Source organism: Brachycentrus maculatus, unplaced genomic scaffold, assembly GCF_059751285.1.
Source record: "Brachycentrus maculatus isolate JH-2025_06_01 unplaced genomic scaffold, ASM5975128v1 h1tg000131l, whole genome shotgun sequence".
Lineage (NCBI taxonomy): Eukaryota > Metazoa > Arthropoda > Insecta > Trichoptera > Brachycentridae > Brachycentrus > Brachycentrus maculatus.
This window is the reverse complement of record NW_028280884.1, coordinates 720,694-774,339: the sequence shown is the minus strand read 5'-3', so window position 1 is coordinate 774,339 and position 53,646 is coordinate 720,694. Positions and strand designations below refer to the sequence as shown.

At 36.0% G+C, this 53,646-nt stretch overlaps 1 protein-coding gene across 2 annotated transcripts; it reads right to left on the bottom strand.

Moving 5' to 3' along the window:
• Positions 1-298: 298 nt before the first annotated feature.
• Positions 299-51,639, bottom strand: Cals (calsyntenin 1). 2 transcript variants are annotated; one of them, XM_088260272.1, is made up of 20 exons: positions 51,407-51,639; positions 29,147-29,307; positions 28,762-28,883; positions 27,934-28,142; positions 27,582-27,728; positions 25,665-25,871; positions 22,310-22,390; positions 22,011-22,193; positions 20,491-20,618; positions 17,732-17,909; positions 16,016-16,153; positions 15,710-15,842; positions 14,120-14,313; positions 12,621-12,802; positions 11,704-11,820; positions 11,020-11,151; positions 9,149-9,308; positions 4,262-4,452; positions 3,295-3,403; positions 299-2,464 (listed from the first exon to the last, which is right to left on the bottom strand). In XM_088260272.1, the coding sequence occupies exons 1-20, from the start codon at positions 51,492-51,494 to the stop codon at positions 2,397-2,399; spliced, it is 2,928 nt and encodes a 975-aa protein (XP_088116398.1). In that variant the 5' UTR covers positions 51,495-51,639; the 3' UTR covers positions 299-2,396. The 2 variants fall into 2 exon arrangements, with proteins under 2 accessions (XP_088116398.1, XP_088116399.1); XM_088260273.1 differs by having other exon boundaries at positions 3,295-3,400.
• Positions 51,640-53,646: the final 2,007 nt, after the last annotated feature.

Genomic DNA, 53,646 nt, shown 5'->3' with positions numbered 1-53,646 from the left:
GCTGATATTTCTTCCAAATTTTTACTACTTGTTGACTGACAAACTTTATGTCGTCATTTTTACAGTGAGTGTGCAATTAAAAGTGACTTAGCTTAAATTTTGGGGCTTACAAGTCTAGAACGTAGGTTATCCATGCAATTATTGAAACACCAATGTGGAAATAGTAGATACATAGATTACAGTTACTTCACATAAGGAGGTGAGAGGATACATCGAGTAGTTCATTACCGCTAGGTAAAAAAGCTTTCTAACAGAGTGATAAGTTTCTTTTCCGACTATTTTAAATACAATATATATATTTTATTTTCTTTATCGTTACTTGTATCGCTATACTTATTATTATTTTAATGTGCAAGGGTGACGTGTGATAATCTGTGTCCACTCTAACACCAAAATATAACACGCAGGCGTCGCCAAATCACGTGGAAATACAAATCCGAAGACACGCACTTATTGCACGATCGATCTTTTAACTATAACATTTAATAAATATATATTTTTACAAGTAAATCAATGAGTTTTATTGGAATGCGTAAAGTTTAAAAACAAACAACATTTAGAGAAGAAAAAAATGCCTTTGGATATTATTACAATGCCATGTGTAGGATAGATTTGGCAACACTGCACAACTATCTGCACTAAGTCCGCTAGGTTTGATTTCCAGGGTGATCAAAATAAATGCAGAACATATTTTCGCTTTTATTGAATACTATCCCGGAATGGCCTTCAATATTAAGTGCCCCTTGCACCATTGAGTGCGGACGATGGCTGGAGAAGTATTGGAAAAAGCGAAAAGATTTAAATGAACCAAAAATTGGCAAAATAGTATGATTGTATTTTGTCAGAAATGTAAGAATGTAATAATTAAAGAGTTTCATTCATAATACTCCGCCTTGTTAAACATGAATGTATGTCTCAATTGAAATAAAATTATCGTGTGCTATAACAAAATTCAATGGCAGCTTAAAAATGGGTTTACTGATGACATCCGACAGGTATTGCCATATCTAGACATGGCAAGTGTTCCGATATAGAAGGCACTATTTAAAAATTAAAAAAAGACATTTGCAACAATATTTTCTTTGAAAAAAATGCAACATGTAAATGCTTTAAATGCCAACAAACTAATTTATCTGGCAACACATAAATGCCGTAATGAGTAAAATAAACTAACAAACAGTATATAGATCAACAGAGGTATAAAAACACATGTAAGAAGAATCAAATACATTATTTTAATATTATTGTATAAATTCGGAGTGCCTTCGTTAATTATTCCCACGTAATTTCACGCGCGATATCGACCAAACGAAAAAAGAGAGAGGTCGCCTACTAAAGAACGCACAATTTGACGCAGCAACGCACCGTCACGTAAACAATTTCGCAGAGAGAGGACTGCAACGGATATCATCCCTATCACGCAAAACTTATCAACAAACAGTATTCGTAGCGCGCTTCATCCAGACTCTAAGACTCAAATGTCATCATTCAAAATAGAAAGTTTTTATTCGTTCCCAATCTGAAAGCGAATAAGCAAACATATCTATGGATGTCTGCATAATTTGAAAATGTAAGGCATCCTTGAGACGATATTTTGTGAAAACACTGCTATATAAATGATCCAAACATCATTATTATTATACGAAATATAAATTACATTGAAATGTAATACTGTTTTGATTGATCGGCCTCTTCTGAGGATACTATCGTAATTCAAATAAATAAAATAAGTAAAAAAAATGTAATTTCTCAGGGAAGGATACAAAGTTACGACTCGAAATAAATAAGAATAGACACTACGGGTAATTTTTTGGACGTCAAAGTCACCAAAGGACACCAAAGCGGTTGTCTGTTGACTTTTGACTGAACAGGCGATATCCTTTCCGATTCCATATTTTCAAGATATGCATGACATATTTTTGCAATAGAACTACACAGATGGCAGTAAATTCAGGAGCGGGATGCTTATGCAACCTAATGTTTGATCTCAGCCGCCATACGGGGCGATGTTCTTGATAATTCCTTTCTGCGGATGTGCTGAGAGGAGAGAAGTACTAGCTATTACACCTAATAGAGGGTCAACGAAGTGCGGGCAGAAGGCAGATCTCCTGGCTCCGGGATAAACGAGATTGGACGGTGATCAGGACTGTTTAGAGCTGCCCGAGACAAGGACAATTACTCTCAAGCGATAGTCAACGTCAGGGGGACCAGACATGTGGTTGGTGATGGCACATATCACGGCCGTCTCTCTGATAGGATGGTCAGCGTAATTGGTTTAGGTGTGTGTGCGTGCGGCGTACGGGCGGTGGTAGTAACATAAATATAATTCTGTCTGTTTAAGTACCAACATTCACAACAAGCGGCGCACTCTCCCCCCCTGAGGAGGTGCCTACTGCCTACATGGTGGAGTTGTCCCACTCCAGCTGGTTCACGTTCTTGTACTTCTTGCGGTTTTTGATTATAACTGAAAATTTTTTTACAAGAATTACATTAATAAAAGGGTGATTGTATTTTTTAAGAATGAAAAGGTTTGCTTTTTTAAAATATGCCGGAATGCAAAAGGGTGTAGAATTCAGTCAAGTTACGTTGCCAGCTAAAAATGAGTGGAGTGACAAATGGCTAGTTTTCACGAGACATAACGCTCACTCCTTTCAACAACGTCATAAATGAACAAGTGTCAATTTTCAATTGTGCATGTATTCGGAATGCCCAAAAAATGTACTAAATCCCAGCAAAAGAGGCATATTTTTAACTTAATATTTACCCACTACAGGGCAGAAAGTGTTGTTTTTGCATTTTGAAGAAAAGGTATTGTTTAATTATTTTTTTAAATTTACAAAATATTTTTCAAATGGAGAAAAAAATTTCAGGTTAAACCTAAAAAGATCTGTTGCACAGTAAAAAGTCCAATAAGTGGCTTGATATTTATTTTTAATATATTTTATTATATTTTTAAACTTTAAAAACGTTCTCCCGAAATTCAAGTTTTTTTGATTTATGACGTTCTTGAAAGGAGTGAACGATAATTGAAATACTGTAACTTTTACATTTTTTTGGGGTGAATCTACAGTCTGCGATTAATATTATGCGAGCGAAATACACCAGCATTACTCATTAACTTAACTCATAAATACACTTCATCAAATCGGCATGAAATGTGTTAATTTAAATTTCCAGTCAAATTCCAAATACAAATGTTGATAGGCATATAAAGTTACTCTAAATGCGAGTGGCCTTTAAATAAGGGGGCTGTAAGTGCGGGTGAGGACAGGGAGGACGGAGAACAAGACTCACCATCATGATCTTCATCATCCGAGGAGTCGTGCTGCCCGTCAGACTCCGAGTCGGAACAGCTGTCACCCTCGGAGCTGTCCATCTCTGCGCCCTCCTCTTCGTTTGGCTGCTAAAATCAGTCCACATCTCATTTAACTCCCGCTTTTGATGCGATCAACAAAGGAAGTAATCTAGTGCCCCAACCCAGTGAGAAACCCAGATTTGTCAGTCAGGTTTTCTAGCATTTCTCAATATTTAAAATAATCCGATCCGTTCAGATCTTGCATACAGATAGATCTCTGCTAAATAAAGCTCTCTAAATCCAATCACAGATGGCTGTTATGGACTCACACCACTCTATTCTTCGCCTCTTCCACATTCATGCATCTCCTCAAACATACTCGGCAAATTATTTCGACTCCTAACCTGAATGCTTTCAAGCATTTGGTATACCTGATCGTGCGAAGTTTTTCTCGGTCTTCCTCTGCTCCTTTTTCCAATTACATTCGCCTCATAAATTTGTTTTACCTTTCTTCCCTCACTCGTTCGTTCTATATCCAAACCATCTCAAAATATCTTTCTTCATTTTATCCATAACGCTTATCTCAGCTTTGTATTCCTTATTTCACTATTCGAATTGTTGTTATTCTGTAGGCTTAATTTATATATTTATTTACAACCTTCCTTGCAGGTTCTTTTTCTTCTCTCTGTAGAACAGTTTGAGCACTTGAAGATGGAGTGTTAAAATCTATGTCTAGCTAGTAATATGCCTCTTCTCCACCTAATCATACAAGGAAAGATTGAGGGGCGAAGAACTCAAAGAGGCCGAAGGACATCATGGCTGAAAAACCTACGACAATGGTTTGGCAGAAGCACCAAATCTCTGTTCCGAGCTGCAGCATCAAAATTGATAGCCATGATGATCGCCGATCTTCGTTACAAGTGGCACAGAAACGAGAAGAAGAAGTGCAAGGGGGGGGTAGGTTACCGTCTCCATGGGGTTGACGGTGATGGTGAGCGAGGAGTCGTCCCAGGTCATCTCGTGGTCGGCGGAGCCCTGCGGCAGGGGGGCCGAGTGCGCGGCGGGGGAGCGCGCTCGCCGGGCGCGCAGTACGCCCACCCCCGCGCCCAGCAGCAGGAAGCCGGAGCACACCACGCCAATCAGCAGGGCCACGTGGTCTGCGGGGGTCATAGCATGCCGTGAGAATAGCGCTTGACAAAAATATAGAAGAACAACTGGATACCTATATCGCTCACTCCTTTCAAGAACGTCATAAATAAAAAATCGTCAATTTTCAGTTGTGCATGTTTTCGGAAAGCCCAGAAAATGTACTATATCCCATCAAAAGCGTCATATTTTTAACTTAATATTTACCCGCTACATGGCAGAAAGGGTTGTTTTTGCATTTTGAAGAAAAGGTTTTGTTTAATTATTTTTTTAAATAAACTTAATATTTTTCAAATGCAAGATCTGTTGCACAGTAAAAAGTTCAATAAGTAGCTTTATATTTATTTTTAATACATTTTACTGTAATCTTAAACTTAAAAAACGATCTCCTGAAAAATCAAGTTTTTTTTATATATGCCGTTGTTGAAAGGAGTGAGCAATATGAAAGAGACTGATATATCATGGGTGTACTGGCAAAAAACATTAACTCTGAAATTCCTGTTTTAATAATCCCTGTTCAGGAGTGAGTTTTTTTATACATCTTTTTATAATTTTATATCATAGTCAACATATAAGCAACATATCGTAGTCGTACAGGAGAAAGTGACCAACAAACAAATCGTAAAATATTCAGGAAGGCCATTTAAGTCACTTACTTTTGCTTGGCAAGAAAACAAACATCAATGCAGATAGTCATTTTTACTTAAGTCAATTTTTTATACTTCCAAGATTAAAATCCTTTGGGATTTTTTCAGGGCAATATTAAGCTAGTAAGATATCAAATAGTCAATGATCACGTTTTTGTAAACAAATGCACTTGGTCACTTTCTCCTGTATGACTACGATATTTTCTTGAATAAAAAAAAAATATTTACACCAGTAAACATGATTTATCGCAACATCGGCAATTTTGACATAAATCATGTTTTGATATAAATCACATCATAAATAAAGTGACCATCCATCCCATTTTGAACGGGACCGTCTCGTTTTTATATAGCCTGAACAACATAGTTTTCATATTTATATTATTTATTCCTCTTATTTTGTTTATCAACATTCCTTTTCTTTTTATTATTACATAAAAACTATAAAAAAAATATGTGTTTTCTTGAATATACATACTATTACGTAAAAAATGTTCCGTTTTGAGGACAAAAATAAATGGTCACGTTAATCATAAATCATGTTTTGCATTGGTTGTACATATACGACCATACTCCTGGAAAGGTTAAAGCTTTTCTTTTTCTTGAAACCCTCATCTGCACCTGATGGTGCATAGGGCACTGCATCATATAAACGCAGTGTTATCTTGATTATTAACACATGAAGGAAATGTGACCAGCCCTCCGCCTTAGATACCAGTCCAGGGTAGTGTTGAATAAATATCAGAGTGAAAAAATCACTTATATTTATTTCCATTACACTACGGAGGCGAACAAAAAGCTTTAGCCTGAATAAAATCTTCTTCAAACCCTTATCCGCACCTCAATGGTGCATAAGGTACTGCATCAGATAAACGCAGTGTTATCTTGATTAATTGTTATCGCGTTAATACATGAAGGAAAGGTGATCAGCCCTCCGCTTCAGATACCAGTCCAAAGTAATATTGAATAAATATTAGAGTGAAAAAATCAGATATATTTATTTGACCCCCCCCCCCTGGGAATTAAACCCGGGAGCTCCAGAACGGTAGCCTAGCGTGCTGACCATTACACTACGGAGGCGGAATAAAATACCCGCTATTAAACTCAAACTTTTGAAACCACATTAACACGTTGTCGTCGGGACACGGCATTTGCCGTTTTTCGCGGACTGTCGGTCAACTGCGGGACACGGCAAATGCCGTTTTTGTCGACTGTCGGTTATCGGCGGGAAACGGCAATATACGGGTTTGTTATCAGTGTGAAATAAAACGCGTTGAAGGGTAATCTGCTACCTAGGTGCTAGGCGATAGTCTGTTGACGTTATTTGAGATGTCTTGTCCAGATTGGCTAGTGTGTCGCTTGTAAAGGCATCCCCAGAAATCTAGAGTTTTTATGCAATCTCAATCTCAAGTTTAGTTTGAGCCATTTCACGTATTGGACTATTTTTCATACCGCTCGCACTGTTTTGTTTACTGTTTGGTGTGTTATTATTTGAATATATTAGCATTGTATAGGGAATGATACCTCGGAGGGGAAGACTATTTTTTATAGTTTACAATGCTTCTAAAATTGTGAAATACTGAATACTTAATTAAAAATTATGATTTTAATTTATTTTTGATGATCAAATGTCATATATGATTTCTTTGAAAATTTCAATCGAAAATATTATTTGGTTTAGAAATTGTGTCAATTTTAAGAAAGCAATATATTTTTGCGCCAATCGCGAAAAACACTCGCTATAGGCTAGAGTCTATTGTTTGAAGCGCCCGACTACAATGTGTTAATATGACATTTGAAACCACATTAATATTAATATGACAACTACTTGGTGTATTTTGCCAGTTCATAGAATGTTGAAAACTTTATAATATGCATCATTTAAGTCAAAAGTGCAAATTGCATATTGCGGTGAGTGGTTAAATGCTAATATTATTGCAAATTGCATGTTGCGGTGAGTTATATACTAATATTATTAACATTTTTGTAAAAAAATAAATGTATGTATGAGGAGATGCATGAACGTGGAAGAGGCGAAGAATGTTTGCAACGACAGAGTGGTGTGGCGTTCTATTCTCTCTGCCTACCGCTGCGGCGAAGCGGCGTGATGGTTAGTTAGTTTTTTTTTATAGTTAGTAAAAAAATAAATAAGTAAAAATGACTAACCACAAAGTAAATGCTTTAACCCTTTGAACTCGTAAAAAATACGTAAATGGGTTTCACGCAACTCGAGATTTTTTAAGCAAAAATATGAGAAAAAACTAGAAGGTATTTGTAGAAAATTAAAAAAATATATATTTCGGAATGGTAGGAGATAAAATTTGGCATTATTGTTTACAAATCGCTCACTCATTTCAAGAACGTCATAAATCAAAAAACTTGATTTCTCAGGAGAATGTTTTTAAAGTTTAAAAATATAATACAATGTATTAAAAATAAATATCAAACCACTTATTGAAATTTTAACTGTGCAACAGATCTTTTTAGGTAAAACCTGAAGGTTTTTTCTCCATTTGAAATATATTTTTAAAAAAAAAATTAAACAATACCTTTTTTTCAAAATGCAAAAACACCACTTTCTGCCCAGTAGCGGGTAAATATTAAGTTAAAAATATGCCACTTTTGCTGGGATAAAGTACATTTTCTGGGCATTCCGAAAACGTGCATAACTGAAAATTTATGATTTTTTATTTATGACGTTCTTGAAAGGAGTGAGCGAAATGTGTATTTCTAACAGAAAATTATAAATTATGTAAGAAAAAAGGCAAATTTTAGTTTTTGTAATTTCTCAAAGTATGATAATTTTCGAAGCAATCGCCCAAATGCATCCTCGGGTTTCCAGGACATGTGTCGCAATAGTTGCTGGTCTCCCGTCTCCCACCTTTCACTGCCCTTTTTGAGCAGACCACACAGTCCCGCTTAGGACCGTTTCTTAAAATATGTAGTTTTCCGTTTAACCTGGTCTCTGAAGCAGCTGAAGTAGATGGCCTACTTCGAGGCTCTTTATATTTACCCACTAGTTGATCGACCAAAACTTTCACATATTTTAAATGGCTTAGTGGTTTTTCATTTTTCTTCGTTTTTATCGACTCGTATAAGACGAATGAATTTATGGAACATATTTCCATCCCCCAAAAAAAAAATTGCGCCACCATTTTAGAGATTTTCAAAGAAAACAATATGAAGAAGCATATTGATCAGCCCTATCAACTCCACCCATTGATTTTGTATATTCTAATAAAATATTTGGTTTGCCTTTTGTTATGACACTTCCACCTTTTCCGATGGAACGTGAGGATAATTCCATGGCATCTATTTTGGTCCTTGCATATGCATTCGTTTCCTTAATAATTTCATTGGCTAGTTCATCAGTAAAAAATAATTTAAAAAATTGGACAGGTTCAGTTATAGATTCAGGAATCTGCGGACCTGTGTTGTGTGAGCCAATATCAAACTCTATTGTCTCCAACAAGTCGTCTTCTTCGGCCATATCCACCCAATCCTCGTCTAGTACATCGTTCTCTTGTGTATCTACATCGGATGCACCACAACTGCTGCTTGGGTCCAAAACACGCAATTTTTTTCTACTATGTCTGATAAATTCACATTGTATTGAAATATCGCCAGTACTGGCACTATCACAATCAAAACTAAAATCATCTTCACTACTTTCTTCTTGATGCATTTTTATGACGCATAAAAAATACTCGTATTTATTAGTGTAAAACTAAAAACCTGCAAAATATACAACCACTCAGTAGCAGGTACCGTACACAACTGGATGTTAACAATAAAGTACCTGTTAGTGTCCCCCAGGATGTTGTAAATATTAAAATAGGTACCTATTGTTTATGGCCCCGCTGCGGCGCCTAACGAGTGCAATTGATATTTATTGTGTCGCCGTGGCGGCGCCTAACGAGTTGAAAGGGTTAAATATGAATAATATTGAGAATAAAATTGCATATTTTCATGTCAACATTTTTCGCCAGTACACCCACAATATTACTAGCCAGAATGGTACATGAGGTAAAGTCACATTGCAATGTGGAGAAGGACTTACTGTTCTGCTTTCCGGAGGTGGTCTCCAGCACTCGGGGCGATAGCATCTCCACAGTGTGGGAGTTGAGCTGAGCGTGGGCGGCGTACTGGCGCTGCGGAAGGTTGTGCTTGTCCGCGGCCTTGTGCTCTACGCGCGCCTCCGAGGAGTGCCCGTGCGCTTCCTGTACAAGAGATGCCATGCGCTTACTATTGGCAGATATACGACAAATGAAATTAAGAAACGATGCATAAAAAAAGGGTGTTAGTAAGAGAAGGGAATGGAAGGATACAAAAGAGGTGAAGAAACCATCTATCTATCGTTCCTCGAATAATCGTTTTCCCGGATGTGTCGTTTATTTCTTCTATCCCGACTTAATTTCATACTAAACTAAACCGCATCAATCTTTCTCTATCACCATTTACCGCATTTATCGTTCGAATTAAGCTGCATATTTGATACATTTTATCTGTTTTTTTTTTACATTATTTATGATTTTCTTACATTCAATGGCAACGTATGGGATAGAAACTATCGAAAGCTTGTGTAACCGATAGCAGGAGAGGTAGATATTGATGAAAAGGAGCCGCTGCGTGTACCTGCATTTCCAGAAGCGTGCACACTCTTTGAAAGAAAACTTTCTACAACGCACATTCAATAACCGATGATGAAACAAATACTATTTGCAAAGCCGAAAATATACTATTGACTTACAAAAATAAAACAGTTAAAAAACGAAAGTATTTTTTAAATTCTATTCAGGTTTGTATTTTTTTTTAAATAAATACATTTGCATCTGAAACATGCATTCTTCTTAGAATTTTAGCCTACGAATGGTTATGCAGATTGGGAGGACGGTATCTTTACTCGGTCGTATCTATTTGCGTATTGACCTCTTAATCCCGCATTCATAGTTTATTTTAATAGGTCCCTTTAAAAACGATAGATAGAGGTTTCACTGTATTCACAATACATATTATTTACCATTTTTAATGAACTATTACTTTAACCCTTTCCGGTCCCCCAAAATTAAAAAAAAATCTAGGTACACAGTTACATTCCAATTGGAAAAAATCTTTTGTCCTCTGCTCCACATACTGTTGTAATAGATACGAGTGACAAAAATGTAAGCTTGGAATTTAAATACATAATACTAATAATGAAAAAATGTCGATTAACATCCGATATGGGACCTAAGAGAGAAAAAAATCGATGTCGAATGAGATTCGACATTGGACCAGTAAGGGTTAAACCTTTGAATAATTTTTCTCATGAATTTTGAATTTTGACAGAAGTACAGGGTCATCATTAAATTTATTTCATTAAATAAAAAATTGCACTGAAACCCTTTATTCTAAACGGGTAATTCGTTTACTGAACGCTAGCTGGTGAATGCATGTTTAGTTTTGGAGGTAGCGTGATCTTGATATAGATATTGATAAAAAAGTACGCAGTGGATTGAACGCACTTTCCCAAATGGCTGGATTGGTAGAGGAGCCCCCATTGCCTGACCTCCAAGAAGTCCTGCCCTTTGGATTTCTTTTTCTGGGGGTACATTAAAAATATTGTGTACGCAGAAAAGATTCGGGATTTGGATCACCTTGGAATTTCTGCCGCTATCTTGACAGTTGACTCCTGAAATGATTGCACGTTCGTGGCAAGACATCGACTACAGACTAGACATCTGCAGAGCGACAAACAGTACGCACATAAAAAAAATTGTATCTTTTTCCGCACATTTTAAGTTCAAAACCATTGAATTAACTCTTATAGTTTTTTTTTATAAGTTATTTAGATGTTGGCATTATCTTTCGATGACCTATATTTTGCTTACCGGCTATTACAAAGGCCATGAAATTAATGAAAAAGTGGATAATAATAGAGAAAGCACTCACGGAGCTGGCGATCCTGTCCAGGGAGTCCATCTTATCGGCCATCCTGGTGTGCAGCTCGGCAGTGCGGTGGGCGTGGCTCTCCTTGGGCTTCTGCTGCTCTGCGTTCTTCAGGTGCGGGTGGATAACCGTTAGCTAGATAACACACAAACATTATTATTATACCATTATGGGAAAGATTGCTAGGAATTCATCAGGTGGCAATGATAACTAATGCTGAAGTTCTCAGAGTTTCACTGATCACAGTAAAATGCCTTAATATAATAGAGAATTATACATAGATCTCCGGGTGGCATTGGCAGAAGAATTATCAAATTATACAGGACTTGAAGAATTATCAAATTTTACCTGGCAGCCTTGACTGTTGTGCCTATATTTTGTATATTTTCATATATACGCCTATTTCCTGCCTATATGTCCTTCCTTTTTTGCAAATATTTTTTTAAGGAATAACTCTCAAAGCCTCTTTTTTTAGAGTCTTGTCTGCAGGTAGGATAGTAAGGATAGGGAAGGTAAATGTGAAAAACACATCACAAACACCCAGACCAATTGAAAATAAATCTTTCTTGAATTTTAAAATTGGCGGGAATCGAACCCACAATGCCAGTATCGCAGTCGAGCGTCTACCCAACAACGCATATCAACAGTATTCCAGTATAAGTCCGCTGTTGTGATGAGTAGACTTACAGTTTGGACATATTCGTTGCTGGTGAATCTGCCGTTGAGTTCGGAGCAGGTGAGCTTGAAGACTCGGTTGAGGTAGTAAGCCGGTTTCTTGTTGGTATACTCAATCTGGTGCAGGACCTGATGTAAAAACACAATTTGTTTAGATATCATCGAGTTGAATGATTAAAGTACACATGGACTCGCATACAGTCAACTTGCAGCGATTGCATACTACTAAGTAAATTAGAGTGAAAAGATAGTCAGCGCCACGTCAATACAACTCTTCCTTTGAATGGCCCACTTAGAGGCCCTTCTATTGACACATTCAGAATTTTTTAAATGACCTATTCAAAGAACCCTTTGAATATCCCATTAAATGGCCCAATCAGACCTTTTGAAACGACCCATTCAGACCCCTTGAAATAATCCATTTGGACATCTTGAAATGACCCATTCAGACCCCTTGAAATAACCCATTTGGACATCTTGAAATGACCCATTCAGACCCCTTGAAATAACCCATTTGGACATCTTGAAATGACCCATTCAGACCCCTTGAAATAACCCATTTGGACATCTTGAAATGACCCATTCAGACCCCTTGAAATAACCCATTTGGACATCTTGAAATGACCCATTCAGACCCCTTGAAATAACCCATTTGGACATCTTGAAATGACCCATTCGGACGTCTTGAAATAACCCATTTGGACATCTTGAAATGACCCATTCGGACGTCTTGAAATGATCCATTCAGACCCCTTAAAATGACCCATTCGGATGTCTTGAAATGACCCATTCAGATGTCTTGAAATGAACCACTCTGACACCTTGAAATGAGCCATTCAGATCCCTTGCAATGATCCTTTCAGACCCCTTGCAATGACCCATTCAGACCCCTTGAAATGGCCTAGATAGTTAGTTTCCCCAATACGCACCTCCTGGTAGCTCTGCACAGAGTCCGCCCCGCCGAGGATGACGCCGTCGCGGGACACGGTGGCGCGGATGTCGTGCGCCAGCGGTAACTCGGCCGCGCCGCGGATGGCCAGCGCCTCGTGGTCTGGATTCAGCGCCGGGTACACGGACACCACGCACGAGTCCAGCTTCTGGGCAGCTGCGTCTGCAACCAAATAATGACGGTCAGATGACAACTCCAACCCATCCACGTTTATAATTCAAGTCCTTCTTTGACACACGCATAGGGCACTGCACCAGATATTCTTCTTCTTTTGTCTCAATCATTTAAATAGTATCCCCTTGTTACTTTACTTTACCCTTATCGGCACCCGATGGTGCATAGGGCACTGCATCAAATTGTGCAATGTTCACTTGATCGTTTTTATTACATAAGGGAAGGTGATCAGTCCTGCGCTTCATGTACCAGTCCAGAGTGATATGAAATAAATATTGTGCTGAAAAATCACTAATATTTATTTTGACCCTCTTGGGAATCGAACCCGCGACCTCCAGCGTAGTAGCCAAATATGCTAACCACTATGGAGGCGGAGAAACATTATTCAATTACAGTAGTTTGATAATGCCCAACACGGCGAAACGAATTTTTCGAATGTCACAAATTTTATATTTATAAATATATTTTTAAATATACAACTTAGTAGACCCTAAAAATCAGTGTTTGATTCTAATAAAGTCGACCCTCTTATAATGAGTAATTCTAACGAGAAAAAAAGGGAAAAATTCCTCCCTTAACGAGTGACAATTGGCATAACGAGTTACAGAAAAAGGACAAGTCTATGTATTAATTTTAAATCAAACACAGATTTTTTTGAGTCTACTAAGTTGTATTTTATTAACAAAAACACACAAAAAAAAAATATTGCGACAATTGTATAGCCTTGTTAGGGCATTATCGATAATGCCCTAACAAGGCGAAACAATTGTGACAATAAAATACAGCTTAGTAGACTAAAAAAAGTGTTTGATTTAAAATCAATACAATAATTAAAATGGAGTTCTAAAAAATAAAACGCCAAATCAATAAAAAAAGGACAAGTCCCCTTTTCGCGACATTCACTTGTGGGGCGGGACTACCGCGCCAGTCAAAATAAAAATGTTGCGCTTAACGCGTAAGATTTTGGAAAAAATTATGCTCGTTACGAGAGGTTCAACTGTATTTAAAATATCGTATGATTTAATTTTGTCCGCCTCCGTAGTGTAATGGTCATCACGCTCGGCTACCGTTCTGGAGGTCCCGGGTTCGATTCCCAGGTGGGTCAAATAAATATAAGTGATTTTTTCACTCTAATATTTATTTAATATTGCCCTGGACTGGTATCTGAAGCGGAGGGCTGATCACCTTTCCTTCGTGTGTTAACGATCAAGATAACACTGCGTTTATATAATGCAGTGCCCTATGCACCATTGGGGTGCGGATAAGGGTTTGACTGAATGATTTGATTTGGCCTTGCCGACTGACCTCTGGGCCGCGAGTGGTCGGAGCTCAGCACTTGGACGGTCACGTTGGAGAAGACGCCGACGCTGGCGCGGAACTGGGCATAGTCGCAGGGCGTGTTGGGCACGCCGCCAATCTGGATGGTCGGCGTCTGCGGCTGCAGCACCATCACGTACGACTCCGACGGCCGCACCTTCACCATGGACCCGTTCTCACAGCTGCAACAGAACCAGAGGATTGTCTCTCAGATCGCCCGTCAACACTTTGATTGAATTTTAATTGAAAAAGAGAAATATTTGTGGTTTAGTTTTTAAATTTACAAAAATTCTTCAATTTGATATTTTTTTTAGCCTAAGCGGCTCATTATTAGAAATATGTAATAAATTGTGGTAACAAAACGTAGAGAAACTTGGCGACACTAACCACGGGACCACAACCCGACAATGAAATAAATGAAAATTTTCCTTTTTTTTTTTTTGATCTCAATTTGCATTTATAAAAAAATAATAATAATAAGTACCGTAGAACGAGGCTACTTGAACTTTGATGTGTTACTTGAGCCCAGTACAAAAAATTATTTAGATCGTGGTATCGATTGAGGTATCGTGACAATAAGTGTCACCTGTCAGGGAAACAATGAATCATGTCGATACGTTCATTATTGTAGACCAAATACAGATTTAAATAAAAAAAATTGTACTGGGCTCAAGTAACACATCAAAGTTCAAGTAGCCCCGTTCTACGGTATGCTTGCGACAAAATGCTGTTTTATTTGAGAAGTTGGATATGTTCTCCAACACCAGAAAGAAATACTAAAAACAAACAACAAAAAAAATGCAAGGTCTTTATCAATTGTAGCATACATTTTATATCTCATACAATTTTAGAAAAATCTCGGCACTTGGAACGCTTAATAACTAATTTCATTAATTGATCTGGTAGTCATTTTGTTGTAATATCTATCTATTTTAAATTAAAGTTTTAAAGGCATTCGATTAAAAGAAATAGTGGTATTTACCATGTAAAACTCAAAAATGGTGGAAAAGCAGCTAAATATTGAAAATTGTAAAATGTTTTAGTTGCCAAACAATATCGGTCACATTGACACCCATATTGAAAAAAAAACAAACAAAACAGAGATGGCGCACATGACAGTTGGAGTATTTACTTCAACATTCGGTCATATTGACACCCATGTTGAAACAATCAGAGATGGCGCACATGACAGTTGGAGTATTTACTTCAACATTCGGTCATATTGACACCCATATTGAAACAATCAGAGATGGCGCACATGACAGTTGGAGTATTTACTTCAACATTCGGTCATATTGACACCCATATTGAAACAATCAGAGATGGCGCACATGACAGTTGGAGTATTTACTTCAACATTCGGTCATATTGACACCCATGTTGAAACAATCAGAGATGGCGCACATGACAGTTGGAGTATTTACTTCAACATTCGGTCATATTGACACCCATATTGAAACAATCAGAGATGGCGCACATGACAGTTGGAGTATTTACTTCAACATTCGGTCATATTGACACCCATGTTGAAACAATCAGAGATGGCGCGGACGACAGTTGTATTTGCGGAGTATTTACCTGACCGTGGTGGCGATGTGGACGTTCCTCCGGCCCGGAGTGGGGAACATGCGCGAGTTGGTGTAGGTCACCTTCCTCAGCAGCGTCTCCAGATCCTTCACGCTGTCACCTTCCACGACCACGGAATTCAGATCTGAATAATGATAATAATTTCATTACTCGATTCGGCATTCACTTTGTGGTAAAATCCATTTTAATTTAATACTACTCAGTAAGTCACATTGGCCTTGCACAAAGAGGAAATTAGAAGTAACGAATATCAGTTGGTTGATTGAATAAGAGCGAGCGGTGTCGGGGGGTACTCACATAGGTCAGGAGCGAGACTGAGTCCCTCCCGGCACTGCGCCAAGCACTTGAGCTGCTGGTGGCCTTCCACCGCGTTGAGGAGTACATTCAGACCAGCCAACGAGCCCTTCATGTAGTGCTTCATCTTGCCTTCGGATCCTGTGGACGACAACATTTACATAATATAAAAATTTGATTAACCCTTTGACTATCAAAATCCGATATATCGCTCACTCCTTTCAACGTCATAAATCAAAAATCGTAAATTTTCAGGAGTGCATGTTTTCGGAATGCCATTTTTTGCCAAGAATGGCACATTTTTAACTTAATATTTACCCGCTACAGGGCAGAAAGTGTTGTTTTTGCATTTTGAAGAAAAGGTATTGTTTAATTATTTTTTTAAATGCACTAAATATTTTTCAAATGGAGAAAAAACATTCAGGTTTTACCCTAAAAGATCTGGTGCACAGTAAAAAGATCAATAAGTGGCTTGATATTAATTTTCAATACATTTCATTATATTTGTAAACTTGTAACTTTTCTCCTGAAAAATCAAGTTTTTTGATATATGATGTTGTTGAAAGGAGTGAGCGATATCAGCTTTTGGTACTCTAGCGAGAAATACCGGATCCGTCAGATTTGATGTCATGATTTATAAAAGTATCAAATGTTGGGGATTTCTTCAACGTTGTGCAAAAATATTCAATTCATATTATGTCTATTTTCTGAATGAGTTATATCGCTCACTCCTTTCAAGAACGTCATAAATCAAAATGCTTGATTTTTCAGGAGAACGTTTTTAAAGTTTAAAAATATAATACAATGCATCAAAAATAAATATCAAGCCACTTGTTGAACTTTTTACTGTGCAATAGATCTTTTTAGGTAAAACCTGAAGGTTTTTTTCTGAAAAATATTTTGTATATTTAAAAAAATTATTAAACAATACCTTTTCTTCAAAATGCAAAAACAACACTTTCTGCCTTGTAGTATGTAAATATTAAGCAGAAAATATGCCTCTTTTGCTGGGATACAGTACATTTTCTGGGCATTCCGAAAACATGCACAACTGAAAATAGACGATTTTTGATTTATGACGTTGTTGAAAGGAGTGAGCGATATATCGATATTTGTGTCGGGATTTATGAGTCAGGCTGTGGTTAGGGTAAGTATTGTGGACATTGCATCAGAGTTTCTCGGTTCGAACCCACTCTACCACAATTTGATACCTATTTCTAATAATGAACCACTTAGGCTCACAAAAATAGCATGAAATTGAAGTATTTTGGTAAATAATAAAAAAACTAATATTTCTCTTTTAAAAAAAAAAATTTTGAATTGAATGATCATTCATATCTAACAATTAGTATAACAAAAATTTAAGTTACAAAACTACTTAAAGATAAAACAAAGTAAAATAAACCAACACCTCCGTAGTGTAATGGTCAGGACGTGGGCTACTGTACTGGAGGTCCCGGGTTCGATTCCCAGGGGGGGTCAAAAAAATATAAGTGATTTTTTCACTACAATATTTATTCAATATTACTCATGACTGGTACCTGAAGCGGAGGGCTGGTCACCATTCCTTCATATCAACCATCAAGATTACACTGCGTTTATATGATGCAGTGCCCTATGCACCATTGGCGTGCATAGGGCACCTACTCTAAACTGTTTGAAGATAGCAACCCTGTACGGAAGCCAGAGGGTTACATTTGCGCAGAAGTTATGGCTCACCCTGCCAGCAGGCGCCCACGGCCAGGGTGGTGGTGATGCCCTTGGTGAGGTGTAGTGGCCAGTCGTCGATGACCTCCGGGTTCTTGGGCTCCGAGCGGTGCTGCTTCCCGTCCACAAACAGCTCCACGTTCGGGAAGCGCACGTTCACAGAGTAGTGGTGCCACTCGTTGTCGCATACCTGCGCAGAGAAACCTCGATGTCAATAACTATTTTATTTATCAAATGGGCAGGTCATGTGGCGCGCATGTCTGAAGATAGACTGGAGGCCTAGAACAGGATGCAGAAGCATGGGTAGGTCCCAGACAAGTGGCCTATTATGTAAACCATGGGTAGAATTGGTGAATTTTACATGTGCGTAAAGTGATCACTTAACCAAGCGTGAGACAGTTGTAAGCCCTAATAATGCCCAGACTTTCATATTTTTTTTCATCTATTATGTTGATGTCAACTTTTTTTAACCAACCTACTATTTATTTTTCGTTTGGGTTACTATCCAAAAAGTAGGTGAAATATCGTCGGGTTTTTTTTCATAAGATTTATCAATAATAATACTTATTTACAACACACCAGACAATTTTTTAAACAATATATTTATTTTATGTATTAATTTTTAAATCAAACACAGATTTTTTGAGTCTACTAAGTTGTATTTTACTAACAAAAACACATAAAAAATTTATATTGTGACAATTGTTTCGCCTAGTTATGGCATTTTCAAATGAATGTCATAACTAAGCGAAACAATTGTCACAATATAAATTTTGTTATGTGTTTTTGTTAATAAAATACAACTTAGTAGACTCAAAAAATCTGTGTTTGATGTAAAAATTAATACATAAATTAAAATGGAGTTCTACAAATAAAACGCCAAATCAGTAAATATATTTATTTATGACCCTCTACAAATCATAGGTTCTCAACATAAGATGTGAGCGTTTTTTTTTGTAATGATATTCTATTGAATATTTTATATGGAATGTAATAAATCAATCAACGTAATTTCGACATATTTTGCAAAAAAATTGGAAAAACGGGTAGCCAGTGATATTAACCGGATCCACGCGGCTCGCATAAGCGTATGTGTTTTAACAAGACATGCCCCATACGCGGCTGACATAAGCGTTTGTGTTTTCACATTGCTCCAAGTTTCGAACCTCAGTTCAACTTGGAGGGATTTTTTCATGGTGTGGAACTTTGGATAAAATAATACGTCAATCCTCGGCCTTATGACATCTGTTGAAATATCTGACTAATAATTTGTAACATCACAAGGATAAATAAAACAACAGATCCCTGATTTTTCTTGCGGTCGGTAATTAGTCCGCGCCATAATCATGCCCTATATCTGTCTCACTCTCGACGCTACGCATCGCCAGTGGGTAAGAGTGACACACGATGCGTGCTTTGATTTATTTATGTTACGATTTAATTTGTTTATATTACGATATATTTCAAGAATAATGTGACACACGTGTATTATAGAGTACCAAAAAGGCACAATGAATCCCATTGAACGTTTTTGTTTAGGAAAATAAATCGTTTCATAACTAAATACATGATAAAAGTAATCATTTAAAAAACGGCGAAATACAGCCGCGCACGAGCGTCTCTTAGGAACAAAGTTAACGCGTTTAAAAGGTTAAACTGAAATGCAAAACGCGCCATATGACGTATTGGTATGCGTAGGGCGAGTGGGAACAATTTGATGTATCACCTTTGGTTGCGGGTATACTTTTTTGTACCTGAACGTACGGGCTTGTTGCATTCGGGCAATAATATAGTGGACGTATTACGTACGTTATATGGGTAGGAAGGTTGAAATAACTCCTAATTCAAATAAAGCTTAGCGTGCGTCGAAGAGGTACGAGGCAAAAATCTGTATTCCCAGTATTTGTATATAATGCAAACTATGCCATGTTTTCTCCCATTCCGCGGCTTAACATGTTAGCCAATGCTTTTAATAGTACATATAGATTTATTTAATGTATAGTTATGCACCTTGAAGTCTGTACTTTCTCAGCATTTCTTCTCCATATTATAATGGATAAATTTAAACCTTGTGTTTCACTCTCTCTCGCTGCTCGCTGATAGTGTGTGAAGGAGACGTGTATTTACCAGTGCTTACTATTTGTTATTTTGTTATTACTTTATGTTTAAGACTTTTTGTTTTTGTTTCTCTATTAGTGTTTTCATTAGTATATTTTTTGTATTAGATATTGTATATATCGCTCACTCCTTTCAAGAATGTCATAAATCAAAAATCGTCAATTTTCAGTTGTGCATGTTTTCGGAAAGCCCAGAAAATATACTATATCCCAGCAAAAGAGGCATATTTTTAACTTAATATTTACCCGCTACAGGGCAGAAAGTGTTGTTTTTGCATTTTGAAGAAAATGTATTGTTTAATTAGTTTTTTTAAATATACTCAATATTTTTCAAATGGAGAAAAAACATTCAGGTTTTACCTAAAAGGATCTGTGACACAGTAAAAAGTTCAATAAGTGACTTGATATTTATTTTTAATAAATTGCATTATATTTCTAAACTTTAAAAATGTTCTCCTGCAAAATCAAGTTTTTTGATTTATGACGTTCTTGAAAGGAGTGAGCGATATGTATTATGTTAAAGGCTTTAGCCGTTCAATAAATAAATAATTGTAGATAATCAAGATTTGTGAACAAATATTTGGACACACTCAAAATGTTATCAACATATATTTATTTCTTGATTCTGTCGGTAATGACGGAGAGCATCTCTACCTGGGGAATCTTCCATCTCCACTCGGCGGGCCGGAAGATATTGACGTCTCCTTCGGTGAAGTCCCGACGCAGCAGCAGAATGAGGCGGCAGTTCCTCACAAACAGGGCGTAGTGGTGGCGGTTCATCTCTGCAAGACAAACGGCTTTAGAGCAATCTTCTACAATAATGCAGTGAAATTTTATCTAATTTTACTTACTTACTTACTTACTTATAACCCTTATCCGCACCCAATGGTGCATAGGGCACTGCATCAAGTTGACGCAGTGTTTTCTTGATCATTACTTACATGAAGGCAAGGTGATCACTCTTGCGCTTCAGGAACCAGTCCAGGGTAATATTAAATAAATATTACAGTGTAAAATCACTAATATTTATTTTCAAACCCCCCTGGGAATCGAACCCGGAACCTCCAGCATGGTAGCTAAACACGCTGACCATTACAACACGGAGGCGGGCGCTTTCTAATTTTACTAAGATAAAATTTATGATAATATATTTAAAAACAATACAGTGTAAGAAATAACTGCCAAAAATTTTTTGTCTTCCAGAGAATACAGGACTTCCCCATACTAATGTGCAGTAGAAGGAGTTGTCAACTAACGGTACCAGACTCAACCCTGTATTATTCAAATTTACAAACAAAAATCCATTTCTAAATCCTGTCTTGAGCAGCTCTAAACAGCGCCTCGATGGTCCTGATCCCCATCCAATTTCGTATATTCCGGAGCCAAGAATCTGTCTTCTGTCCACACCTCGTCGACCCTCTATTTTGCCTTTTATAATTACGTGCAATAGCCCTTTTTTTATTTTTTATTTATTCAATAAAGTTACATTTTTAATGACAATATAATTCATTTTCTAAACATTTATACATATGGCAAACTTAGTTTTCGATTCGCTGTGCCTCTCCAAAAAAGAGACTGAGCTCTTATAGCTCATACTTCTCTTCTCTTAGCATGTGCCCCAGAAACGACACCTTTCGTTATTATAATACACAACATAAATTCATAAAATTTTTAAAAATTGTCGAAAAACATAAATATATCATGGTTGCTCATAAAAAATTATAATGGTTTCCAACCCCTGCCTTGTTGTGTATATAGCATTTCTGTCATGAAACCCAGCCACTGGTCAAATAAAATATATGTGGAAAAAACTATATAGTTATATTATTATGATTATGATTTTTTTTTATTTATTTCATTTAGTTACATTTTTAAGTACAACATAATACAATTTCTAAACATTTATACATTTGGCAAACTTATAGACTGAGCTCTTGTGCTTGGAGAGGGACTTACACTCAAGGTTTAATGTTTTATATAATTAATGTCTTTTTTTAATATTTTTTTTTCAAGATTTATATGTAATGGGCATTATTTTTTTCTCAAGAATTTTTACATCTTCTATTTTTTAAATTTCTTTAGGGAGTTTATTGAAATATTTAATTCCCAAATATTTGAAGTTTTCATGAATTTTTATTGAATGTTTTATGTTGTTAAAAATCAAATGAACTCACTATGATCATCGGCCAGACAGATGATGTGTTCCTTGCGGTGCTTGTCCATATCGGGATGGTCGGCGTGCTTCATCCATGTGGAAATGGAGAAGGTTCCGGCCAGGGTGTGGTTTAGCACTGTCTCCGGGATAACTGCAGCCGTGGTCACGCCATCAAACGAGAAGATCTGATCAGACTCGTGGCCTGGATGAAGAAGAAAGTTGATCAAAAAAACATGGTTAAGTTTGAGGCCATTTTGGGTATTTTTTTGGTATTTTTTATACAGCTAGATTGCAGGAATTGATGGATGGTGATATTACCTTCATCGGTCTTCAAGGTCTTGGTCCATTCGGCTCCGACTCCTGGGCTGGGCAGCAGATCAACCGACTGAGAGCTGGCACCTGAAGGAAAAAACCATCTTTAAAGACTATCCAAGTCGTCCACCAGAATTTGCAGTTTTGGCTATTTCAATTTTTTTTTTTAATATAGGGTCCGCCATCTAAAGTTTTTTTTTTCAACTAGTGCTTATTTCGTGAATGGTAACACTTAGCTCATGTCTGATTTGACAGATAATTAGTTTTATCCTTCCGCTGAGCGAATATGGTTGTGTATACGCTTGAACAACGCTGGGAAATATTGCGACATTACTTTGAAAATCATGGTAATGTTGCAGAATGTGTGCGAAAATTGCGTACGGTTTTTGGAAGAAGAGAAGCACCGTCAGCTCCGTATGTTCGTTATCTTGTGAAAAAAGTGAAAGAAACTGGCATCCTCATCGATAAACCAAAGCGTGAAAAGCCAAAAACAGTGCGTACACCCGAGAATATCGATGTTGTGGCAGAAAGTGTGCGTGAAGCGCCATCAACATCAATTCACCGTCGTTCTCAACAATTGAACATTTCGGAGACATCATTGAGACGAATTTTGCATAAAGACCTTGGTATGACGCCATACAAAGTCCAATTGGTTCAGGAGTTGAAGCCAACTGACCATCCAATGCGTTTTCGCTTCGCTGAGTGGGCCTGCGATCGACTTACAGAAGATGCCGATTTTGCCAAAAAAATCACCTTTTCGGATGAAGCTCATTTTGATCTTGGCGGGTATGTAAACAAGCAAAATTGTCGTATTTGGGGCACAGAAAACCCGCACGCATACATTGAAAAGCCGGTACACCCAAAACGAGTCACTGTTTGGTGCGGATTTTGGTCCAGAGGCATAATTGGGCCATTTTTCTTTGAAAATGAGCAAGGAGTGGCCGTTACAGTCAATGGCGATCGTTATCGGGCCATGTTGAACGGATTTTTGTTCACAAAAATTGAAGAGGAGGATATTGGCAACATTTGGTTTCAACAGGACGGCGCTACGTGCCACACAGCCGAAGCTACACTCGATGTTTTTTATAGCATTTTCAAAAAAAAAAAGTTATTTGGCGGACCCTTTATTTTATTATTATTTATTTAATATAGTTACAAAAATAATACAAATTAATTAATTTAAAGACTTTCTTCTTTAAATGTGTATGCTGACTGATAATAATAAATTGTTGGACTAAGATAAACATATCGCTCACTCCTTTCAACAACGTCATATATCAAAAAACTTGATTGAGATTGTTTTTAAATTTAAAAAATGTAATGAAATGTATTAAAAATAAATACCAAGCCACTTATTGAACTTTTTACTGTGCAACAGATCTTTTTAGATAAAACCTGAATTTTTTTTCTCCATTTGAAAAATATTTAGATGAATAACACTTTCTGCCCTGTAGCGGGTAAATATAAAGTTAAAATATGCCGCTTTTGCTGGGATATAGTACATTTTCTGGGCATTACAAAAACATGCACAACTGAAAATTGACAATTTTTTATTGTATGACGTTGTTGAAAGAAGTGAGCGATATCTTATACTAGTTACGCTGTGCCTACCCAACAAAAGAGACTTAGCTCTTGTGCTTGGAGAGGGCCATACACTAATTTTTTATAGTTTATCGTAACACATTGTTAGTAAGAAACGCTTATAAGCGTCTTTTACATACGTTGGTAGAGAGCGGGAGACGCTTATAGGCATTCTGTTTCCTTATTTTTGGTATACGTCCCTAATTTGTATACAAATTAGGGACGGGGTCATTGAAAAAACCGCCCGATAATAGTGGGTTTATAATATGTTTAACCCTTTGGTAACCAGGACTCTTTCAGGAGGGGTTACTACGAGATTAAAACCATAATTTAAACATAAATAATTCAAAACTAAAATGTGTTTGATAATTTATAAACGGATAATTTATAATCGGTAGCCTGGAGGGAAAGAGAGGGAGAGGAAGATCCCCCACACGATGGACCGATCAAATTAAGGCAGCAGCAGGCACCTCAGTCGTTGGAGCGCTACGTGCAGCGCAGTCAAGGGATAACTGGAGAAGAGTCATTGCTTCTGCAAGGGTCACAACCCTCAGCAATGAGGATTAAGACGGAGAAGAAGAATTTATAAACACTGTGCCATAGTTTTATCTTTGGCGTGACGAAAATATCTCTAGGATTTTATTTAATACACAACTAAATGTATGCAACATTATAAAAAAATCACTAACTAAATGACGGACAAGTAAATGCTGCTAACTTAATGTGATTAGTTTATGACCTTAATTAGTATACTAATTAGGGTTGGGGTTGATGAAAAAATCGCCTGACAACAATATCTTAGTCATACAGGAGAAAGTGACCAAGTGCATTTTTTACAAAACCGTGATCATTGACTATTTGATATCTTACTAGCTTAATATTGCCCTGAAAAAAATCCCAAAGGATTTTAAACTTGGAAGTATGTATAACATATTGACTTGTTAAAAATTACTAACTGCATCGATGTTTATTTTCTTGTTCAGGAGGGCCATTTAAGCAAAAGTGACTTAAATGGCCCTCCTGAACATTTTACGTTTTGTTAGTGGTCACTTTCTCCTGTATGACTACGATATGTTAATTAATGATAGCATAGTTGTTTTTGCATACTTGTCTTTTTTTCAATGTACAAAAAAAGGCATTCAGTTCACTTTTACGAATTTTAATTTGTATTTTTTATATCTGTAGAGGCTTTTATGTATGTACAGTGAAACCTTTATCTATCGTTTTTAAAGGGACCTATGGAAATAAACTATGAATGCGGGAAAACAATAAATGCGGGAAAACAATGAATGCGAGATTAAGAGGTCGATACACAAGGACATACGATCGAGTAATGATACCGTCCTCCCAATCTGCATTACCATTGGTAGGTTAACCCTTTGCACTCGAGACTTTTTTTTGTATGACATACCAGTACTCGAGTGTACTTTTTTGCAAATTTGCACAAAAATAGTAGATTTTAGAAAAAAATACAAAAAAAAACGGAAATGGGTATCATGAAAATTGACAATAAAACCAATTGATATGGTTTATTTAAGAAAAATAAAGACAATTTGTTACTATTTTAAATTTTTATAGTTAAAAATATCAAATTTGGAGCGTAATTCATATGATGAATGTGATAAAATGATGATAGAGAAACGATCAATGCGATCTATTTTTGTATGAAATTAATCCGGGATAGAAGAAATAAACGACACATCCGGGAAAACGATTATTCGAGGAATGATAGATACAGGTTTCACTGTATATGTTATCAATTGATGGACTCATCACTCACCGCATATCCTCCTCTGGCTGTGCACCGAGTAGGTGTCCCGGTCGCAGCCCTTGCCGATGTGGGAGCTGCGCAGGGACACGGCGGCCCGCAGGCGCTGCGGGGCCGAGTCCACGCCGCACTTGTTGGCCACGCACGCCTCCAGGGACGCCGTCGGGAACAGGGCCAGAGCTCCGCCGCCGGGCGGGTAGTCCACGCGCTCCGCCACTCCTTGGGAAGGAAACATCCACAGTAATGAGAAATTACATAAATAAAAAAGGATAATTTTACATTCAAAACATCACATAGAGTTCCTTAAAATTACATTATTCTTCTAACCTGTTAACCGGGCGGGACGCATAAATACGTCAAACGTAAACAATATCGGGTACGGGTAGGACATATGAATACGTCCTTGAAATATATGTTGCTCCCTGGAACAGGCAGGACGTATATTTTTCGAACAACAAAGGTATTAGTCATCCATACATGTCTCCACATGAATTTAAGACACGGAGTGAATCAGTATTCGCGCCCGTTACAAGTTGCGTAATTGGACAGCGGACCGCCCAGTTAACAGGTTAACAATTTGTTATCACTTATTCTATCAGTCTATCTCCGTAGTGTAATGGTTAGCGTGTTTAGCAGCAGTGCTGGAGATCCCGGGTTCGATTCCCAGAGGGGGTAGAAAATAAATATAAGTGAATTTCCACTTTAATATTTATTTAATATTATCCTGGACTGGTCCCTGACGCGCAGGAGTGATCACCTTGCCTTCATGGAAGTAACAATCAAGATAACACTGTGTCAATATGATGCAGTGCCTTATGCACCATTGGGTGCCGATAAGGGTTAGTAGATTCTATTAGACACTGGATTATGTATCAATATTATACACCCTACGGATGATATATCAATATTATAGGTGACTGAACTTGATGCATTTTTTATTTAAGTTTTGCTTAGTAAATACCACAATTTTTTTAAATCTATTGCGTCTCGTGTTTCTATGTATTCCGCATCATTTTAAAACACATTATTCACTTTCAAAATGATGCGGAATGCATGGAAACAAGTGTCGCAATATATTTTTAAAAAATAGTGGTATTTGCTAAATAAAACTTAAATGAAAAGTGGACAAATTTTAGCACAAGTGACTTAATTAGAATTAATTGATGAAGTCTCATCTTGAGATGAAACATCTACCGGGTTTTTTTTTTTGAAAGAAGATGGATGTCTGAGCACCCCAGGGCTTACGACCTGGCATTTGGCTGGCTTAAATTATCACTTTCACCACTCTGCCAATTTTTATTAAACATCCATATTGCATTAATTTTTGGAACATGTAAATATGCAATGATTGGGTATGCGGGTAGTAATTCAATAGAAATTCTTTCATATAACAAAAAAAAATGAGAGATATTTCACCTGTATTTTATTTTTTTAACAAAACGTCTTTGAAACAATCGTAATGGTTTTTTTTTATTATTTTATTTGTTTGAGAATTATACAGTTTTTATAATACAATGGTAAAAGCCTATTAAATAATTCCACATTTATATGTATTATGAATAATAAATAAAAGAGGGGACAATCGAGGGAATCAACGCCAGAGGACGCCCTACGCGACTTATACCAAGATATGGGCCGCTCGACGTATGAGGAGCTGAAGAGGACTTCCGAAAATAGGCGAGAATGGCGAAAGAGATGTCATCTGTTGCTACAGACCAATCCGCAGGATTGAGACCAGAGAGAGATTGTGAATGACTTTTCTCGCAGTTCCCATGCAAAGACACCAAGGCCCATCGCACGGCATGTGTACACATGCCACGGAATTTTCACCATTACATCTTGGCTGTTGCATGATTTTTGGTTGAAAATCGCTCCACCACAAGTTTTGAAGACTTTACTAGTGACGATGATAAAATGAAATGGACATACCTTTCCAGCCGGCGTTGCACTGCCGGTTGACCTTGATGGTGACCATGACGGGCACGGACTGGCGCATGCCGCAGTCGTATGCCACAACTGACAGGATGTGGTTGTGAGAACGCTCATAGTCCAGGGGCTCCGTGTTGCGAATCACTCCTGTAGCAAAATGCAGTTGCAATCATCAGGTGAGTTTCATGTCATATTTCACATATTAAAAAAATATATTAAATTGCGTATGTTTGATAAAAACAGCGTTTAGTGTTAATACTGTTAAAGCATTTTTCCCATAGTATGGGTAAATTTGATCGGCACTTAAACGGAAAAAAAAAGATTACCTAAGACAAGAGGTTTGCAGACATACCCTCGTTATCGATGAGGAAGGGCTGGTCAGCGGTGAGGATCTCGTACTTGCACACGTCCCCGTACTTGGGCGTGCAGTCCCGGTCGGTGGCCTCCACGCGCACAATCTCCGGGTACAGCCGACCCTCCTCCACCTCCCGGACGTACGACGACTCCTCGAACACGGGCGGGTACTCGTTGATGTCCACGACAGTGATGTGCACCACGGCGCTGGACAAACACACTCATCGTCAGCCAACGACCCATCACACTGGATCAGTGGTCGGCGAACTTACTGGCCAAAAAGCCAAATATGCACATTACAATGATTAAACATATTCTTGAGAGCTAAATCTGTATGCAATTCTATTCTAACCCTTATCTGCATCTGATGGTGCATAGGTGCACTGCCTCGCATTGACGCAGTGTTGTCTTGATCGTTACTTACAATAAAGTTACTTACGAAAGGTGGTCACTCCTACGCTTCAGGGACCAGTCCAGGGTAAAATTAAATAAATACTGGAGTGCAAAATAGCTAGTATTTATTTTCACCCCCCACTGGGAATCGAACCCGGGACCTCGAGCACGGTAGCTAAACACGGTAACCATTACACCGCAGAGGCGGAGAAAAGTATAGTGAAAAAAAGTGCCTTTATTATGATTTTAGAGCTTTATTAAATTATGGGTACACTCAATAAAACTAGATTTTACATTTATTAAGGATTTCCTTCATTGATAAAAATTTTTTTTGAAAGTAGGGTATCCATAGGAGCGCCACTTATTGCGAATAATACCGTTGCATGCAAAAGGATTTTTTTATTTTTTTAAATAATGAAGAAAATCAACTTACGTATTGGAGTAGCTGCCATCGCAGCCGACAGCAGCTATGTCAAACTTGTAGTTGCGTCTTTTCTCACAGTTGAGCGTGTGACGTACACGCAACACTGCCTCGTTTCCATTGGTCACCACAACCTGAACAGAAAACGCACATGATAGGGACCACAGCCTGAACACATATATATCACATATAAATCCCGACACAAATATCGATATATAACTTATTCAGAAAATAGACATAGTATGAATTGAATATTTTTGCACAACCTGGAAGAAATCCCTTACATTTGATACTTTTATAAATACAAGTTTTATCTGTCTGAGGATGGTGCTCCGCTCAGTCGGCCTCTCTCCACCCGGAGCGATCCCGTTAGACAATGAAGCTTGGAGTGACATACCTCAAAGGGCGCCTCCCCGTGGTGCTTGTTGTTGAGGATGAGGAAGGAGCAGATCTGGCCGAGTGCGCGGATGGGCGGAGTCACCTCCACCACCGTCTCGTTCTCCTTGATCAGTCCGTGGTAGCCGTTCTCCAGGTCCACCAGGTCCAGGTAAGGGATGGCTGCGGGACAAAACAACGTTGTCAGACAAATACTTGACAAATTATTATTCTAATATTTATGGTACGTAGAGCATTGGTAGATAATCACATAAAGAGGTAGGTAAGGAAAACAGTTTTTTTTTTACATTTTTATCCATATTCTCTAACAGATCAAAGTACTAGTTATTTTTTTTAAATAATTGTGGTTGAAAAATTAGTTATTGAAAAAAGGCTCCAATAACAATATTTGAGACAATTCATTTGATAATCTAACCTGCAAAACATGTAATCAAATAAAAACATTTTATTAGTAGATATTTAATATCGTCGTAACAATCGGCGGGTATGTATGAGGAGATGCATGAACGTGGAAGAGGCAAAGAATGTTTGCAAGGAAAGAGTGGTGTGGCGCTCTATTCTCTCTGCCTACCCCTGCGGAGAAGCGGCGTGATGGTTAGTTAGTTAGTTAGTTAGTTATTTAATATCGTTAAACCTTTCCGGGGGTACAAAAGTTGATGTCCGACTTTCTCTGGGGAGTGGGTTCTTTTAACATGAAAAATTATTTTTCTTCATATCGATGTATTATGAAGATAGAAATTATATTAAAATAATTTAATTAAAAAAAAAACACCTATTACAAATATTTTTCAATTATGACAAAATTACACACAAATATCCACAGATGTCATTGCTATACAAGTTACATCATACCAACTGACAGACGGACTTCGAAGTTCATTAATGTTGATACTCCTTTAAGGAAAATTCGCACTGACGTTCATTTATGTCAACACTCCCGGACAGGTTAACGCTATCATTGCTCTATTTAAGTGACAGAATGAAACATGCGTGACCACTTAAATCAGCCGATAACAGGTCATGAGCCCCATGAGTGTTCATATTCCCTCCTGTTAAAATATCAATTAAAAAAATAATAATTTAAGTTTTACTTAGTAAATACCACTATTTCTTAAGTCTACTGTGACGCGTGTTTCAATGCATAAAGCATCATTTTCAAACACCGAAAATGATGCAGAAAAAAAAGTGGTATTTACTAAGTAAAACTTAAATTAAAAATGGATAGATTTTACCAAAAAGTGACTGCCGAATCAATTAATGAAATCAATTTGAAAAATGGGCGTGTTTAAACTGAATTGAATTAGCTTCGTTTGTGTCCCAAGAACTGCATTGAGATGGTCACCCCACCAAAGCATTACCATAAGGATAATTTAAATAATGTAAACGAATGTTTCCACACTAGATATAATAATAATAATAAAACCCTTATCCGCACCCCAATGGTGCATAGGGCACTGCGTCATATAAACGTGGTGTTATCTTGATCGTTTACACATGAAGGAAAGATGATCAGCCCTCCGCTTCAGGTACCAGTCCAAGGTAATATTGAATAAATATACAGTGAAAAATTCACCTACATTGACCTCCTTATATCGCCTATATTTTACCTTATATTTTCACCTACATAATCACCTATATTTTACCCCCCTTGGGAATCGAACCCGGGACCTCCAGAACGGTAGCCGAGCGTGCTGACCATTACACTAAGGAGGCGGCACTAGATACAGAAAAGAAAAAATATGCAAACCATGAAAGTAAATAAATAACATTAGTATTTAACAAGCACTCGTAATATTCCACTTAAAAACAACTTTTGCAAATAAATTCCAAAGTTGATATATTTGTTTATTTATTGTCGCTTATTAAGATCCGCTGGGAAAACATTTTAAGAGACGATTACGGCCTTTAAAAGTTTGAATCGCAAAACATCCCCCGAAAGAGGGACAAAGGAAATTTAATTATGTGGACCATTAAAATAATTCTCTCAATCACGAATTTAGCATCTGTCTCTTCAGAGCACCAATTGTGGAGGGGGGGGGGTGAGGGAGTTTACAAAGAAATATGGGGGATGCATACAGGGTGTCTAGAAAAGACTGTTACTTTTTTAACAATTTTGTATCTTATATTTTACCTCTGATGCTGGTAATGTTTTTTCTGGGTAATTATGCCCCGCATAATTAGCAGTTAATTGCCAACGTTTTAACGGAACTTTTCCACAATGAGGGGTGATGTTGATTAATGTGCAAGAAGTATGACAAATGGCAAATGGAATAAATAAGAAAAGAAAAAAATCCTCTAAGACTTTATTTTTTTTCAATTTATTTAATTTATGTGTCAAATATATATCGCTCACTCCTTTCAACTACTACTACTACCATCACGCCGTTTCCACGCAGGGGTAGGCAGAGAGGATGGAACGCCACACTCTTCTGTCCTGACATACACTCCTCGCCTCCTTCACATCCATACATCTAGTCATACATGCCCTCTGATTACGCAGACTTTTGACACCGCCAGATTTTAGGTTCTGATTGATCTGATCGTGCCAAGTCTTTTTCGGTCGTCCACGTTCTGTTTTCCCTCTCACATTCGCCACATATATTTTCTTAGTCATTCTCTCGCTATCCATTCGCTCCACATGTCCATACCACCGCAAAGAGCTCTCCTTTCAAGAACGTCATAAATCAAAATTTGTCAATTTTCAGTTGTGCATGTTTTCGGAATGCCCAGAAAATGTACTATATCCCAGCAAAAGAGGCAAATTTTTAACTTTATATTTACCCGCTACAGGGCAAAAAATATTGTTTCTGTATTTTTAAGAAAATGTATTGTTTAATTATTTTTTTAAATAAACTAAATATTTTTCAAATGGAGAAAAAACCTTCAGGTTTTACCTAAAAAATCTGTTGCACAGTAAAACGTTCAATAAGTGGCTTGATATTTATTTTTAAGACATTGTGTTATATTTTCGTACTTTAAAAACGCTCTCCTGAAAAATCAAGTTTTTTGATTTGTGACGTTCTTGAAAGGAGTGAGCGATATGTACAAATAAACATTCATAAATAAATTCATAAACACAATAAACATATTATTTTTTTGGCAGAGACCCAACAAGTCACCTTATGTGTCTTGTCGGTGGAGTTCTTTTTACATTATTAATAAAAAAAAATAAAAATCTTTTTTAACATGATATACACACGAAAAAAGAAAAAAAAAAATAAAAAGTGTATTACAATTTTTACTATATTAACTCTTGTTAATTAATCATTCCTTTATTTTGCCTTTGGTCCGTATTTTAGTTTGCCTTAACACCCGGACCAATTGAAAATGGATATTTCTTGAATTCATTTTGCAGTTGGTGGGAATCGAACCCGCAACGCCAGTTTCGCAGTCGAGCGTCTACCCGACTACGCCACGGACCTGTCAAGCTAGTCTACAGTTGACCTGATGAGAAAATGATCACTCCGAAACTGGTAGTCTAAAGTGGAAGGGCATTTTTTCAAGTGGTACTACACAAAATGAAAACGACGAATGATAAGGAAAAAAACTAATTAACCATCACGCCGCTTACCCTCAGGGGTAGGCAGGGAGAATCGAACGCCACACCACTCTGTCTTTGCAAACATTCTTCGCCTCTTCCACATTCATGCATCTGCTCATACATTCTTCTTCTTCTTCAAACCCTCATCCGCACCCGATGGTGCATAGGGCACTGCATCACATAAACGCAGTGTTATCTTGATCGTTAACACATGAAAGAAAGGTGATCAGCCCTCCGCTTCAAGTACCAGTCCAGGGTAATAACATTAAATAAATATTAGAGTAAAAAATCTCACTCTATTACTATACACAAATAAAATTTTAAAAATTTTCTCCTCATACATACCCAACGATTATTACGACTCCTGACCCGAATGATAAGGAGAATGTCAAAACTATTTATTATTTGTATTAATATTGTTATGCTATGTTTATTATTTTTATTGTGTCATGTACTTACGTTGAACTATATTGCTGTACTATTTTATATTCCTTTCCTTCATGTGTTAACGATCAAGATAACACTGTGTTTATATGATGCAGTGCCCTTTGCACCATTGGGGTGCAGATAACGGTTTGAATGAATGAAGAAATTTATATTCTATATGTAAAGGCCTTACAGGCGTATGCACCAATAAATAAAATAAAATAAATAAATAAAAAGTAGTGAATTATCTGATTAACAAAAAGACTAAATAATGAGAATTGCGCACTCTTTTCAAGGCACCCTGTAAGTTAATAGGAGGAGGAGGAGGGGGGGGTGGACGCATGTAAATAATAAGGTGGATGGCCATTATGAGAACACAATATGTCCCTCGGTAGAAAGAGAATGGATATAAAAAGATAATCTGATTCTCCGCCACAGAAATGACAAAAGTGGTCTGCTTTCGAGAGCTTTTATTATTCAGAAAACAAAAAAAATAAAACATTATTTTTTGACATCCCAACATAGACGTAGAAAAGTCTGTGCAGTTACGGGGCTTACGACCGTCATAGGCTGGTTTAAGTGATCACTTTAACACGTGTAACATTCACCAGTTCTACCCTTCACTTAACCAGCCTATGGCGGGTTGTAAGAACTGTGAGACTTAGACTTCGAGATGTCAAAAAGTAATGTCTCAGTTTCTTTCATGACTCTAGATAAAGAACTAGGGATTAATCGCCAAAAGTTTAGATTTTTTTCTTAAAGATAGTAGGTCTTATAAAATCATTTTAAAACCAGAATAAAAGCCGCTTTAAAAGTAAATAAAATGCGTAATGGGCACTTAAAGTGTGATTCATTAAAATGGCTACAATTTAATTTTTTCTGTAAAAACATCCCATAACACTTGAAGGGCACTCAACATGTAACGTCGCAGAATGTTTATGTGTTTTTTTTATGTTCTTTTGAAAGGTTTCACTAGACAATTTCACCGAGGGGGGGATATTTTAATTCAATAGCCAACAACCCACGCGCGTTTAACCCTTTCAGAGTGAATTAATTCCACCCCCATTGTCCCTGTTACAAGAGCACATTAGGGAATGCTTGAAGAAAGCCCCATATTTCGATACGAATTTAACACGCTACATTTAGTTTTCGGGATAACTTGAGAAAGACTTTGTAAGATTGAAAGTATAGGGGTATCGATTGAAGATGTATACATCAAATTTATGGAAAAAATTGTATTTTTTTTCGTTGTATTTAACAATGTGATAGTAACAAGTGTAAGTAATTTACAAGTATAATATAAACTATTATAATATCACAAAAAAGATCCCACAAATACATTTTTTTTTTATGAAAGAGAAAAGAAGTTTTTAAAATTATAATAATAATATAATAAAACCCTTATCCGCACCCCAATGGTGCATAGGGCACTGCGTCATATAAACGCAGTGTTATCTTGATCGTTTACACATGAAGGAAAGGAGATCAGCCCTCCGCTTCAGGTACCAGTCCAGGGTAATATGTAATAAATATTAGAGAGAAAAAAATCACTTATATTTATTTTACCCCCCTTGGGAATCGAACCCGGGACCTCCAGAACGGTAGCCGAGCGTGCTGACCGTTACACTACGGAGGCGGACAATTAAAATTAATTAATTTAATAAATTAATAAATTAAAATTAATTAATTTTTCAATTAAATTAAATTTTAAATTAAAGAGAAGTTTTTTATTATTTTCACAAATATTTTTCAATTTCATGCTATTTCTGTGAGCCTAACCGGCTCATTATTAGAAAAAGGTATCAAATTACGGTGGAGGGGCTCGAACCGAGAAACTCTGACTTAAAAGTCCGCGACACTAACACATTTTATGTTTTAATAAAGGGAAAGAATATTTTTTATTTTTTTGATAAACGTCTCAATAGGTAGTAGCCGTGACAAAATGTTCAATTAAATCATAAAGAAAGTATTATTTTTAATTTATAAATATATTCAATATTCAAACCCTTATTACGCATAGGGCACTGCATCCCAAATGGTGCATAGGGCACTGCATCATATAAACGCAGTGCTATTTTGATCATTTTATAAATATAGCAACTTCGATTTATAAATATAACCTAAAATAAAAATCAATTTATATTAACAAAATAAGTAGTTGGTACACTAAGATATTTGCAAGTATACAACAATAATACGCATCAAATGGTGCATAGGGCACTGCATTACATTGACGCAGTGATATATTGATAGTTATTTGTATGAAGGCAAGGTGATGTGTTTTGCACTTCAGGTACCAGTCCAGGGTAATGTTAAATTGATATTAAGGCAACAAAAAAAATATATACGGCATTTATCCCGATACGGTCAATCAATATTTTTGTCCTTATTTGAACACCTCAGATATCAAAATATAAATGTGATCTCAGGCCAATTAAATTACATATAATTAGCAATAAATATTCCGATTTATTATGTAGGCGGTTTTACATTTCCAGTCGGGTAGATGAATAGGTCGAGAGTTCACTCTCAATGTCAACCACAGTTAATACCAGTTTACTGCACCTATACCGCTCATATCACTGCAGTTTATTACGAGCCTTTTACCCGAGATTACGTAGCTCTAGGATTATGTAATTAGCGCAGTATAACCACAACTATCTCGCGTAATGTAAAGTGGGGACAAGTAGGAAAATGGTATGGCATGATACATACCGCACAGAGCTCACGGGAGCTATTATTAATAATACATTGTATTGTAATACATTATTTTTCTCAACACAGATGAAGTATATGGAATATGGGCTTATGACCATCATATATTGATATAAGTGATCACTTTACACACTGGTAACATTCACCAATTCTACCCATGATTGACAAACACACTACTTAAATTTTTGAATATATCGCTCACTCCTTTCAAGAACGTCGTAAATCAAAAAACTTGATTTTTCAGAACGTTTTTAAAGTTTAAAAATATAATACATTGTATTAAAAATAAATATCAAGCCACTTATTGACCTTTTTACTGCGCAACAGATCTTTTTAGGTAAAACCTGTAGGCTTTTTCTCCATTTGAAAAATATTTAGTATATTTGAAAAAATAATTAAACAATACATTTTCTTCAAAATGCAAAAACAACACTTTCTGTCCTGTAGCGGGTAAATATTATGTTTTAAAAGGCCGCTCTTTTGCTGGGATATAGTACATTTTCAGGGCATTCCAAAAACATGCACAACTGAAAATTGACCATTTTTGATATATGACATTGTTGAAAGGAGTGAGCGATATGTCTATAGCACAATGGATGGCAAAATGAAATGTCTACGAAATATATATATATATATTTATATATTCATCAGGTATGAAAATGTACAATTATGCGGAATATGGTATTAGAAATTACCATATGTACGGCGGCAGTCTTCACCAACACTATCACGCGTGCAAACGGACGAGGGGGCCGGATGATGTGAGCCCGTGGAAGAATTAGTATTCGGCACACATCGCGGGCACAGAGAAGCGACAGATTTGCATACGTTAAGGCAGTGTGCATTGTGCCGTGTGTGACCGACCCCCCCTCCCCCCTGCCTGTTAGGACATCTACAGACAGAGGAGATTCAGACACTCTTGTTCATCTCATTGTTCAATTTAATACTATTACCATCACGCTGTTTCGCCGCAGGGGTAGGCAGAGAGGATGGAACGCCACACTCCTCTGTCCTCACATACACTCCTCGCTTCCTTCACATCCATACATCTAGGAAGTAACATATGCCCTCGATTATGCAGACTTTTGACACCACAAGATTTTAGGCTCTGATTGATCTGATCGTGCCTTTTTTTTCCGGCCGTCTTCATTCTGTTAATACATTCGCTCCACATGTCCATACCACCTTAAAGAACTCTTCTTAATCTTTTCAATTATCCCTTATTGAATGAATATAAACTATATGAATTTATATTTATACCTGTAGTTGGAAGCATCTGTATTTTGGTGAATTATTTTCACTTTATTACCCACCATTATTATTTGTCCGCCTCCATGGTGTAATGGTATTGGCTACCATACTGGAGGTCCCGGGTTCGATTCCCAGGGGAGGAATCAAACCCGGGACCTCCCATCAATCCTCCTCCCAAAAATCTATCATCTATACACAAGTCGGCTGTCCAAACTCAAAACACAGTAAGGGACATTTTTTTGTAGTACGTTTTTTTGGACTAAGTAGATTATATTCTCAATATTATTAATATTTAAAGCATTTACTTTGTGGTTAGTCATTTTTACTTTTTTATTTTTTATAAAAATGTTAATAATATTAGTAAATAACCACTCACCGAGATTTTTATGTCTACCGGTTTCGAGACGTACCCATCTCTTTGTCAGGACAATTACTATTATAGCAATAATATGCTGTAATAGTGATTGTCCTGACGAAGAGACGGGTACGTCTCTAAACTGGTAGACATAAAAATCTCAGTAAGTGGTTATATACTAATATTATTAACATTTTTGTAAAAAAATAAATAAGTAAGTAGATTCTACTTAGTCCAAAAATGCAAAAAAAACATACTACAAAAAAATGTCCCTTAATGTGTTTTAAGTTTGGACAGCCAAAGTGTACAAAGTGATCTTCTAAGCCAGCCAAATGCCAGGTCATAAGCCCTGGGATGCCCAAACTTTCATCTCCTTTTATATAAAAAATAACAATAGATGTTTCATATAAAGTTGAGACACCTGTAATATTGAAATGTATACATATATATTTCATGATTCCTGTCACTCACAATATGAAGGTGTGTTAATATATGTATATATGCAATGGACTAAGTTAAAACATGGCACAGCAAACAAGTTGATAACGGGGTGTGCACAATATTACTCTGTATTGTATACACAAGCTGATACCGGCAAAAGATAGCAATTTATCCATTTATAATCATGTAAACAGACCAGCGTTAATTGCGCATAAGGGAAAGACGAAAAAAAACATCAGATAGGCCGTTTAATCAAGTTTACTTTTATTAACTGATGGAACGCGATAGGCTGATAAATAAATTCAGTAGATCGGTGACAGTAGGAAAGGACTGATGTTTATAATAATCTTCAGGAGTAATTTTTTTTTATTTCTCCGACTTTACCCACTCCCAATGGTGAATAGGTCACTGCATTGAATTAATTTAATGAATAGTTTAAGTAATTAAGAAATGGACTATTTTTAATTTTTGTATTAATTTTAAATCAAACACAGATTTTTTGAGTCTACTAAGTTGTATTTTATTGACAAAAACACATAAAAAAATTAATATTGTGACAATTGTTTCGCCTTGTTAGGGCATTATCAAACGAATGTTTATAACATTCGTTTGATAATGCCCTAACAAGGCGAAACAATTGTCACAATATATTTTTAGCCTAATCAATAAATAGACTATTTTAAACATACTCTTTATATTTTTACAAATGATTTTTTTATTTTACTGCATTACTACTTAGTGTCGGGTTGTGGTCCCGTGGTTAGTGTCGCGGACTCTTAAGTCATAGTTTCTCGGTTGGAACCCACTCTACCACAATTTGATACCTATTTCTAATAATGAGCCGCTTAGGCTTTCAGAAATAGTATGTAATTGAAAATTTGTGTAAATAATAAAAACACAAATATTTCTCTATCATAAATAAAAATATTTTATATCAGTTACAATGTGCCTCTCCAAAAAAGAGACTAAGCTCTTGTGCTTGGAGAGGGACTTACGCTCAATATTTATTTATTCTTCTTCTAACCCTTATTCGCACCCAATGGTGCATAAAGCACTACATTGTATTAACGGAGTGTTATCTTGATCGTTAGTTACAGGCAGGCAAGGTGATCACTCCTGCGCTTCAGGGTTACATTAAATCAATATTAGAGCGTAAAATTACTAATATTAATTTTCACCACCCCCTGGGATTCGAACCTGGGACTTCCAGTACGGTAGCTAAATACGCTAACCATTACACCACGGAGGCGGGCTGCCATTTATTTAGTACTTAATTAAGGATATAAACCGTCCTAAAATTACTTTATTTTTCTTTTGGACAAAGCTGATTCAACAACTAATCAACTTTTTTAAGATGCCAATTTTCGTGTAATTATTTTATGTCACTATGAATATTGTCGTAATTTGATTGTCTAAACATCAGAAAAAAACAACTAAATACATGATAACTCAAAAAAAAATGCTATCCGCATTTGTTTATAAAATATTGCAGTAGTGAAATAAAAACATGAACCATTTATTACAACCAGTTGGCCTTCATTGTAAATTGACTCGATTTTTGCTATTCATACGTATGGGATCATTTAGTAGGAAGTAAATGGCAAATAACTTATGTAAATACGTAACAGATTAAAGTGTCCTGTCACTGTATGATAAATCAAACATGGCCAAATCCATCTGACGTGAACCTTCAATAAATGCAGAGTTCATTCGAAATGATTACCATATTACAATGCGAAAAATAGCCAAATGAAAAAAATATAAATTAAAGGAGTTGCCACGACTAAATACTTTGTGACAAATTACTCAATCGCGGTTTTTAATTCACGTTTAAAGAATATTATAATTTGAGATATAATTTTGCATTTTTTCTCATTCTTTTGACCGTTATCATCACTGAAAGGTGGATAGGGCACTGCATAATTTGAAGCAATATTAAATTGATTTTTAATAACACAAAGACAAGTTGATCAGTCCCATGCTTTTGTTTTAACAATGATTTTAAAAAAATAAAAAATATTCTGACACTTAGAGAATCGAACCGAGGATATTCAGCACGGTAGCCAAATGTGCTTACCGCTAAACTTCTTCATCTAACCCGTATCTGCATCCAGTGGTGCATAGGGCACTGCATGATATTGACACAGTGTTATCTCGATCGTTACTTACATGAAGGCAAGGTTATAACTCCTGCGCTTCAGGGACCAGTCCAGGGTAATTTTGAATAAATATTGGAGTGTAGAATCACTAATATTTATTTTTACCCCTCCTGGGAATCAAACCCGGGACCCCCAGCAGGGTAGCTAAACACACTAACAAACTAAACTAACTAAGCTAACCATCACACCGCTTCCCCGCAGGGGTAGGCAGAAAGAATCGAACGCCACACCACTCTGTCTTTGCAAACAATCTTCGCCTCTTCTACATTCATGCATCTCCTCATACATACCCAACGATTATTACGACTCCTAACCCGGCCGCTTTCAAGTATTTGACATACCTGATTGTGTCAAGTTTTCCTCGGTCTTCCTCTGCTTCTTTTTCCAACAGTATTCGCCTCATAAATTTGTTTAACCATTCTTTCCTCACTCATACGTTCCACATGTCTAAACCATCTCAACACACGTTTCTTAATTTTATCGATAACAAACTATGAAGGTAATAATTGTAAAACAAAAAAAATCCAAAAAGCTATTTGGATATTGTAGTTACACGAGTCAATTTGACACGAAGCGCTTAACATCAGCCGCCTGTCGCCTTGCACGCGATTATGTTCTTACATCAACACTTCCACTCCCCTATGATGCGGAGGATAGTTATGCAAGACCCAACGCTCATAATCCTTTGGCACACAATGGCTCATGATTTCATGCTTCATTACCATTTCAAGGGGTAGACAACCAGTTTTAATATTTTTAAAATATGTGCATATTAACTAATAATTTTTATTCTGTTTTACTATTGATGTTTCATAAATATTTTTTTTTTCATATTATGTATTGTTTAATATATTTTTTTAACTATTCAACATGCCTCCGTAGTGTAATGGTCAACATGCTCGCCTACCGTTCTGGAGGTCCCGGGTTCGATTCCCAGGGGGGTTTAATAAATATAAGTGATTTTTTCAGTGTAATATTTATTCAATATTACACTGGACTGGTACCTGAAGTGGAGGGCTGATCACCTTTCCTTCATGTGTAATCGATCGAGATAACACTGCGTTTATATGAAGCAGTGCCCTATGCACCATTGGGGTGCGGTAAGGGATTTATTATTATTATTGTTTAATATTTTCAGAATGGGTAGAATTGGTGAATGTTACACGTGTAATGTGATCACTTAACCAAGCCTATGACGGTCATAAGCCCAGTAAATGCCTAGACTTCCATTTTCTTCTTCATCTATCTTGAGATGTCAAAAGTGTAAAAAAAAAGTGGTTTATAGACAGCATTTTTCTTCTAATAAAAAAAATGAACATGTGATGCCATTTAGTATAAAATAATATGTATTTAATATTATAGATTTTGTACAAAAAAACAGATTTGAATAGAATTTAAAAAAATCGACATATTCAATGGATTAATTAAAATTAAGTTTTTTTTTAAAGGGAATTGTATTTAATATTTACCTAGCTTATTATGTACACGGTTTATATTGTAGATCATTAAGTGGATTTTTGTTTCTTCTAACTAAATAAATATGTTTTTATTTAAATCTGTGCTGGAAACAGGAGGGATAATCTAGTGTGGGCCAATCAGAAACTCCTCGGCAAATATAATTAAGCTTGTAGAAAGGTGACATCGGCTGGAATAAGCGTCTTAATATTTACAGTTTAATTGATGACAACATTCTTTTCTATCTCTGATCAAACCCCCCTGTACACCAAGACATTACTGCACAAGTATTAAAAAATATACTTTATTTATTTATTATTGAATTAAATTGAATAGAAAAAAATCAATTCAGTTTTCAAAAGATTGACAACCTCTGCATTAGATCATATATGGAAGAAACAGATTTGAGATTTGAATAGACCCAATATGGGTGTGACCATACAAGTTTACATATGTACATAAATTGAATAGTGTAAATCTTGTTCAATGGATGCAACAGAATATTATGTATCAAATCTTCCAACATTATTACATTAAAACCCTTATCCGCACCCCAATGGTGCATAGGGCACTGTGTCTTATAAACGCAGTGTTATCATGATCGTTTTACACATGAAGGAAAGGTGATCAGCCCTCCGCTTCAGGTGCCAGTCCATGGTTATATTGAATAAATATTACAGTGAAAAAAATACTTATATTTATTTTACCCCCCTTGGGAATCGAACCCGGGACCTCCAAAACGGTAGCCGAGCGTGCTGACCATTACACTACGGAGGCGGAAATTTAAATTATAATTTCATATTCTTATATTTATTATAATAACAGATATGTAAGTAAGTTATGAACTACTTTAGATAATAAATTAAACTTCACGTTTGAAATATTATGTAAATACTCTGAAATACAAACTTAAAAAAATACTATGCGACTTTCTCTGTCCCTTCAAAATAGCTAACATCAATATTTCAATAGTTTCAAGAGTTACAGATATATTTTGTCTGATTATAGCAGACGTTAACATCAACTCTGATAGTGGCACTGCATTGTGCATAAGGCCAATGGTGCATAAGGCACTGTATCAGATTAATGCAATATTAAATTGATTCATGATTGCATGAATTATGATAGGATAATTACTAATCAAATAATGTAATATAAAAAAGTAATGTAGAATGTGCCCCCAATACAGGAAAACCCAGTGAGGGTACAATATTTTTAATTTAAATATTTAAATACATATATGGTGAAAAATAAATAAATTGTACGAAGGCAAGGTATGCGCTACAAGTACCAGTCCACGGTAGTATTAAAGTGATATAAAATAAAATAAAAAATCTCCTATACATTTTTTTCACCCCTCTGGAAATTGAACCAGAGACCTCCAGCATTGCAGCCGAACGCGCCAAACTCTACACTAGGAAGGCAGAGGATAAAAAATTTCATTAGAGCAAAATCTGATTAGTTTGGCTCGAGTACAATGTGTGGAAAGAATAATACAAAGGCTTCACAAAAAAGGTAATATATATTTTTTCTTTTTCTTTTCCCCCTCCCCACCCGCCGTTGAACAACGTTCCGACACATTGATTGATTGAACAGCGCTGGGGTGTGATTCTCCACAGATCCCTTATTGCTGAGCACAAAAACTATTAGCAGTTTGAGACAGAACAGTAATTCTAATTAACGGAAACTGTAATTTGTTTTGCTAGGAACTTGGGAAAAAAATATAGAGTATAGCCTTTAAAGGGGAAGCAATTAGATACAGTCTCTCTTCAATTATCAAAACCCAGTGGGTGTAGGGGGCACTACATTGGAAAGATGCAACATTATCTTCTTCTCAAATTTAAGAGCTAGGTTAAGATGTATTTGCAGTACCCTCGCTTTGTGTCCAAAGCCAGAATTTTAAGATATCCATATAACACGATGCTTGCCGCTTTTAAATGCTCCACATAGCTCCTTCGTGGCCTTCCTCTTCCTCATTTTCTTTCTATTTTGCCTATATCGCTCACTTCTTTCAAGAAAGTCATAATTCAAAAATTATCAATTTTCAGTTGTGCGTGTTTTCAGAATGCCCAGAAAGTGTACTATATCCCAGCAAAAGCAGTATATTTTTAACTGAATATTTACCCGCTACAGGGCAGAAAGTGTTGTTTTTGCATTTTGAAGGAAAGGTAATGTTTAATTATTTTTTTTAATATACTTCATATTTTCCAAATGGAGAAAAAACATTCAGGTTTTACCTAAAAAGAGCTGTAGCAAAGTAAAAAGTTCAATAAGTGGCTTGATATTTATTTTCAATACATTTCATTATATTTTAAAACTTTAAAAACGGTCTCCTGCAAAATCAAGTTTTTTTATGAATGACGTTGAAAGGAGTGAGCGATATGGCCTATTTCAACCTGTCCGGGAGTATGGTCGTATATGTACGACCAATACAAACATGATTTAAGACGTAATTATGTCAAAATTTTTAAGATTTATGTCAAAATTATCAATGTTTCGATAAATCATGTTTACTGGTGTAAATGTTTTTTTTTTATTCAAGAAAATATGTTGCTTATAGCAATGACTATGATATAATTATAAAAAGTAAAAAAAAAAATATGTAAAAAAACTCACTCCTGTACAGGTTAATAATGATAAAATTGTTGTACCATAGGATGTCCTATTGTCTTTTTATTTATTTATTTCATAGATACATAATTTTTTGTTTACTATATGTATTACAGCTCTATATGTATTTTTTATTTCTATTATTATTTGGTTTTTTTTATTATTACATTATACACATTATATACAATAGATACAATAACAATTTACAGTATAAAGGTAATGAGGTAATTTTTTTCATTCACTCTTCTATAACCTTTTCACAAGAATTGTCACAATTTTTTGTTTTTGTTTTTTTTTTTTTAAATAAAATAGCTCAAGATTGATACCTAATAAGGTCAATATGAATATTTAAGCAACCATTTTTACATTATAATGTTACCATGTTCTAGTACTAGAAGCATAAAACGGAATTGCCTTTGAGCAATTCACTATCTAGATAACATTGCATTATTCTAATGCAGGACCAAGCGCCATTGGGTGCAGATACAGGAAATAACATTCAATCTAATTTTATCAATGTCAAGTTGTAGGACAAAAGGATATGCAAAATCTGGGAATGACTATCTCAGCACGGTGATTGGCCAACATTATACAGGACATTGATAAGTGAATGGGATCATCTTTTACGCGAGTTATTTTAAATCTGAATGACTCAGCCACCTCAATGGGGATTGTAACCACGTATCGCGACAATACCGGGAAATCTGAGGCACACACAGGATGCACGGATCGGTTTTTCAAATGCGGCATAAAAATACGCATAGTACAAGACTCAAATTTAGATTTTTAATTTAAGTTTTATTTAGTAAATACCACTATTTCTTAAAATCCATTGTGACACGTGTTTCAATGCATTCTGCATAACTTTTAAACACCGTATGTTAAGCTAATTCTAAATTTTAGATCCTTGGGACGTTGAAGGCTGAAGAGGGGGTAGGAACTGTTTCTTATTTTGACTTAACATACGGTGTTTGAAAATGATGCAGAATGCATCGAAACACGTGTCACAATAGATTTTTAAGAAATAGTGGTATTTACCAAGTAAAACTCAAATTAAAAATGGTTAGATTTTACCACAAAGTGACTGCCGAATAAATTAATGAATTAACTAAAATTTTGGTTTACAAATCTGGGTTTTCTCCACTTTACATTTAACTAACTATCACACCTAGACTAGGCAGAGAGAATGGAACGCACACCACTCTGTCTTTGCAAACATTCATCGCCTCTTCTACATTCGTGCATCTCCTCATACATACCCGCCGATTATTTCGACTCTTAATTCTCCCACTTTACATTTTGATATTTATTTTAACGTTTTGGAGTTATTTTTACATATTGACATCCCAACAAAGATGAAAAATATGGAAGACTGGGTATTTACAGGGCATATGACCTGTCATAGGCTCGTTAAGTGATCACTTTACACACATGCAATATTCACCATTCTAACAATGATTACGCCCCGTTAATACCCAGACTTCCATAAAATATAAAACAAAAAACGGGAATTTGTTTATAAGTTCCAAAATTTGAGTAGTGTGGTTGTCAACTAAGGGTGAATGTTACATGATCACTTAAACCAGCCTTTGACAAGTCGTAATCATCGTAAATACCCAGACATCAATATTATTCTTCATACTTATTGAGATGTCAAAATGTAAGAAAAATATATATATAAAAAGAGGATTCGAATCGAAAAACTAAACCCTTGGCAAGAAAGCATAAACACAAGAATGACATCACTCTGGAGTTGGCGTTTAATGTTTATATTCCGAGATATTGGAAGCACTGTGTCTGCCCGTTTATTGTATACGTCCCGACAAAGTGATATAAAAGTGATATACGTGAAAATCATTGCGCAAGAAATCTGGGTGCATGCAGAAAACGCAGAGGACTAAAATGAAGAATATGAGGTGCGTCATCTGAATGGAGTTAGGGCGAGATAATCGGTAGCCTGCAACATAATTTTCTTTGAACCGAGGCAACACTTTTTTTATTAAAAAAATAGAATTTTTTATTTTTATTATTGTTTATAAAATACTTCAATTTCATACTATTTCTGTGAGCCTAAGAACCTCATTACTAGAAATAGGTATCAAATTGTGGTCAAATAGAGTGGGTTAGAACCGAGAAACTCTGTCTCAAGAGTCCGCAACACTTAACCACGGGACCACAACCCGACACCTGACGTAATTGTTTTTATTTTATTAAAACACTGTTTTTGTAATGAAAATATAAGTTTTTCTTCAAAATAAATATATGGTGTTGAGAAGAAGAGAGTTATTAAAGGTAAGGAGTTAAAAAAAAAAATAGCAATGTATCGTGGGTGTACTGGCAAAAAAGGTTAACTTAAATGGACTACGCCGTTTTCATGAGTTTCAATCTCGAGGGTACTTTACAATTATTCATTAAAACCCTTATCCGCACCCCAATGGTGCATAGGGCACTGCATAATACAAACGCAGTGTTATCTTGATCATTTAACATATGAAGGAAAGGTGATCAGCCCTCCGCTTACTTTACAATAACAAGAATTTTAATATCAATATATAAAAAAAACAATAATAATGACTTGGCATGAGTCTACGAGAAGGAACACCAGGATAAGGGAAATATTGTAATCATACAGAAGAAAGTGACCAAGTGCATTTTTTACAAAAACGTGATTATTGACTATTTGATATCTTAGTAGCTTAATATTGCCCTGGAAAAATCTCAAAGGTTTTTAAACTTGGAAGTATAATATATTGACTAACTGCATTGATTTTTTTTTCAAATTAAACACTTGTAATAAACCACTGAATGAGTTTTTTTTTATTATACACGACTAGTTTCTAAAATTTACAGATGTTTTCATGTAAGTTTTCGAAACTAGTCATGTATAATAAAAATAACATTCATTAAGTGGTTTATTACAAGTGTTTTTTTTTTAATAATCAACATGTAATCCCACAAAGTTGATGCCGAATCAATAAATAATTGATTATTATTATTTTTTAATTTTACAAGAGAAAAATTTGTGTTTTTTATTATTTACACAAATATTTCAATTTCATACTATTTCTGTGAGCCTAAGCGGCTCATTATTAGAAATAGGTATCAAATTGTTGTAGAGTGGGTTCGAACCGAGAAACTCTGACTTAAGAGTCTGCGACACTAACCACGCGACCACAACCCGACACGTAATATAACTGCATTGATGTTTATTTTGTTGCCAAGCAAAAGTGACTTAAACGGCCCTCCTGAACATTTTACGTTTTATTAGTTGGTCACTTTCTCCTGTCTGATTACAATATGCAAGTTTGATGATGTCGCTTGGTGGGGAAGACAACGAAGGAGACAATGTGCATGTGAGGAGAATGAAACCATCCAGACTACCCCACATTGCACTGTACGGCTAACCCCAAAGTAGAAGACTTCCGGGCAGACCACCAAAGAGATGTATCGACAGCTGGGAATCGACATCGCAGGAGGCTAATCCCCTTTAAAAACAGGCCACAAGGCCTACACCAAGCAGAAAAAGAAGAATAATGATAATATATACATATGTAATATATTTGTAACCATTAAGAATTCCAAAATTGAGCATGTTTTATGAACAGTGTCTGTCGATGGTTGCTTCTCATTGGTAGGGATAAGGTGAAAAGAGAATTAATTAGAGTCCAGGTTTAATATTTGTAATTATTATATTGTAAAACCTTTCTACTGTAAATCCTAATGTATAAAATCTAGTAATTTAAAACATACAAAAAATATATTGTATTAACATGTAAGTATTTCGGCACAACACAGGCTATGCCTAAAGAGCCGTAATACATATAAAAATGTTTAAAAAATGTATCTATGTAGGTACCTTAAAAAAAAAAAAAATTATATAGAGGCATTATTGTTTGCAAAGAATTATCTGGAAATCTTGAAGTACTTCAAATAGTTTTGTTGTATTTTATTTTTTATTTTTGCTGTTTTTAAAGAGTCATCAGTATTTCTACATTTGGAATTCAGAGAAATTTTAATTAATAAACTGCTGATTAAAATATATCATATTGAAATTCATACGAAGTGAATTGTGCGAACACAGCAAAGAAGATATGAGTTTCTTCAATGTTGCTGGAAAAAATATGAAACTAGGTATTTATAGAGCTTACGACCTGCCACTGGGAGGTTGAAGTGATCACTTTAGACACTAAATAACTGGTAATAATAAAAATTAAAAAAACCCTTATCCGCACCCAATGGTGCATAGGGCACTGCGTCATTTAAACGCAGTGTTATCTTGGTCGTTTACACATGAAGGAAAGGTGATCAGCCTTCCGCTTCAGGTACCAGTCCAGGGTAATATTGAATAAATATTACAGTGAAAAAATCACTTATATTTATTTTACCCCCCTTGGGAATCGAACCCGGGACCTCCAGAACGGTAGCCGAGCGTGCTGACCATTACACTACGGAGGCGGACAAATAAATTCGGTAATAATAATAAGGATAATAACCTTCAGTGCTATATATTTCCGATAGAACTATCTAGAAGCGCGATCGCGCTCTTCTGTACTAAAACAGTATAAATTAAAAATTAATCAAATTAAATTCAAATAAATTAATGATGGATTTTACTTTTACAAATTTTATATATAACTTTTTACGAATTTCATATATCGCTGGTCAAATGCCAAAGGGCCACAAGGCAAAAAAATAATAATTAAACTCCTTATTCATGATCCAAAAATGGTATCTAAATCGTCAACATTTTCATATTTGAAAGACACCCATGATTCTAGCGTTAGAAATGTCCATTTCTAACGCTAGAATCATGGGTGTCTTTTTTTAAATATGAAAATGTCGACGATTAAGATACTAACTAACTAACTAACTAACTAACTAACTAACCATCACGTCGCTTCCCCGCAGGGTTAGGCAGAGAGAATAGAGCGCCACACCACTCTGTCCTTGCAAACATTCTTCGCCTCTTCCACGTTCATGCATCTCCTCATACATACCCGCCGATTGTAACGACTCCTAACCTGACCACTTTCAAGTATTTGGCATACCTGATCGTGCCATGTTTTTCTCGGTCTTCCTCTGCTTCTTTTCCCGCTAACATTCGCCTCATAAATTTGTTTTACCGTTCTTTCCTCACTCATTCGTTCTACATGTCCAAACCATCTCAACACACCATTCTTAATTTTATTGATAATGCTTATCACAGCTTTGCATTCCTTCCTTATTTCACTATTCGCACATCTATCATACATCGATTAAGATACCATTTTTGGAATAAAGAGTTTAATTTTGTTTTGCGTTGTGGCCCTTTGGCATTAGCAAGCGATATGTATGAGAAAGTTTAGAGTCTGAAATTGATTGGGGTTAGTTGATATGCCGTTGCATATTGATGAATAACACAAACGAAACATGTGCGGCATGTTTTTCTTTGAATTTTAATCGAGTTTCCTCTTTTGTGTGATTGTGTGACAATTATGTGACAATTATGTGACAATTACGATACACTTTACAAGAGAGAAAGAGAGAGATAGATGGAAACAGGTTGGAAACATTCCAAATACGGTATTTTATAAGAGAACTAAGTAGGTACTCAGCACCTAATGAAGATTTATTTTACAACATTTTGAGTTTGTCCAAATACTTGTTCACAAATCTGGATTATTTCCAATTGTAGGAGTTATTTTTCATATTATTTTTTGACATCTCAACATAGATGAAGAATAATGTGGAAGCCTGGGCATTTACGGGGCTTACGACCGTCATAGGCTCCGTCATAAAAATAGACCGAAATTGGATCATATACATAGAACTTCCGAGAATTTGAATAGTGTGGCTGTTAATCATGGGTGGAATTGGTGAATGTTACACGTGTGTAAAGTGATCACTTAAACCAGCCTATGACATTCGTTAGCCCCGTAAATGCCCAGACTTCCATACTCTTCTTCATCTATGTTGAGATGTCAAAAATGTATAATTTCTAAGTGGAGAAACCCAGATTTATGAACAAATATTTGGATAAACTCAAAATGTTGTGATTATTTACTAGCCAATAATTCTCCTCCATTTTCTTTCCTGTATAGCAGTGACGTCCTTCAACCTCAGCTCCTTCACTCACATCATCTGTATTATATCAAATATATTACACTTACAAATTTAAGAATCTGAACTACAAGACGGATACTCCACCCTTCATATGATTGACAATCAAACTAATATGATTTCGATTTCGATGTGATGCGGTGCCCTATGCACCAATGGGTGCGAATGAGAGACAGAAGAATCAAAAGAGAAGTCCCTAATGAATATATTTTTTTTAATTATAAAACTTTTTTTTTTAATTATCTGAAAAAATAATGTAAAGAAAGGGTCATTGTAAAATATGCAAGGGAAATAAAGAGAAAAAAATATTTTATTCGAACCCGGGACCCTTGGCACAGCAGCCAAACGCGCTAACCACTACGCTACTGGGGGTATTTTATTTGTATAATAATTTATTTGAGATATAATACCTACGTATTTATTTATATATTTTTTATTGTCACATAATGTAACAGTTAAAAAAGTTACAAGTATAGTTTAAAAAACATGTTTTTTTCTATTTAATTATTCAATTATATGAGTATTTTTTTCTGTAGAAATAATATGTTCTGTAAAAAAATATCTACGTATAAAAAAATGATTTTATTTTCTCAAAAGAGTTGTTACGAGAAATTGCAATAAAGTTAAAAACATTAAAAGATTATATGAGTTGGAAAATCAATTTACGCATTGGAAATTGTCCAATTTCGAGACGTTCAATATTTCCGCTTAATTTGTGCGCCTCGCTTTCAGTAAAGTGGTAAAATCTTGTGACATTCTGTAGAAAACTGGTCAATCCAGTTGGCCTGTTAAAATATACCTGTGCTACAGTAATTCGACACTACCGAGAAATACAGCAGATGGCTTCGTATTTCTATTTACCCTTAGCCCAGAAAATGGAGTTGCTACCAAGGTAACTCGTTGCTATAGCCTAAAACACGAGTAAAAAACACCAGCAGAATGCATAAACCCGGTAAATTGATCAATAATACGAGCACACATCGAAATGGACAGCTGCTTTGGTATACCTATATACATACAAGGGTGACACATTTCTAAACGATTTTACCCTTTTCTAAGAAAGTTATTACGCATAACACGAAAGATTCATTTTTCTTTACCCCGTTCGCGAAATAATTAGCTTTTCTGTTTACCAAGGGCGTCCGCCGCTGATACGTAATCGGGGGAGCAGAAAAGGTCGAGAATACGAACAGAAACAAATTGACTTACCTTCATTGTCCGTTTCGGAGAAACTGATGCTCGAGGCAGCGCCGACAGCGAAGCAAAGGAACCCCACAAATAATACTCTCACAATCATCGTGTCCTCTTGGTTTTTTGGAAACTATTGAAGAACAAATACGATTATAATTCACTTGACATAATCCGACACACACAACACACGGGCGGCACACGGAGAAGCTTCGCAAATGGCGGATGGATTTTCATCGATTGTATACATTCATAGAGAAAGGGCCTCGCGCAGACGCTTATGTCTAATACAAATGTATCGCGACAATCATTAGCGGCAAATTCAAATAAAATGTAGCTTGTGTGATTAAAAATGATCCAATTAAAAATAATCTTGAAAACTGTTTTAAAATAAATGTAGGTAATTACTACTCCCAACTAAAAACTAACAAATTATATTAATTGTCATTCCCGACTGAGAATTGAGTTTCTTTTAATATTGGATTATGCTTAATTTACATTTGAAATATTTATTTTTAATATATCTTCGAATTTTAAAAAGTAAACAACAACCTCTTTTATGTTCATTTCCAAAATTCTAACTAACTAACCATCAAGCCGCTTCCCCGCAGGGGTAGGGAGAGAGAATCGAACGCCACACCACTCTGTCTTTGCAAACATTCTTTGTCTCTTCTACGTTCATGCATCTCCTCATACATACCTGACGATTATTACGACTCCTGACCCGGCCGCTTTCAAGTATTTGACATACCTGATTGTGCCAAGTTTTCCTCGGTCCAAAATTCCAAAATTCCAAAATTTCCAAAATTCGCTTATTGAAAAACAACATTTCAGTATGTATAGATATAACCCTTTTCCGAATTCACAGATTTTTAATATGCACATATGGCATTCTTATGATAGACACAGTGAGACTCAAATTACGTACATAACACTGTTTCACTGTTGAGGTGCGCAGAAAGGAGAGAATACCGTACTCGTTTGTCATTACATACACTCCTAGCTTCCTTCTAATCCATAAATCTCGTCAAACATCCCCTCTGATGATCAGTCTTTCAACAGGACCAGATTTCAGATTCTGGACAGTTAGGTTGAGTCAAGTTTTTCTTGGGTATTTTCAGTCGGTCTTTCCATTTATATTTATCAAATATATGTACCTTCTTAGTTATTCTATTGTTATCTATTCACTTAAAATGTCCAAACCAAATCAAAGTACCCTTCTATATTGTTTCATTTGTCTGTAAGCACCACTAAGCCGGCCGCGGTAGCAAGCCGGAAATGCTCAGTATCCCGTCCAGTGTAGTTTATTTTGAGTACATTGTAAAATTTATAAATAATAAATCATACAAAATAATAATTATTTGTGTTTATTTACGACCAATTAAGAACCACAATAGCTGATATACAAATGAGATAGAACATTTTAACTCTTAAAATATCTTCTTCTTATTCATCTTGGTGTCAACCTGCTTTCAAGAGGGATCAGCCTCCTGCGATGTCGATTTCCAGCTGACAAATTGTCTCTTTGGTGGTCTGTATAGGAGTCGTCTACCTTGGGATTGACCGTGTAATGCAATGTGGGGGAGTCTGGATGGTTCCATTATCTCTCTCTATAAAGTGAACTCCATAAAGATATGCTCCTTGGACTCTTCACTTTTTATTCTTAAAATATAATATAAAAATAAACAATAATTTATGATAATAATCTAAGCTCTTAGTAGAGGAGTCAGTGTAGCCTTTAAGAGAAACTGTTTGGAGACCCCTGATCTAAGGGCTCGCATTTCAACGGATTTCGCTCTGCTTTCATCCTTTTTTTTTTACAGTTACATTTTACACTTGCGTAAACTACATAAAACGTCATTAAAAACGTCATTAAGTAATTTTTAAAAAGGTCACTTTTTTATTATTTTGATTTTAATATCAAAATAACAAAAAATATTTTTAAAAAATGTTTGTATCTACATATAAATATATATGCTTATACGCATAAAACTAAATAACTAACCATCACACCGCTTCCCCGAAGGATTTCGCAGAGAGAACAGAACGCTACGCCAAACTGTCTTTGCAAACAATTTTCCATATTCATGCATCTCCTCACACATACTCGTTGATTATTTTTACTCCAGGCTTGACCACATTCAAATATTTGAATTACTTGATCATGCGAAGTTTTCCTTGGTCTTCCTTTTCTTCTATGGCCAACGCCTCGTATACGAGTATTTGTTTTCATTTTCTTTCTTCACTCATTCGATACACGC

Excerpts from the sequence above, each read along its gene's own strand:
- Cals (XM_088260272.1), bottom strand. The coding sequence starts at position 51,494 with ATGATTGTGAGAGTATTATTTGTGGGGTTCCTTTGCTTCGCTGTCGGC. Across the intron at positions 28,143-28,761 it reads GATGGCAGCTACTCCAATAC|CGCCGTGGTGCACATCACTG; the intron begins GTAAGTTGATTT and ends GTGTTTGTCCAG. Across the intron at positions 27,729-27,933 it reads CTTCCTCATCGATAACGAGG|GAGTGATTCGCAACACGGAG; the intron begins GTATGTCTGCAA and ends ATTTTGCTACAG.